General features: G+C 41.2%; 1 protein-coding gene across 1 annotated transcript; it reads left to right on the top strand.

Moving 5' to 3' along the window:
* Positions 1-24300: 24300 nt before the first annotated feature.
* On the top strand, positions 24301-69435 carry PI15 (peptidase inhibitor 15). The gene is made up of 6 exons (XM_006131549.4): positions 24301-24510; positions 25037-25371; positions 52722-52840; positions 53196-53328; positions 53465-53580; positions 63293-69435. Exons 2-6 carry the CDS (start codon positions 25099-25101, stop codon positions 63426-63428), a joined length of 777 nt encoding a protein of 258 aa, XP_006131611.1. The 5' UTR covers positions 24301-24510; positions 25037-25098; the 3' UTR covers positions 63429-69435.
* The last annotated feature ends 2654 nt before the right edge of the window (positions 69436-72089 follow it).

Genomic DNA, 72089 nt, shown 5'->3' with positions numbered 1-72089 from the left:
GGGGGCTAGGGAGGAGTAAGTGGAAGGAGGTGAGGGAGGAATGGGGTACGAGCCCCCGATGGGGAGGACTGGGCTGGCTCTGCGGGCTTCTGGGGGTGGAAGCTCTCCTGCAGCCCCCCAATTGCCCCCTCCCTCCAGATGGCAGCCTGCGGCAAGTGCAGCCGGTCTGATGGCCGAGTGCTGTGATGTGCCCAGTGTGGGCACTCCGGGCACTCCAAGCCAGGACTGCTTAGCAAGCGGGGCACCCCTGAGAACTGTCTGTCCAGGGTGGGGGTTGGGTCCCTTTAAGCACAGCCCTCGGCTAGCCTGAGGCAGCAGCTCCACGCTCTAAGTCCTCATCTGATGCCCTGCCGGCACTGCTTCTGGCCATCCTTAACCCCGGTTCAGGGTCCACTTAATGTGGACATGCTAGTTCGAATTAGCAAAACGCTAATTTGAACTAGTTTTTTAGCGTTAGTTCGAATTAGCTTAGTTCGAATTAACTAATTCTAACTCAGTTAATTCGAATTAGCGCTGTAGTGTAGACATACCCTAATAGACTAGAGAAGGGTATATCAATGGTTTAGAGGCAAAGTGGCTATAGGGCTGCATGGAGAGGTGAGTAATAAATGGGGATGAGTAGTAGGGGCGGTGAGAGGAGTTGGGAGCTCAGGTGGGGGGAACGAACACAGGGAAGGGGACATGGGGTGAATGTCAGAGGTACTGGGGAAGAATAGGGGTACAGGCACCTCATTCTCCTCTTCTGCATGTGCACAAGGATCTGCGGTCTGAACCTTTCCCCTATCTCTCCCAAGCGAGCTGAGGCCTGGAGATACCTGTCCTCAAGGAAAGTTAGAGCACCTCTTCCTGCCCCCTCAGATAAGCCAGTTTCTGGGGTAGTTTGCCTTTTGGAGATATCTGATCATCTTTCCTTACCCATCTTGTGACCCAGGATCTAGGGAAGTTCTTCCCCTCTGGTTGCGGATTTTAAAACACACATATACCATGAACACACTGATGGGACTGGAATGAAGATCTGACAGTGGATATTCTTGATATATATCAGAAACTCTCCAGCACTGGCGAAGGGGGGGAAGAATATCCACTGAGGTAAAAGGAGCAGTTCACACACCTCAGTGTTATTGTTTCTGGCTGTAGTTCTATCCAGGTGGTAGTCTCTTTCAACTGAGAACATCTAATTGAGATGAATGGCCACTTACCAGCTCTCTGATTCCACAACTTTGGAGTTGGATATCCAGTCTGAGAATCAACTTTAAACCCCAGGGAAAAATCTTGTTTTTTTTGGAGAAATGTCATCTGAGTGCATCAGACTATTCCTAAGGGGCTGAAAATGTTATTGAAAAGAAAATAAATTACATATGTGACTGCTCACTGATAGCGAGAAGTGTAAGAGCAGGTGATAATAAGTGAAGAAAAGCTTACATCTCCAGGGAGGGCTTGGGGTAAATGTATAGGGAGTAGAACTAGACAAAGGAGGTTGGAGAAAATGAGGAGTAGCAGAGGAAACTGGTCATTTAAAGGTAGGGTGGGACCCATCAGGCTAGAATTCTCTACTTCCATGTGTGTACTGGAATATAGGAGAGCCCTACCTTTCCACAGGGGTCCAAGCCCCCTCCCTGGCCCTTCATGTGAGCTGCAATGGTCAGACTGAAGGTAATTTAAATTTAAACATCTGAATTGCACAAAATAAATAATTAAAATGCACATTGCTCATGTTTGGGCTGTTGCCCAATTTGAAATGGGGGGCTGGGGCCTAGCTAGGGAAGTCTGGCTGAAGCTGGGGATGAGTGCCGGGAGTGAGAACCCCTGATCAGCATGCAGCTCAAGCAACAGAACCAATGTGATATGCAGCTCTCCAGTAAGTTGCTGCCTGTGATATGTGTATGCAGCAGAACAGGGCAGGAAATAACAAGAAGGAATTTCTTAGGGTATGTCTACACTACCACCCTAGTTCGAACTAGGGTGGTAATGTAGGCAACCGTAGTTGCAAATGAAGCCCAGGATTTGAATTTCCCGGGCTTCATTTTCATCTTGCCGGGTGCCGCCATTTTTAAATGTCCGCTAGTGCGGACTCTGTGCCGCGCAGCTACACGCGGACTAGGCGCAGCTACACGCGGACTTAAAATGAGAGGGATAAGGGATCTTTTGGAAAAGGCTTTATTTTCCGAAAGATCCACGTCTAGACTGGCGCTTTTTTCCGGCAAAGCTCTGAGCCGGAAAAAAGTGGCAGCCATTTTTATGCTAATGAAGCGGGGGAGATTTAAATCCCCGCTTCATTTGCAATTGCTATATGTCTAATTTGCATCCCTTTTATGGAAAAGGGATGCAGTCTAGACACAGCCTTAGTGTTTTGTCCCGTGTCCTTGAATGTGCCACCAACAAAACTCAATTTCTTAATTCACTGGGTTCTATAGAAGTGAATCTTCCTCTGAAGTGAAAGGTTAACAAAGGAGCTATGAAAAACATATTGATTACAGTTCACAGGGTTTCATGTAAAGCAATTCTTATCAGATTCAGTGTGAGATGAATTCACAAGATTTGAATTTCCCTTTGAGTTTCAGGACTGAATACAACCCAATGCAAAATACACCGAAAGACATGGTTTTGATGTAAAACCACGAATCAACTGAGACTAGCCCCAGATTCACTCAAACAATTAATAAACCTTTTGATGAAAAGGGGCTCGGTTTTGAATATATAATGAAACATAAACCCAGACATCTTTCATGTGGGTTGTAGGTTTTGTAATTGAAGTTTTGCACCTCTCTGGTTAGCAATCACTTATCACTCTAATCTCTAAGATCAATGGGCTAAATTCAGTGATGTATCTCACTGACTTCAATGGAAGTATTTATTATACTAAGAATGAATATAATCCAATATTATATGCACAAAGCTTATGTTTTTGTCTTCATTCAGGGTCAGGTATACAAGTGTCAACCAGAAGCAAAGTTTACAAAAGTAACCAAAGAAAATTAAGAAACAGCAAAAGAAACTCACCGGTCCATTCTGACTTTGACTGGAAATACCCGTTGTCATTAGTACTCTGAAATGTTTCTAAATAGATTGTTTTGGTTTACAGCAACACAGGAGTGGAGGAGTAAATCTACCCCCTTGAAGCCTACTGTGCACCAACTGTCCATGTGCACTCTATTGCTATGCACTTAGGGTTCCCAAGTGCACTATAATCTCCACTGCTTTGAAATGGGAGTAAATCAAAGTAAACTTGAAAGTAGGAATAAGAGATCCTCCGGAAAAGGGCTTATTTTCCAGAGAATCACGTCTAGACTGGCACTTTTCTCCGGCTTATCCCCAAGCCGGAAAAAAGCGGCAGCCATGTAAATGCAAATGCCGCGGGGGATATTTAAATCCCCCGCGGATTTTGCTATTCCGAAGTCTACATTAGCATCCCTTTTCCGGAAAGGGGTGCCAATGTAGACACAGCCCCTGTGTATTAACGCTGCAGCTGCTGTGCTCTAGGTAAACCACCTCAACAAGAAGTACTCTGGATTCAGCACTGTGGTGTACTAAAGGTCGGCAAAAGGCCTGCCCCACAATGCCCGTTCTTACCTCCCTAGTCACTGGATTGAACTCTACTGTCTTCCCATCAGGTGACCAACTCTCAGATGTGCCCTTCATATTCCTTTTGAATTTTGAAATGTGTTTGCTTGGGAATGCATGGTGTGCTCTCAGCACTTCTTCCCAAGCAACCGTGCCTGCTTTCCATACCAGGAGATCCCCTATCTGGAGCCATGCCGAGGTGCTAGACCTCATCAGAATTTGTGGAGAAGAGGCTGTCCATTCCCACCTGCCTGCCAACCATAGGAATACGGGCAGATCACCAGGGCTACGTCTACACTGGCCCCTTTTCCGGAAGGGGCATGTAAATTTCACTAGTCGTCGTAGGGAAATCCGCGGGGGATTTAAATATCCCCCGCGGCATTTAAATAAAAATGTCCGCCGCTTTTTTCCGGCTTTTAAAAAAGCCGGAAAAGAGCGTCTAGACTGGCCCCGATCCTCCGGAAAAAGTGCCCTTCAAAGTAGGAATAAGAGCCTCCGGAAAAGGGCACTTTTTCCGGAGGATCGGGGCCAGTCTAGACGCTCTTTTCCAGCTTTTTTAAAAGCCGGAAAAAAGCGGCGGACATTTTTATTTAAATGCCGCGGGGGATATTTAAATCCCCCGCGGATTTCCCTACGACGACTAGTGAAATTTACATGCCCCTTCTGGAAAAGGGGCCAGTGTAGACGTAGCCCAGATGCATGACTAAAAGTGGCCTTGACCCGGACATGCTGCAGTGCAGGGTCTAAGTGAAGGAGCTGTGAAATGCCTACCACATGTGTGGGAAGCAAACTGCCACTCTGATGTTGTGTCTGTGACCTGCCAGTTCTACAAAGAGCTGGATGAAATGCTTGGGAGTGACCCCACCTCTGCTTTGAAGACCAGCATGGATATTTCAGGGCCATCCCAGGAGGAGGAAATCTTGGACAAGGTGCTGAGGGAGGGAGGGGGAGCGCTCAGATCCTGATGAAAGCTCAGTGTTCATAGAAGCATGCAGTGAGGAGTTGTTTTCTATTGTGGAGCAGGCTAGATAGTCGCAGCAGTCAAAAGTTGAGGATGCACAAATGGCAGAGGATATTCCTGGTAAGTGGCTTTGATTTCTGGAAGCTCACTAAAGTGAGTTTGTGGGGTTGTGAGGGTTACAAGAAAGCAAGCTTGGGTCTGTGTGGTGCTGCTATCGACACTGGGCCATTTAGATGTGGAATAGGGTTTTGATGAACTCTCTCATTTCACGATAATTGGCCTTACCGATCTCATCAGAAGTGTCACGGAGGTGCTAGGCTATTCACCTCCACAGGATTTGTAGCAGGGAATATTAGTGATTATAGAGCCCCATGATGATCTTGGCTCTTCCAAAGACACACCTGCCCATTCTACAGTAAGGCCATGCCCCAATGAAATCTCCTGCCCCAATGCTTAACTCACCTTTTGGGTATCTTCTATTCTATTCACACTTGCCCTGGGACAGCCAGTCTGTGATAGGTAACAGTGCTTGTGTTTAAACTAGGTAGTGTCTGTGCTCTGTCTAGTGTTAACAATGGTCCCTCTGTAGCATTTTGGCTTTACAGATTTAACCTTGGGATCTCCGCCTTCCTTGTTATCGCTGGCTGAATGCTTGTGCAGTGGAGTAAGAGATGTTTTGGAATAGCGCCTTATTTTGAGGCAAGGGTGCTGTGTAGATGCACCCTAAATGTCCCTATACACAAGCTCGTAGTGAGCTAACGGTGAGATAAAGGTTATTTATGCCACTCTCAGCTCCAGATGAATATCTTTATTTCCATTTTTTCTCATCTACTTGGGGATGGAGTAAAATCAGGACTCCTGAGGTGTTACTCTTCTCGCAGTTACCACTTATTTTATGTTGCTGTAACACCACTGTTTGCAAAGGAGTTACTTTTAATTGACATTAATATAACTGAGATCCAACTGTGATCTTAAATATTTGTATTGACAGTTGCTTTTCCAGATCACTGTGAATACATACGCTAAGGTCTTTCGAGGCTGAAGCCAGCCTATACGGATGAATTGTCATTTCATATATTTTAGCTTTTGAATCAGTAAAAGTGCTGTTTACTGTGAAAAAAATAAAAAGCGACCAACTCTCCCCTCACTTTCACCAGTGCAAATTGAGAGTAATTCTGTTGAAGCTTGTGAAGTTATACTGAGAGGAGAATTAGCTTTCTTCCCTCAGTAGAATATGAGAAAATAAAAGAACTGAAGGAGAGATTTTTACAATGGGAATTTAGTGTGATATAAATGACATTTATCTTACTTTTAGCACACTGTGGCCCCTTTATTATTTTTAATGACCTATTTAGAAACATTTCAGGATAACATGACAAGCAACATTTCCAGTCAAAGTCAGTAAAAGATTAGTGATCGTCCTTAAACTGGTTCATGCGTCATACTGCTTTCATTTGTAATTTATGCTGGCAGCTGGACAATCTGTTGAAGTGAATCTCACTTGGCACAACAGAAAGCTGGCAAGGATTTCTGGACAGCTATGTGCATTCACTTTATGAACAAATACACTATTCTATGCACTACCGTATAGAGTATCAAATGAAACAGACCCGTCCCCATCATCTTCTCATTTTGCCTGAAGTTTTGCCCCTGCAGACAATTGCTGGTACAAATGATGGTAAATGATTGGTTAACTATCTCATAGTGCTCTCAGATTTAACTGCCATCATTTACACCTGCAGTTGATTTTTGAAAAGTTTTTGAAAGATTTGTCCAACCGACCAAGGATGCTGGAACAATTTTTATAGTGGAGTGCTGACAGCCATTGAATCAAACTGTACGCCCTGAATATAAGGGAATCACTTCAAGTTAGGGAGTGCGGTCATACCCCTGCACCTCTTGTTGCAGGACTTATGCTCCCAGGCCTGTGTGATTTAGAAGCCTTTATCCCAACTGATTTTTCAGAGGGGCCCTAGGCTCCTAAGTGATTTAAGAGCTTATGAACATCAACTAATAGCAAATGCAAAATAGGACAGTTTTATAAGTGAAACCTTATGGACAAAACTTGGTGCCTAAAGTTAATACAAGCCCATGTTTAAACACTTGAATAAATGGCCTGATTTTCAGAGGTGCTGGAGTCATTGAGAACCGCAGTTGCTCAGCGTTTATGAAAATCAGAGGTGACAAAGCACCTGCTCCACCTGTCAGGCTCAGAACTTCCTTTCTGGCAGTAGTGGTGTGTATGTGTAAGGGAAATGGAGTAAATTAGCCCCACTCCAGACAGTTTTTTTTTACTACTTGGGATTTTTGCTTAATATTTTCCAGGCAGGACCAAGGAACAGGAATGTCAGAACCTCTCTAAAAGTGAGGGGGCTACAGGTGCCCAAACTGTGATCACTATCCCACCCTTCCCCTCAAGTCCTCGTACCATACTTCCCCTTTTCCAGAAGGCCAAATTCCACCCCTTCACCCTGAGGCTTTGCCCTTGTATCACATATTCTTATTGAGGCTCTCTCCTCATGCCACCTGTTCCCACCAAGCCCCATTCCCACACTGCTTCTTCTCCTCTCCACTCACTCCACTCTGTCCCCTCACTCCCAAAGCTTGCCTTTATGGTCAGTAAAAAGTGGTGGGGCCTCTGCAAAGGAGTACTTCTCCACCAAATGAAAGAAGCATTCACAACACAGAACAAAGGGAAATAGCTTTTCCTACCCACTCTCTAGATTTCCGTATGTGTATGGCCTTGTTATTGGCACCAGGGTGCCAGTGCTTCTCTTAAACAGGTAATCAGTTAACCAACTTTCCCTGTAGGGAGGAGAGCAGCCTCCTAACCTGGAGCAGCCTTTCTCCCTGAGGGTGCACTAGTCCTGCAGCAGCTTGTCTCTCTCACCAGAAGAGGGGTTTGTGAAGGTCGTGGCAGTTTTGAAGTGGACTCAGGTGTCTCTAACTGATCTGAGGTTATCCCTTTTCAGTTTAAAGGGGAAGCATTATCATTTTAGGGGTACTATGCTGCCTTCTGCCACTCTCTTACAGCAGTCCAGCCTGACTTGGCCACATAGGATACTTATTTAAGAGTATAAAGATGATTTGGTGCATCTACCTTTCGAGGACTGACATTTTGGCCTCTTTTCAATTTTGACATTTTGACCAAAATGTTGTTGTGATTGTTTTGTTTTTATTATTTCATTGGTATGGCTGGGTGGTGGCTCCATATGGGGAACTTATGGGAAGGGTAAGTGAAGGAGATAAGTAGTTTTGGACATACTCATGAGCATGACTCTTAGTAGGGGAGACTGGAAAACAGGCTTCAATTTAGGGTTCTTTGAAACCTTCCCATGGCTACTACTGAAAATTACCTTAATTGACTGGATGGAAGTGTCTAATAGATTCTTCCTGAATATCTGTGGCAGAGTAAAGACATGTCATTCCTGAACACATCCAGCACTTTTGATTACAGGCAGTCCCCGGGATACGTACAAGATAGGGACTGTAGGTTTGTTCTTAAGTTGAATCTGTATGTAAGTCGGAACTGGCGTCCAGATTCAGCCGCTGCTGAAACTGACCACCAGTTCTGACTTACAAACAGATTCAACTTAAGAACCCCAAGCTTCCCCAAGTCAGCTGCTGCTGAAACTGATCAGAGCTGATTCCAGGAAGCCTGGGACAGAGCAACTCTGCCTCGGGCTTCCTGTAGTCAGCGCTGGTCAGTTTCAGCAGCGACTGACTTGGGGACGCCTGGGGCAGAGCAGCTGGGGTGCTGCTGGGTTGCTCCAGTAGCACCGCTCCTCGTCGCTACTGGACCAACCCAGCAGCACCCCAGCTGCTCTGCCCCAGGCGTCCTGATTCAGCCACTGCTGAAACTGACCAGCAGTGGCTGAATCAGGACCTGGGGCAGAGCAGCTGGGGTGCTGCCGGGTTGGTCCAGTAGTGCCAGAGCGGCGCTGCAGGACCAATCGGCAGTGCCCCAGCTGCTCTGCTCCAGGGTCCAAAACAAAAGCTTGGTCTGCTGGGGGGGAGGCACACTAGCCGGACCCCCCCTCCCCCAGCAAACCAGGGACACGGGGAGCAGAGCCGCAGCGGCAGCGGGGTGCCACGCCTCTGAGGCTTTGCTCTGGCAAAGTCTCAGAGGCGCGGGACCCCCCCCCCCCCGCGGCTGCGGCTTCAGTCCCGGTGCCTGTGGTCTGCTGGGGACGGTCCCCAGCAGACCACAGGCACCGGGACTGAAGCAGCAGCAGCGGCGGTTCCCCGCGCTTCTGAAGCTTTGCTCTGGCAAAGCCTCAGAAGCGCGGGAACCCGCCCTCTGCTGCCGCTTCAGTCCGGGTGCCTGTGGTCTGCTGGGGACGGTCCCCAGCAGACCACAGGCACCTGGACTAAAGCGGCAGCAGCGGCAGTTCCCCGCGCTTCTGAGGCTTTGCTCTGGCAAAGCCTCAGAAGCGCTGGAACCCGCCCGGTGCCCCTGGTCTGCTGGAGACGGTCTCCAGCAGACCAGGGGCACCAGAGCAGCTTACGAACGGGGCTTTCTCGCCCCAGAGCTCGCAGGTAGCAATCCGCTACCTCGACCTCCGGGGCGAGAAAGCCCTGTTCGTAAGTGCGGATCCGACATAAGTCGGATCCGCGTAAGTCGGGGACTGCCTGTATTCTATTATTGAATGTCATTGTAACCCTGCAGTTAATATTAACACCTCATTTAAAAATATTTTTGGCCTATTTTGAGACAGCTAGTTGTTCAGCGACTCCTCAGGTTTATGCAGTTTGAAGAAATTGTGGAAGTTGTGGTTCTCCTGGTATATAGATGACCGAGTTGTGTAACAATTTACAAGGTGAAGTTCTCTGAGCTGGTTCTGACATTGTTCTTGGAAACCCCTTCGATTGAGGTCCTTGGGGACTTTACATGGGGGTAGATCATGACTTCCTGACTGAACAGTTCCTTTCCAGTCTTAAACATCTGTTATTAGGAAAAGGTGATTGGGAAGGAAATAATTTTTAATTTCCAGGAACATCAATGACATACATAGGTTCTGGTCTGAATTCAGTTTCCTTTGGGATTGTCAGGGTTATGAATGATCTTCTGCAGGCTTGAAACAGTGGTCAGTTGGACCATTAGACCATTCTGGCTTTTTAGCAACTTTTGATCTAAGCGGTCATGAGACTGCTGTTTTTGCAACAAAAAGGATATTTCTCTTGCATCTGGAATTACCAATTCCCTGTATGAAGAATTACAAAATTATTTTCCCTTAAAAATGGACCCTAAAGATTGGCAGCCTTTCAATGATGAATGAAGTTATTCCTGTGTATAACTTGCAAAACACTTTATAATCCTTTTGGATCAGGATTCTTATGTAATATGAGATATTGTTATCAATAACAACAAGAGTTCACACAGTAACCACATAAAAACTTGGGGCTTTATTAAACCCAGGTGTAATCAGAGCAATTTAAGTGACTTCATCTGTATTATGACCCCTTCACTAAAGCTGAATTTGGACATTTATGCTCATGCTTTCAATAATTCTGTGAAAACATTCTAGTTAGAATAGGGTATATTTGTGTGGAAAACAAAAAGGATTTTAAAATCAGAATTATTTAGATTTCATTTCTTGAACTTTGATTGAAAAATAAATGCCTTTTATTGCTAAAATACCAGCATTTCTGTATACAACTGGAAAAAAAATTGATCTACATCAAAAATAGTAGTCTCACATTAATGCAGAATGTAAAATTCAGAATTTGCATCATTTGGCAAACATGCTGTAAAAACAAACTTGACACCAGAATTCCCATTTTAGAAAATATTTTGTCTAGTTGTGTTACCAGAGATCGTTGGTGGAGATCTTTACTTAAAGTCAAAGAAGCCATTGTAATGCTCTATTCATAAAAACGTAAATAATCTAACAAGACATAGAAGACTGAAAAGGTGTCTCCTTCAGTCTTTGCCAGTTTTTCCCAAATTGAATGCAGATGTATTGAGGGAAAGCTAACGATGACAGGAGAGATACCAAAAGGAATCAGAAAAAGCATTACAGTTCCAGTAACAATATTTTTTATTCAGGTGATGTAAATAGTTGAAATGCATCAATCTTCAAATTTTCAGCCTTCAAGGAACAAGCACTACAAAATTACTTACAGCTATATGAACTGAAGACAAATATAGATCTGTGCAAAGTGCTTCAGCTTCACAAATGGACTTTATTAAGGCAGCAGTTCCCAATCACTGGGCCGTGGACCAATAGTAGGCCACGAACCCCTGCCTGCCGGGCTGTGGCACTCTGTCAGGCCATGCCCCCAGCTGCTAATGAGCCCCACCCTCTGGAGAGCTTTGTTCCCTATTCCTGTGCGTGCACTAAAAATTCTCCTCCTGGGGTGAGTGGCGTTGCAGGCTGCCCCGTGTGCCGTGGCTGTAGCTGGGCCATGGTGAGGCTGTCTCTACTGGGGCAGCCTCACCAGGGCCCCATTTCCAGCTCTGGCTGTGGGCTGTGTGGCAGGCAACTGCCCAGTGTCCTTTCCATTGCAGGCAGAGTGTTCAGGACCAGGAAGCGGAGCCTTCACGGCCATGAGTGTCCTGAGGAGGATCAGGTTAGAGGTGCCGGGGAGCCATACTGGGTCTCCGCAGTTTCTGCTACTCCTCCAGCAGGGCTCGGCTTTCCCTGCAGGATCTCTTCTGCTGGCTCTGGCCTGCACCACATGTCTGGCCACTTCCCAGTGTCCCAGGCACTATAGCCTGCAGCACTGGTCGGAGTTGTGCATGGGGAGCTGGACTCCCTGACTGAAACCAGTGGGAGTCAGGGGGCTAAAACTGCCTGGCTGTCATGTAAGTGCCACAAGCCCACAATGTGCACAGGCTGAGTGACCCTGCACCTCTAGGACCTGAGGCTACGTCTACACTGGCATGAATTTCTGAAAATGCTTTTAACGGAAAAGTTTAACGGCAAAATCTGTCAGGGATGGTACTTGGTCCTGCTGTGAAGGCAAGGGACTGGACTCAATAACCTCTCAAGGTTCCCCCCAGCTCTATGAGATATGTATGATCATGCAAATATTACCAGGCTGCCAAAAGTTTGGGAGTGGGTTTGTGGGTCCCTGGTATCCAAAAGGTTGGGAGCTACAGTATTAAGGCCATTCTCACCATTTTAATCTCATTAGGGTGAAAGTCCTTTAACCCATCCTGTTAATTTCTTAATAGCTTCCACTGAACTTTTCCAGTGAATGGCCCACTGATGTTTAACAAATGTCACTTACCTCCTGTGCGCCACAGAATATTCACAGCTAGATGTTACATACTTACAAGAAGAGTCCCAGATATTGCCTACAATGAAGTTGTTTGAATATACATTGAGCATATTGTTTTCCAAGCAGTGCAGGAAATTTAGTCATGCTTCTTTCACTGATTTTAATGAAAGGTGCATTGATAAATCTGCTGTACTGAATTAAAAATGTCAGTCCTCACCTTTAATGCTAGTACCTATGATTGTAGATGATAGGCATGAGCATCGTAGTTTCAGTGATACCTTATCTTGATCCAGGATGTCCAACTATGCAACTTGCATTTCCTCTGTGGTCCAAGAGCACCCGTATGTTTCAAAACTGGCCTGAACCTCATTGTTAAATCTAAGGGCTTATGTGTGCCACATTATAGAATATAGTATACCATATTTGGCCAGTGGTTTGCACCATTCATTTGTGTGGAAAATTTGAGCCAAAATCAGAAATAAATTTTGCGTTTATCATAAACCACCAAAAGTATTTGAGGGCCCAACTAAAGTTAAAAATGGAGAAATGAGAGTACTCATGTGAAACAAAAAATGGTTGCCAACATCACACACAAATCCAATGAGCCTTTTCTTTTCTGTGCTTATAGGTAAGGCTGGACTTCTGTTCCTGACTCTGTTGTAACACTTCCATTAAAGTAGGGACAGGCAGAGAAGACCAGCTGTGACCCCCCGCAAAAAGAAAGAGGAAAAGGCTTAACCAATGGGGCTTTTTTCTATCATGAATCCTAGATCTTGTTGCATTGTATTTTATGCTTCACTGCTGCACTAGGAGAGAGCAAACATTCAGCCTATAGCCCTTTGGATATACTTTTGTCACAACTCGTAGCTCTAACTTTAGAGGAATGATTCAGCTCTGAAGAGGGAAATCCTGGCCTCTAGTCTTGTGACTTCAGCTTCAGTGGTATAAATCCCAAAATGAGGTTGACTGACTGCAGTCTTGAGGAAGAGCATGTCCCAACCATTACATGGCTGTATTCTTGTGGAGGGAGACAAAATCTTTTTAAGTATTGTCTGTCCTTGTCAGAAAGATTAGGGGCCAGATTAGGGACCTAGCTCACATTAAAACCAATGGGAATGAGGCACCTAACTACCTTTACAAATCTTCATGTTTTGCTCTGTGCCTCAGTTCCCTGCCTGTGAGATGAGTATAACAATATTTCTCTCCCTCCCTGTAGTGTTGTAAGAATAAGAATATTAAAGCCTGTGTGGCACTGAAATGGGAGCCATATAAGTTAAATAGATTGATGTTCAAAGAATTAACCTAACACTGTTCCTGCTGAAGTCAATTATTTGTATTACAATAGCACTAAGACATGCAAAACAAGATGGGCAGCTGCATTGTGCAAGGTACTGTATGAACATGTAAATTGAGACCATTCCTTCCTTGAAGAGCTTATAATCTTAGGGTATGTCTACACTACAGAGTTTTTTCAGAAAAATGGCTGTTCTTCTGAAAATATTTCACTTACGTCCACACTGAAATCACGTTCTTTCAAAAAAAAAATCAAAAGAGCAGAGGGGTTTTTCCAACATTGGTAAACCTCTTTCCACGAGGAAGAAGCCTTTCAGAAAAAGGCGTGTGTGGACGGGGAAGAGGGAGTGCTCTGGTGGCCACTCTGTCCATAGTAATCACTGCTTAAATGCGAGATAGCGTCCATTCAATGTGGACGCTACCTTTCGAAAAAGCAGATCACTTTTTTTATGAGCTTTTGCTTTTTTAGATGCTCTCTTTTGGAAGAAATTTTTTCGGAAGATCTCTTCTGGAAAATCGTCTTCCAAAAGAAGTCTGCAGTCTAGATGTAGCCTTAGTAAAAAAAAAGGGTTAGGGAGGAAACAATTTACCCAAAGTCATCCAGCAGTTAGTAGATGAGCTAGTCATAGAGCTCAGTTCTTCTGACACCTACGCCAGTAATCTACCAGTAATCAACCAGACCATACTGCCGCCCACATAAAAATTTAGAAAAGATTTTTTCAAAATTAACTTTACACACACATGCACACAAATCATGTTGTCAATTTTTATTTGCACTGTAGCTATTTTTCAAAGAAGCAGCATACACAGAAAGGTGAGTCTTCTACGTCAATAAAAAATAGTGATGATGAATAGCCTTGTATTTTGCAGTGTTGAAGCTGGAGCTCTGTCTACCTTTCATAAGAAAAGAATTATTAAGTGTTGAGTAAAGAAATAACACTCGGACCAGATTCTGTTTTCCTGGATTTATATCCTTGCTGTCTGACAGACAGTAGAATATCTACCCAAATAGTCTTGCCTTTCCCTTCTCTATACTTCCCTGTACTCGGTCAAACAGAAATTAAACAGATAAATCTCTGCGCTCAGTATGAGAAATGTTACCTTTTTTAGTATTGCTAGACACTTGATTTTTTTCAGTGACATCTCTAGTTGTAAAGATGCTTAAATATCTCCAAAAGACCATATAAAGGGGAAACATTAAAGGAGAGAGCTTTGAGAGTGCATGACAAAAATGTTCACTCGCCAGGAGTCAAAATGATGATTATTGCAGACACTACATTCATGGATGGGGAGACTTTGTTTTGTAATTTATCTACACAAAGAAGCTTAACTCTAATACATTCATTTGTTTTCGTTTTGCTGGTTACCATAAGAACCCTACAGGAACATCATGGCACTGCACAGACTGGTGTAATATGACAGCAACTCACAAAGCATCTGGAAAATGTACTTTTAATATGACAAGTACACTCTGTTTAACGAATATTCTTGCTACTCTCCTCTGTGCAGCTGCTGATCTAATTAAATTATTTTCTTATCAATGTCCAAAAGTATGCCAGTTGCTTCAGTTCAATGGAAGATTATAATACATATAGTGAAGCGCCTCTGGCAGTACAGAGTGGGACACATCTGCATCTGGCATACTCAACAGCAATGGTTAGTGAAATAGGATTCTATCAGGTATAGTAATTATTTTATTTTATTAACAGCAGTAGTAATATTGTAGCACCTAGGAGCCCCAGTATGTTGACATATTTCTGGCAGTGAGGTGACCAATTTGAAGAAATAATTCTATGTTTCTTTCAGATGCCAACTTTGCTGACATCCATATCCTCAGCCATAACCACATGACTAAACTACAGCATGCTCTACATGAGCCAACATATTAAATCAGAAGCTCGAGCCCAAAGAAGCAGCTTGCTTGGTGAGAAGTGTATTTCATTCTGAGCACATGATACCAGAGCTTCACACATTCCATCTTCATTGCCTAGCACTTGGTTCCCAGATGGAGCTTAAAAGCTATTGGGATTTGACCTATACAGTCATAGCTGCCTTGGACCTTGTTGCTTGAAGGTTATCCATCTCCATATAATACTACAACAGATGAGTTCAGCACTGTGGCTGGATCCTTTTGGTGCAACACAACAGTTGTTGGTGGCAGAGGGCCTTTGACTTTGAAATTCATTCACTACTTTGATCTGAATTAACCCTAATCTGTTGTCCTGGAGATCCTGTGTGAAATGAACCTGTTTTCTTAGGCATTGTGCTTATTTATTTTTACTGAGACTACAGGATAGGAATAGGCTGGTGAAACTGATTTTTTAAAGCATTTGTAGGCTTTAAATGTTACTGCAAAAGTACTTAGAGCCTGGGGCTGGCATTTTTTAAACATTAATATAAATCAAATTAAAGAAATTAGGCCAAACTTTTCAATCCTAAGCATTTTATGCTGATTTCCAAATCCAGCCTTAGGTACCTAAGTAAAACTGATTTGATTTTAAGGGGTCACCTTCTGAGGTAAGATGATACAGCTGAATCCATGCCCCATCTGAAGAGAACACTAAGAAATGCCAACAAGAATGGTAGCCTTTGTAATGTGCATACTTCTTCACTGAGAAATCAACTAAGATCACACATTGAGTGCCTGACTTGTAATATTCAAACCTGTATTCAGATTGGTTATTTAGTCAAGACTTGATATTTCATAACAAAATGGTGTCCTTGGCCTCTGTTTGTCAGAGGCTGGAGAGGGATGGTAGGAGACAAATCGCTTGATCATTGTCTTCGGTCCACCCTCTCTGGGGCACCTGGTGCTGGCCACTGTCGGCAGACAGAATACTGGGCTAGATGGACCTTTGGTCTGACCCAGTACGGCCGTTCTTATGTTCTTATGTTCTTATGTTCTAACAAACCCCAAACAATCTAGGCTGCCAATGCGTTATAGTATTCCGAAAATAACAAAATAATGAAAACGTCAATTACTTTTCAGTCTTTTTACAAATACTTAGCATAGTGAATACATGTTGAAGAGGTTATGGGTCTAAATGAATGGGATTGTGGGTCTATAGCCTGTGATATACAGGAGAACAGACTAGGAAATCACAGTGATCCCTTCTGGCCTGGGAATCTATGAGCACATTCCATTTAAGGAAGGCAGCCATCAACGTTTTTAACCAAGCCAGAAATAGAGAAGTTTCCATTACATGCTTATCTCTTTCACTTTCAGTCTCCAAATTGTTATTTTAATACCTTCTGTTAAATTTTATATCCCCACTCTTTTTCCTTATAGCCTGCCTCTTGTAAACCAGTGGTGAGCCGGAATAAATTTACTACCCTTCTCCCACAGAAGCATTTGTTAGCAAATGTGAGCCTCATTGTCTTCTTGTGTAGGCATGGGGGTGAGGAGGGAGTATAACAGCAGACATGACTGATGTGAAGGCCTTGTGTGACAAATTGATATGCCTGTTGGTAACACACAATGCTAGACAAGTCTCCCTCTTTCACTTTCACCCATGCATGCACACAGGGAAATCAGGTTCTTCAGTTCTGAAAATACAGAAGGCTGCTACTTCAGTAAAAGGATGCAAGGCTTGAATGAAAACCAAATTCTGACGATTCTGAGATACAAAAAGTGTAAAAATCTATACCTCAAAACTCCCTTTTCAGAGGCGTACAAGTGACATATAGATAGATAGATAGATAGATAGATAGATAGATAGATAGATAGATAGATAGATAGATAGATAGATAGATAGAGATATGTGTGTGACTTTCCTTTGGGACTGCCATGGTGTACCATGGCATCCTGTCAGTCTCAGATCTTTCAGGATCAGAATGCTCTGCTATTTGGAGTGAAAATGATCAGTGAGGAAATGGGAGTAATATACAGCAGCATGCCAGAGAAAAGCCACTTAAACTGAAAAGGAACCAATGACAGAGGGTGAGATTGGGTTGGGTGAAATTAGTCACACAGGACAAGTTCAACACAGCCCAAGAAAGCAGGAGGCAGTTGTACAAGCAGAAAGACTCCAAAACTAGATCCATAGAAATATTAAAAATGCCAATAAATTAATGACTAATTTGTCACAATTAATTTCTGTATGGAGAAAGCTGCTTGAGAACAATATAGTATGGCACTGGGACATCACCACCCTCAGCCTCAGCAGCCACTGCAGAAGAAGCAAGAGTCCTCAGTCTTCCCGCTTTATTTAATATGACATTTTCACGCATTCCTGAGTTTCATATTCCTCTTTCCTGTTCTTTTTTAAACAAACTTACAACATGTCTCCCATTTAAAATCTGTGTCTCTAGCTCTTTATGGCATCCAGTCACTTCTGCTGTTCTGACCTGTGTGGACATTCTACCTTGCAAAATGATAGACAAGATTATTTACTCTAGCAGCCTGTCTCCCTGTCTCTCAGAAGATAATCTTCATTGATTTTATCAATTTTCTTCCTCTCACCCCGTCATTCTTCATTATATAAAATGTTCTTTTACTGGTGACATTTGCTGTCACATGGATTGAAATCATGAGACATTCCCCATTATTCTTCAAGCTACCCAGTAAGCCTTTGGTGGAATCCTGTTCTGGTACACTGTGTCATTATTCAGGCTAATAGATATCTTGGGTGACATTTCTAACTATGGACTCATTAACCAGGATTACTTGCCTTTTTTTATTCTCTATAATCTTCCTTTACCCCGTTCAAATTGTTATCTCTTCCATCCCATTTGGGCTCCTTAGTTTGATGCTCCACTGTCTTGTGAAGGGCATAACTCTGTCTTCGGGTAAACAGTTCCATTCAAATGTCACTGCTCTTCTTACAGATTTTATTCACCTCTGATGTTACAGGTTGAACCTCCCTGGTCCAGCATCCTTGAGACCTGATTGGTCCCAAACCAGATAATTTGCCAGACCAGTGTAGGTCAAAGCTTGCCCCTCTGCTCCCTGCTGAAATCCACTGCTCCTGCCCCTGGGGCACTGCAGCATTGCTGCTCTGACCCATGGGTCCACTGGGATTTCCGGGGCTCTGCTCCTGCTCTCTGGGGCTCCGCTCTTGTCTATTACCATGACATTTCTGGCCCCAGCCTGCTGGTTTTTTCTTTGTGAGTACTCCACTCCCAGAGCACCTGTGGTGTCACCAAGCATGCCAGAGCATGGGTGTTACCAGACCAGGAAATCCTGGATTAGAGAGGTTCAACCTCTAGTGTTTTGTCCTCCTTCATTCTTCCTTATATTCTCTACCTCTGTCACTGGCATAAACATCCCTGGTGACTCACGGGAGTCACTCATTGGAATTTAGCTGGTTTTGTTTTTTCTGAGTAACATCAACTACAGTTCAAACTCTTGAATCTTTTGCTTGTCACTTCATGCATGTGATTTCCTAGGCTCCTTCTGTTAAAATTAGGCATAACATGATCCAGTGCTGGAAGTTGAAGCTGTACAAAGTCATGACATATATTTTTAATGATCAAAAGCTTCAGAGGGATAGCCGAGTTAGTCTGCAACTGGAAAAGCGACGAGGAGTCCTGTGGCACCTTATAGACTAACTGAAGTGTAGGAGCATAAGTTTTCGTGGGCAAAGACCCACTTCGTCAGATGCATGTAGTGGAAATTTCCAGAGGCAGGTATAAATATGCAGGCCAGGATCAGGCTGGAGATGACAAGGTGGATCCAATCAAGGAGGATGAGGCCCACTTCTAGCAGCTGATCTGGAGGTGTGAATTCCAAGAGAGCAGAAGCTGCTTTTGTAGTTAGCAAGCCATTCACAGTCTTTGTTTAATCTAGAGTTGATTGTGTAAAACTTGAAGATGAACTGTAGCTCAGCAGTTTCTCTTTGAAGTCTGGTCCTGAAGTTTTTTTGCTGCAGGATGGCTACTTTTAGATCTGCAATTGTGTGTCCAGGAAGATTGAAGTGTTCCCCTACAGGTTTTTGTATGTTGCCATTCCTAATATCAGATTTGTGTCCACTGATTTTTTTACATAGGGACTGTCCAGTTTATCAGTGGGGCATTGTTGGCACATGATGGCATATATTACGTTGGTAGATGTGCAGGAGAATGTACCAGTGACAGTATGGCTATCTGGTTAGGTCCTGTGATGGTGTTGCTGGTGTATATATATGGGCAGAGTTGGCACCGAGGTTTGTTGCAAGGATTGGTTCCTGAGTTCGAGTTATTATGGTGTGGTGTGTAGTTGCTGGTGAGAATATGCTTCAGGTTGGCGGGTTGTCTGTGGGCAAGGACCGGCCTACCTCCCAAGGCCTGTGAAAGTGAGGGATCATTGTCCAGGATGGGTTGTAGATCACTAATGATGCGTTGGAGAGGTTTTAGCTGGGGACTGTAGGTGATGGCCAGTGGTGTTCTGTTGGTTTCTTTCTTGGGCTTGTCCCGTAGCAGGAGGCTTCTGGGTACACGTCTGGCTCTGTCAATCTGTCTCCTCACTTCCTCGTGTGGGTATCACAGTTTACAGAATGCTTGTTGAAGATCTTGTAGGTGTAGGTCTCTGTCTGAGGGGTTGGAGCATATGCGGTTGTACCTCAGTGCTTGGATGTAAACAATGGATCGTGTGGTGTGTCCGGGATGGAAACTGGAGGCATGCAGGTAAGTATAGCGTTGGTAGGTTTTCGGTATAGGGTGGTATTGATGTGACCGTCACTTATTTGTACCGTGGTGTCCAGGAAATGGACCTCCCATGTAGATTGGTCCATGCTGAGGTTGATGGTGGGGTGGAAGCTGTTGAAATCATGGTAAAATTCTACCAGAGTCTCCTTCCCATGGGTCCAGATGATGAAGATGTCATCGATGTAGCGTAGGTAGAGAAGGGGTGTAAGTGGACGAGAGCTGAGGAAGCGTTGTTCCAGGTCAGCCATAAAAATGTTGGCATATTGTGGGGCCATACGGGTGCCCATAGCAGTGCCACTGGTCTGGAGGTATATGTTGTCATCAAATCTGAAATAGTTGTGTGTGAGGATAAATTCACAGAGTTCAGCCACCAGTTGTGCTGTGGCATCATCAGGAATACTGTTCCTGACAGCTTGTACTCTATCTGCATGTGGGATGTTTGTGTAGAGAGCCTCTACATCCATGGTGGCTAGGATGGTGTTTTCTGGAAGATCACCTATGCATTGTAGTTTTCTCAGGAAATCCGTAGTGTCACGGAGGTAACTGGGAATGCTGGTGGCGTAGGGTCTGAGCAGAGAGTCCACATAGCCAGACAGTCCTTCAGTGAGAGTGCCAATGCCCGAGATGATAGGGTGTCCGGGATTTCCAGGTTTGTGGATCTTGGGTAATAGATAGAACAACCCTGGTCGGGGCTCTAAGGGTGTGTCGATTTGTTCCTGTGCTTGTGTAGGGAGTGTCCTGAGCAGATGGTGCAGTTTCTTAGTGTATTCCTTAGTGGGATCTGAGGAAAGAGACCTGTAGAATTTGGTATTGGAGAGTTGTCTGGCAGCCTCCTTTAGGTAGTCAGGCCTGTTCATGATGACAACAGCACCACCTTTGTCAGCCTCTTTGATTATAATGTCGGAGTTGTTCCGGAGGCTGTGGATGGCATTGCGTTCTGCACGACTGAGGTTACCAGGCAAGTGATGCTGTTTTTCCACAATTTCTGCCTGTGCACGTCGGCAGAAGCATTCTATGTAGAGGTCCAGACTGTCATTTCGGCCCTCAGGAGGAGTCCATGTGGAGTTCTTCTTCTTGTGCTGTTGGTGGGAAGGTATCTGTGTGTCAGTGCCCTGTTCAGTGTTGGAAGTATTCCTTGAGATGGAGACGGTGAAAGTAGGCTTCCAGATCACTGCAGAACTGTATCATGTTAGTGGGGCTGGCGGGGCAAAAAGAGAGTCCCTGAGATAAAACAGATTCTTTTGCCGGGATGAGTGTGTAGTTGGAGAGATTGACAATATTGCTGGGTGCGTTAGGGGTACCACTGTTGTGGCCCCATGTGGCAGGTAGGATTTTAGACAGCTTACAGTCCTTTTTCCTCTGTAGAGAAGTGAAGTGTGTAATGTAGATCTCCTGTCTTATTTTAGTAAAGTCCACTTGTGCGGAAGGTTGGTGTTTTATGAGAGACTCCAGATTGGAGAGCTCTTTTTTGATGTTTTTCTGTTTGCTGTACAGGATGCTGATCAGGTGGTTCCTCAGTTTTTTGGATAGTATATGGCATAATCTCTCAGGGTATGTCTACACTACCCCGCTAGTTTGAACTAGCAGGGGTAATGTAGTCATCCGCAATTGCAAATGAAGCCCGGGATTTGAATTTCCCGGGCTTCATTTGCATAAAGCCGGCCGGCACCATTTTTAAATGCCGGCTAGTTTGAACCCCGTGCCGCGCGGCTACACGCGGCACGAACTAGCTAGTTCGGATTAGGCTTCTAATCCGAACTAGCTGTACTCCTCATTCCACGATGCATGTAGTGGAAATTTCCAGAGGCAGGTATAAATATGCAGGCCAGGATCAGGCTGGAGATGACAAGGTGGATCCAATCAAGGAGGATGAGGCCCCCTTCTTGCAGCTGATCTGGAGGTGAAAGAGCAGAAGCTGCTTTTGTAGTTAGCAAGCCATTCACAGCAACTGGAAAAACTTAAAAAACAACAAGTAGTCTAGCAGCACCTTAAAGACCAACAAAACATGTAGATGGTATCATGAGCTTTCATGGGCACAATCCACTCTTCATCTGAAGAAGTAGGTTGTGCCCATGAAAGCTCATGATACCATCTATATGTTTTATTAGTCTCTAAAGTGCTGTCAGACTATTCTTTGTTTTTAATTATGAGAGGAATTAGAATAAGGGGTGTGGTGGATTCTCTTCCACTGATGATTTCAAAACCAAAATTAATTGTTTTTCTAAAAGTTCTGCTCCAGGAATTATTCTGGGGAGGTTCCATGGCCTGTGCTATACAGGAGGCCAGACTAGATGACCACTTCTGGCCTTAGACTTCATAGAAGTTATTGCTTCCGCATTTGCTATTCCTTCTTATTTGAATACTTGTTAATACATGTGTGCAGCAAGAAATTCTGATCCACCAAACACTCTCATGTTTGCAGTCTTCTCTTCATGGCTATGCCTGCTAGGACTGCATATAGTTGTCTGTCTACATTTACATGAGCATTGATTGTGAATGCCCATGAGACATGCAAACAACTAATTAAACAATAACCAAGAGTAATGGAAATAAAGGAAAACTCATGAGCAAACCTGTTTTCAAGAGATGTGCAGCTCCATTTAATGAATGTCAGAGATATTGATATATGTTTGCTAATATATCATATTTATACAGTGTCTTGCACAATGGGATTCTACATCATTGCAGCCATTAACACAATATAAAGATTAAGTAATAATGATATCAATCTAAAATGTGATTGCTTTACAAAATTAATCTTTTGAACTTCTTGAGATGTTGGGTCAGATTTTCAACTTGAGCAAGTCATTGACAATTTACACCATCTGCATAGCTGTCCTGCTAGAGTTAAACATGGAGATGACAAACTTAAAAAAACAACAGAGTCTGGTAGCACTTTATAGACTAACAAAACATGTGGATGGTATCATGAGCTTTCGTGGGCTGTGATAAAGTGGGCTGTGCCCACGAAAGCTCATGATACCATCCACATGTTTTGTTAGTCTATAAAGTGCTACCAGACTATTTGTTGTTTTTTTAAGTTTATCCTATACAGACTAACTCGGCTACCCCTTGAAGTTCAAGGAGATGATAGCTATTTAGCAGTAATATACCCAAATAGGAACTTCATTTACATAGGGGGAAATTAAATTTAATATTGAATTATCTAATATCATGCATACAAAATGTGCCTGTGCTCAAAATTTCTTGTTTGGGCATCCATATGAATATCTTCTGGGAACATTTAAGGCACCAAATTGTTGGACAATTTGGGTATCCATAATAACACTACAATAATAATATTCCTTATCCTTGTGTAACTCCTTTCATTTCAAAGTGCATCAACAAAAGCCAATCATTTGAGTCTTACAACATATGTAGGGAAGACTATTGTACATATGGCACCTCTCCCCACCCCGGTGAAGCCTAAAAGTCTCGGTGTCCAGTCCCATGCACTAACCATTGAATATCACTTCCTCGCTATAAATTCATGTAGTGCTTCTCCAGCTGAAGTACTGCAAACTAGTGCACTAGCACGTTCAGTAAGGGATAATATATAGTGTATAAACTAATGATGAGTCCTCTTTAGAAAGTTTTCCATTCCCTGTGTCCTGTGAATATTGCACATCTTGTTTATGACATCACAAAATATTTATACTGAATTTTTGAGGGGCTTTGTCTTACAGAGTGCTCCAAATTTCCTACTCCTAGTAACTCATTCAGCCTGACATTGAATGATCTGCAATCCCTGGCCCCCTAATACTGGACTGCTGGCTGCTAGCCACTGTCTGCTGGCCACTGTCTGCTGCTGCTACATTCTTCATGGCCTCAATATTGTACCCTTAGCTTTGCTTTATGAGTGGCAGAACCATTCTGTGCCTAAATAATTTCAATTTATATGCTATTAAATCTGAAACAGATGGCTCTCTGGCCCTCTTTCACTTAGTCATGCTGTTTCTGTAGTTTCTCAGAGGCAGAAGTTCAGGTAACTGAGCTTTTTGTGAAGTTATAAGCTTTGCTTTGGAACTTGTATGTTATGAGCTTTGCTTTGGAATTTGTATGTGTATAAGAAGGGGAGAGAAAAAGCCAGAGCAAGGGAATAAGTGAGAAGGAGCAGGGCTTTTTGAGTATCTGTTGCAATCCACAATGAATGAACTAAGTACTTCTCTTTTATGCTGCTGCTTGCATGCCCTGTATTCTTACCAACACAGCTCAGTGAGAAACCACTCTGTAGAGGCATTCCCTTGGACTATTCTGAGCCCTCCCTTAGTATGCTGCATTCATGCAATGTTGCCTGAGTTACCAGGTCAATTCCTTATACCTAATCATTGCCTATTTGTATTGCCTATTAGTGGAATATTGATGTTTTAAAATATACATACCATGATCAGCATAAAATAGTATTAGAACATCAAGATGAATTTAATCAAATGAGGCTGAGGAAAAAACTGTATGAGAAAAGATAGGAACTACCAAGGGGGGAAATGGTTTGTCTTTTGCCTCTTTGTTGTATAGAAGCTGTGGGTGTGACCCAATATCCTAACCACCTACATTAAAAAGATGCCACCCAATCATTGTGTGTTCTGTGCAAAACTCCTTCCCTCCCATTTTGGCTTGGAAGAGACCCTGAGAGAGACTGCCCTTTCTGGATCATACAGACTGTAACATATAAAAGCTGTTAGTAACTCCTGTAGCCAGCAGCTTTCAAAACTAGCAGAGTTTTGTTCTTTGAGGGTTTGTAATAAGACACAACCCTCATTACAAGGGTTCAGACTACAACATAAGAAAGACCTGTATAAATTGGGATCACAATATATTGTATTCAGTTTTGGTATTACACAGAGGTAAGCCATTCAGCTCAGTAAGTTTGCTTTGCATGCATTTTTATTTCTGTTCATCGCATTTTGATGGAGTAATATTTGAATATTATTACTAAAATGTGCTATTTCCATTATTTCTGTGTCCTTTGCCTGTTAGTTTGTATGTTAGGCATTATCAGAGCCATGAATACAAGAGGTAAAAGACATGCCCTGGAATATATTTTTCATTCTCAGTAAAGAAAATTCTGTGAGTTTCCTTACAGTCTGCATAGCTAGAACTAAGTATATGGTATGTAGTACAAACTGATGGTGTGTATTAGTACAGTCATAGTTCAGAAAATGTATCTGTGGGGGGATATGATGGTACTTTATTTGACCTTAGTTTTTAAAAGTTCATATTAAGGTTCACTTGCATACACTGTGGTATAAAAGAATAGCCCTAGATTGCTTTGAATCAGAGATTTGATCTTGGGGGGAAAGAGTTCCTTTTTTCTATTAAGCCTTAGATGTGTGTACAGAATCAAATCTTTTCACCCCTTCTCTTCCACAGATCTGCTCTCCTGCCTTACAGCTGAGCAACCCTGTGGCCTAGCTTCCTCCCTTGGCCCTAAAATGACAGCAATCTCTGCAATCAGCTGTGTTTTCTTATTTTTCATTCTATGTGAAACAAGTGCAATAGCATTACCCAATTCCACTGACCTATTCCTCTCAAACAAAAATTTCACTGACTTTGAAGCAGCTTTGGCAGCTCACTTGGACTCCGGAAAAATTCCCAAAGTCAGGCGGAAGCGATACATTTCACAGAATGACATGATTGCCATCCTTGATTTTCATAATCAAGTCAGAGGCAAAGTCTTTCCACCTGCTTCAAACATGGAGTATATGGTAAGTGAACTTTCATTTATTTCTGAGGGGAATAACATTTCATCAAACCTGCTGGAAAATATCAGAGACTACAAATCAGTGACTTCATTTTCCAGAGCCAAGCCAATATTTTTTTAGTTCAGTAGGCAAATAATTTGTAGCCACTCTATGGTTTTACTCTAATGGGGGAGCACGTGTTAGCTGAAGTATTGTAATGAATATTTAATAAGAGCTAAAAAAAACCAAATTGTGAAACCTTTGCTCACCCTGGTGAACATTTATTTTTACAAATACTTCCAATAAAGACAATGGGATGAAGGGTTACTGATATGAGTCACTGCTCACCAAGGCAAGGGATACAAAATCTGTAATAATTAGGGTCTAAATAAACTGGTTAAGATCCCATTTACTAATAGTTTAATTACTGAATTGCTAGGGAGCACACTAAGTCATATCACTGATACCTTTTTTTAAAAAATGCATCCCATGGACATTGCTTGACTCTTCCACATATATTATGTGCAGAGATTGATTTGTCAGGAGATCATGAGTTTCATTTTGCATGCATATTTTGTGTTCATATAATGGTTTTATTTCTCTGTAAGATACCGTACTTGTTTAAAATATTTATCTAAACATGTTGGATTTACTCAGAAATCAGATACATGATATTGGTAGTCCCCCCCCCCCCCCCGTCCCGTCCCCCCTCCCCCCTTAACTGGCTAAAATTCTTTTGGGGAATTATCTGTTCCTGAAGTATGTTAACTGACCACCCTAGTTATTTCCTCATTATGATTTAATACTTTGTCACTGAAATAACTGCTCAGCCAGTGTATTTTTAATGTGTGTTTCAACTTTCAATGCATGCATACCTTTAATACTCTAATGTTAAAAATAGATCACTTAAGCAGAAGTCATTTTACATATCAAGGAAGGAATTCACAGTGTTTTTAAGGGGAAGCCAAATTTTTCATAAGGAGTATAATATTCACTTACAGACACCAGCACATCTCAGATGACAACAGATGGTTAACAGATTTAAGAAATAGGACACCACCAACATGACATGCAAAAAGAGGATGGTGATAGTAAAACAAACTCCTCCTCTTTAGTAACTAGCCACTAACAATTTGGACTTCTTTCTGTCACAGATGTTACCTAAATCTGGGTTTGATCATGCAACATATTGAGTATCTCCCAAGGGCATCTCAGAGAGCTGAGTGTGCTCCAAAGCTTGCAGTATCAGGGCTTGTGACTGTGATGTAGACTGAGTTTGAAATTTGGTTAAGTGAAAAGGTCAGAGTCAGAAAACAATAAGAAGGTCAAAAGTCAAGCTCAATCAGCCTTTTAATTCCTGAATTCTGTGACTTATGGTTTCTATTGATTCTGTTTAAATAAACTTCACTCTGATGTCTGAAAGAAGGGCAGCGTAGAGTTACCCTCCCTTTGCCTTATGTCTTTTGGAAATGTACTATGCAATTGACTATAACGAAAGCAGCTGGAATTCACTATCAAAGAAATGTCAAAGGAAAAACTCATATTCTCCAGAGGGTTTTTTTTTTTTTTAAAGAATCATTCACAAGATGAAAGTTAGGAATGTGCAAACAGCAGGGAAGAGGATGATTTTGTTAATTAAATGTATTTAGGTGAATTAACACCTTTCAGAAACTGCTTAGGCTTCATTAAATATTGTTGGGTTTTTTTTTGTTTGTTTGTTTTGCTGGGCTTCACCCCAAAATGGCAACCTTTGAACCAAGATCCTGCCATTGGCAGCAGGGGTATGATGTATGACAAGGTACATTTTACTCCCCTTTTTGCCCTCCTCACAGTAGAATACCTTGCAACCAGGCATCCAGCAGGTGGTTCGGTGCACCTTTCAACATCAGCCAGTTCAGTAACCACCAACACACCTCTTCCTCTTTTAACTAGTCAGCAAGGGACACAATGGCAATTGTGTATTCCATTGCTTCTTCCTTCAGAGTTCAGAGAACTCTGGGGGCAAAAGGACTAAAGATTACAATTCACACTCAGCTCTGCAAGCTGTAGTTCAAGGCACTACCAATAATTCATTAGCTGCCCTCTCCCACCCCCTCCCCACAACTGCATTTTATTGAAATCTTATGAAAAGCTTGGATTCCATTCTGACATCTCCATATAATTTCTTCATGAAATTTCAGCATGTGTAATTTCATCAGTGATGTGCTGTTGGGAACATCAGGTCTCTGTTACATTTATGAGGTTATGACATTCAGCATCTATTCCCACATATAATATTCGGGACATATTGTCATTGCCAACAGACACAACGTATCATGCTGAATGTTCACAGAATGATGTCATCCTATACAGCTAGTTGTGAATATGATCTTCCTAAGTCCTTATCTTAATTGCTTTATGGTGAGAAAAAAGTGTGTCAGGTGCAGGGGGAATCTGAAGTAACCGAGGAAGTTGTTTCATTGCATTGAGTAGTTTGCCTAACAAGATGTATTCCGTGCAGCATCCTCAGGGTGTCATTTCATCTAAAATAGGGAGAGCATACTAGTTTGAAAAAAAAACCAGAAAAATATATTCTCTCCTTGTTTTTTCCCACTGGCAAAACAAATCATATTCTGTTCTTTCCCCCTAATTATATTCTTTCTTCTTCTCACAAGTGCCCTACACCCCAACTCCTTTCCACTTTCTCAGTCTTTTCTATTGACAGGGTTTAGGACTTAACACTGGAATGTGGGCCTCAAACTCCAGGGGTATGTCTAGACTACATGCCTCTGCTGGCAGAGGCATGTAAATTAGACATACTGACATAGTCAATGAAGCGGGGATTTAAATATCCCCCGCTTCATTAAAATAAATATGGCCACTGCATTGTGCTGGCTCAGCTGTTTGTCAGCACAAAGCAGCAGTCAAGACGGGGATCGGTTGGCAAGAAAAGCCTTTGCCGACCTATCCCTTATGCCTTGTGAAACTAGGTTTACAGGATCGGTCAACAAAGGCTTTCCTTGCCGACCGATCCGTGTCTTGGCTGCTATGTTGTGCCGACGATCAGCTGAGCCAGCATAACGCGGTGGCTATTTTTATTTTAATGAAGCGGGGTTATTTCTCTGTGGGTATAGTTCTCTGTGTCTACCTCCATGCATGCATGTCTCCTCAAAATCTATTTCATTGTCTACTCCTGACACTAACTCTGTTCTGCCTCCCAGGCAGCCTGTACATTTACTAATATTTTGAGGTCATTGAGTGTTATGCCATCTGCTGTGATGAGATACCTGTTGTCTTAAATTCTTGTGTGTTACAGAGCGTCTCTTGGCTGTACTCGCGATATAAGGAAAGGCCAAAAATGTCCAAGATTTGTATATGATGGTGGCCAGCTTACTTTACTACCAGACCTCAGGAGATTCCATGACACGTTAACTTTGATAGCCAAATTGATAAGCACAATGGAATCTATTTCTATTGTTGCCATATTATAAAAGTGAAACACATGTGTTCTGATCTTAACATTTTGTACTTCGATTTTGTATTGGCAAACTGGAATTCCTGACACTCAAAGTTTGAGTTATTTGACATTATTATTTGAAACCTGATTTTCCATTACTTATCTAGGTTTTACACAACTGTAACATCATCAATTTCAGTGAAGTTACTCTTGTTTTACACTAGAGAAAGCAAGAAAAGAATCAGGCCTATTGTAGTAAGTGGTATCTGATGCAGAGTGTTAAAGTGAGAGACAAGATAGGTAAGGAAGTCTCTTTTATTGGACCAACTTCTGTTGTTGAAAGAGACAAGCTTTCAAGCTCCACAGTTTGTCAACCTCCAAGGCTGTTGTTTTTCAGGTCTAAGTAGCTCTATGGCTTGTTTCTTTCATCATAAAATTGGTTCAATCAAATATATTTCCTCACCTACCTTGTCTCTCTCATATCACAAAACCAACATGGCTACAGCAACCCTGCAAACTGAAGATGAAAATCAATGTATTTGGCCGCAGTTCTGATTTTACAGGTAAACATTCATTCCTTTGTCTGAGAGAGACATATTTAACAACTTTTGCCCAGTCATGGCTGTGGATATTTGAACATATTCTAACACCATCATACAGAGGAAATTCATAACTTTGCCTATAATGTTTCTACATATATTTCACCATGTTATTATTGATCAGTGAGTTATTAATTTTCAAATTATACTCAGTGGCTGTGTCTACATTGGCCCCTATTCCGTAATAGGGATGCAAATGTAGCACTTTGGAATAGGCAAATCCGCGGAGGATTTAAATATCCCCTGCGGCATTTGCATTAACATGGCTGCTGCTTTTTTCCGGCTTGTAGATAAGCCGGAGAAAAGCGCCAGTCTGGACGCGATCCTCCGGAAAATAAGCTCTTTTCCGGAGGATCTCTTATTCCTACTTTCAAGGATCCTTTCAAGTAGGAATAAGAGATCCTCCAGAAAAGAGCTTATTTTCCGGAGGATCGCGTGCAGACTGGCGCTTTTCTCCGGCTTATCTACAAGCCGGAAAAAAGCAGCAGCCATGTTAATGCAAATGCCGCGGGGGATATTTAAATCCCCCGCGGATTTGCCTATTCTAAAGTGCTACATTTGCATCCCTATTACGGAATAGGGGTCAATGTAGACACAGCCAGTGTGTATTTAGAAAGCATCTTCAAGTTCACTAAGAGCTCTATCAAGCTCACAAATTCACTTCACAGAGACCATAAGTTTCCCTGAGGTGGTCATAACTTTCCTATACTATTAGTGAGATTAAAACTAGGGATGTAAAGGTGAAAGTCTCAGTATAAACATGCCTGAGCATCCAGTTACTATTGAAAATGCTTTTGAACTACATACTGGGTGGTGGATAGATCAAATAGATTGAAGCAATTTTGCTTACCATTCCAAGCATATTAAAAATGCTTATTTGACACCTGAAAACCTTTAATCATAAAACAACAAAGTGAGTTGATTTGGTTTGTCCTCCAGCAGTCTGGCACTTCTGATAAAATACCTTTCTGTTTTGTTGCATTGACATTATGAAATGAGAACTGTTGCAGGTGTCTACATAATAATTTCTTTTCTTCTTTCATATATTTCAGAAGATGTCTTATTTCTTGAGCTGTTTGCCTTTGCTCATATTCATGATCCCATTGAAATCAACTATTCTTGCAAGGATTATAGAATTAACTTTTTAGAGAGACATATATAATGGGTTGGACAGGATCTCTTAGTTCATACAGTCTATTCTAACCCCTTGCATAACTGTCTTCTACATTAACCATATGGTTTTTATAAGTCTACCATAGAACATGTATAATGAAGATGTCTCAGTAACATCTATTAACACATATTTTACCTTAGTGTAATCTAAACAGTGTTTTGTCTGAATACTATGAAATAGGGGCTACATTAGCATTAGAAATGTCTAACCTAAATCTTTCCTTTAGAAGTAAAGATTATTACTCTTTAAATGCTGTTTATAACTAACTAATCAAATGTATTTTCCTGTTCCATTTCATATCGTTACCTCTCAAAAATGTGCAGGAAGTTGTCTTCTTTGCATCATTTCTGTAGGTTGTATGATATACATCAAATATGTTTAATCTCTTTGAATAGGTATGTTCTCCTGTGTTTTTTATTGTTAACATATGTAAATTATAGTCACCTTCACTTTAAAGCTCTATTACCTGAACAATGAAAGGCAGCTTTTGTGTAAATGAAAATTAGGCCCAATAATTTTAATTGATGCTTTGCTAACTTCCTCAATGGCACTAACTCAGGAATAACACACACTGGACTTTGTTCAAGCAGTTGAATTTTATTTCAGTCATTTAGGCTATGTCTACACAGCAGCAGTCTGCATCTACACACGAGCAGTTATTTTGACATAATGTCGAGCTGGAAGGCTGCTTTCTCTGACTCCTGTAACCCTCATTGTACAAGGAGTAAGGGAAGTCGAGGGATGGTGCTATATCCCGAAATAAGTGCTCTGTAGGGAGCACCGAAAGTCAAAATAAGCCATTTTTACTTAAGGCACACAATTAGTGTAGCTCACGTTGCATAAGCTTATTTTGAGTTTAGCGCTGCTGTGTAGACATGCCCATAGTTCTTAAAATCCTGTATAAATGGTAAAGCTTGAAATAAAATAATGAACAAACAAGTCATAAATCTCCCCTCTGTTACAGTTGCTTTGTGTCATGTCGGTAGCACAAATTGGCTCTAAATCTGGCATAGTCCAGCCTGGTGTTTGGTCAGGAGACACTGCAGTGTAAAGCTATGGCTTCTCTGTGCCCCAATGATCCACTTCTGCTGTATTCACCCTATAGACTACTGGTAGCCAGCATAAGTCAGAGCAGCTTTGTAGAATGCCCTCATTCATCTGAGGGCATGAATCAACATCCCACTCAACCAGGATTGGCCTAAAGCTTGTTTTGAAAACAAAAGCTTTATAGTGAATGATTGGAAAGCAGTTTGCAATATCAATAGAAAGGGCCTCAAGTGGAAAACATCCCTTCTCTGCAAAAAAATAAAGAACTTCTCAAACAATAAAATGGTAAGGAATAGCTTTTAAAAACGTGCTTTGGCATGAGAGTGCCTTTCACTTGTTTTAGGCATGAATTTTTTGGAGAGTCCATCCTAAAGTGAGGATGAATATTTACATTATATAAATGTAATATCAGCAGAAAGCCTTCTGGCTGTTTGAGTCAGTAGGGAAAAAATAAAAACCCAGTGTAGTTTCTGATAGAAAGGCAGTAACCTTGATCCCTCAGAATTGGAAATTCATTCATTATTAAATATAGCACCTCTTGAACTTCTTGGCTGACAACAGACAGGCATTTTTCACAAGAATCCTGATCCAAGGTACACATAGTACTTAGCTTCATACATGAATGGAGAAGATAGTGGCTTCAAACCTCTTTATGTCCTCTTTTTACCTCGGAGACAAAACTGAGAAAGAGCATGTGTTCCCTAGAACTTTGGAAATGTGAATATGAAAGACAGCAAAAGACAAAAGCCTGCAGAAGCATTAACTGCTCTGGTCCATTTATGTTGGCTATAGTTCAGCCTGTGATAGATATCTCTGCAGTTCTCCAGTATGGCCCAGAACCATCTTGATGCTGCATATGAAAGTGTGGCCAAGAGAAAAGTGGCTCTCTAGATCTTCATTCAATACCTGTCAACTTGTATGAAGATGGAGCATCTCATGTTGAGACTTATCACTCCTTGACCATATCTCTATTCTGAAGAACAAAGGTACTCCAATACGGGCTTCTATATATAGGACATTTGTCCCTCTGGTAGAATTGTTTGGCAAATGGTAAGTATTTTCCATTAACATTTTCAAAGGAAATGAAAGAATTTTTTCGTCAGAAATTTTGGTTTTTATGAAAAACTAAAAAACAAAGAATTTTTCAGGTTTTTGTATAAAAGAAAATTTCAAAAGAAACAAAATTTCTATTAATATTTTCTGGTTTTGAATAAAAGACATTTCCCTTTGAAAATGTTTCAAATGAAAGATTTCAAATGACTCTTCCTTCAGGCTCTTGGCAAATTATTGGTATGATCATCAGTTGGATAATGTTAGATCCCCTTGGTACCTCTTCCTGAGTATGATCTTGCCAAATAAAATGAGTTTTGGAGTAGGTTAGCAAAACACTGAATATTTTGAGGTTTGTAATTCTTTCACTTGACTTTTCCAAAAGATACACAAATAATAACATACGAAAGGAACTTATTACTATTAACTTTGTCAGCCTGCTGATTTTCTTTATTTGCTTTTTATTCTTTTAAAGCCTGGTTTTAAAGATGAGAAGAAAAGCAAAGAATCTAAAGAAAACTATTTGGTCATTAGTGATGGGCAAACTTCAAACGGTGTGTAGGTGTATAGAGTGTAGGTTCAGGTGGAATAGGCATCCAAAAATGTGGAAACTCATATAAAATTTATCTATACCTCTTGAATCTGGTTTGAAGTTTCACGACAGCAGGCTTTTTATGAGATTTCTAGGACACTGATTCTGGCCACTCTGGGAATGAATACTTCAGGAGCAGCCCTCTTTGGTAGGACATATTTCTGGAGGTTATATCACATGATCTTTAGTTAAAGATAAATCTTTAATTCCTGGAGACCCATGACAACCCGGGAGGCAACCCTTCCTCCTTGTATTATTTCAGCACTTTTGCTTAGCAGAAGTTCAGAGCTGTGCTATGTATTTTAAAATGTTATTCAACTGTCTTTAAAACTCTGCACAGTTTCTCTTTGGGTTATTTTTATGTGAACCTGTTTGCTCATATTTATTTGCAATAATATTCAAAAGAGAGCTACAGCTTGCTGGTGATAAATCAGGATGTTTTTTAGAAAGAAATGCCAAAAGCCCATTATCTACATTTTCAAATTTGTGCTGCACGCAGTGATGTGGAGACACAGAAGGTACTAATTTATTACAGTGTGCACAGTAACATTTTTAACAGGTGGAAGCTGAGAGTAAAATAAGCGTTCTTATTCTTAGAGAGAGTCAGCCTTGAATCCAAATGATCTCATAGCCCAAATAAATATATAAAACTCGCCAAATCTGTCTATATAAATTCCAATGATCTCATATGTTTTTATCACATAGTATGTACTGAGAGAACGAGGGAGAAGAGAGGAAGCATTTTCAATCATCCTGCTAAATATGCATGCAAGCAGAAGAATTGGTGGTTGTTTTATTAAACTTAACGCCAAATTCTGGAGAATCCCATCTGTCCACAGAATACCTGAAAACATTTTAAAAGCTGCATGCTCACTGTACAAAGGGGCCAGCAGAAAAGCTGTGCAGAGGAATTCTTAATCTCTCTGCACAGTGTAGTAGGTCTCCATAGAAAGGGTTATTAAGTGGGTGTCCAGTGAAAGCAGGTATCATCACACACTGAGTGAATCAGCTTGAACAAATCTCTTCATAATGGAACAGCAGCAGGCAGCTTCTGTTATTCCTCCCCAAGGCTGAAATTATAGCTATACTCTAGGGCTACGTCTATACGGCAGGCTTCTTGCGCAAGAACTTTTTGTGGAAGAGATCTTCTACAAAAAGTTCTTGCGCAAGAGCGTATCCGTACTGCCACGTGCTTTTGTGCCAGAGATGTGCTTTTGCTCAAGAGAGCGTCCACACTGCCATTAGATGGCCATTCTGTAAGAGAGAGCACCTGTGCTTTTTCCGATAGGGATTTCTTGCGCAAGAAACCCCTGTTGTCTGTCCACACGTGCCTTTTTGCGCAAGAGCTCTTGCACAAAAAAGGCTTATTCTTTGTAGAAAGAGGAATAACTCTTGCGCAAAAAGCCCTGTCTTCTGATGATCTACTGTACTTTTTCTTGCACAAAAATGAGCTTGTAGCGTGGACGCTCCATGAGACTTTGTGCAAAAACAGTAATTTTTGTCCAAAAACTCTGCAGTGTAGATGTAGCCTAGTTGTGCTGACAGCAACATATGATAGATATGTGTAGCAACCCGTGTGAATATGAAATTGGTATCCACATCTGCATCTGTATCTGCAAAAATCAACAGCGGATACTCGCATCCAATGTGGATATGCAGGGCCCTAACTATCTGGTCACATTGCCTAATGCAAGAAGGCATTTTGGTGCTCCAGTGATGAGCATGGTATAAGAACACAGTAGCAGCCTGACCAATTGGGGCCAAGGATTTCATTCCTCAGTCATCCCATTCTCCCCTCCCATTCCCCAGTGTGTTTTGCTTTGTTTTGTGGTTTTTTTTTTTTTTTTTTTTTTGCTACAGAGAGAAGTCTTTTTGCAGAGGCTATTCTCCTTCTCTAGGCTTTAACTTTTTGTGAAGTATTATCATCTTCCTCAGTTGAACAAATAAGCAAAAATGCAGGTCTTGTGAGAAATAAAATGAGAAGTTTGATGTAAATATTTAATGGTTTTGATGCACCCTGAGTAAAAGTAGGTAGGCAGTCTCACCTGCCATTTTCACTTTGGGCCACCATGGTGGTTTGTTTTTTGTTTGTTAACCAACAATAAAAAATCCATCAGCAGCTATGACTATCATGTAAATGAGGCCACAAATACAAAAGGAGTGTGCATGCTAATAACCAAGAAGATGTAGCTTATATTTACCTGACAATATGTCTGTGTCAACATTTAAATTGCTCTGGCAGGATAGACATTCACTATAGCAACAAGAGTCCTTCTGTTTCATTTTCCCAAGCAGCTCTTAGAAGAATTCTTCTACTGACCTTGCACTATTTATACTGGGTGTTAGGTCAGCTTAACAATGTTGCTCAGGGATGTGGGTTTTTCACAGCACTGAGCAACATAGCTGGGTCAACATAATTTCTTAGGATACACATGGCCTCACAATTATTTATTTCAGAATTTTATTTCTAATCTGATGCTGTTATTATGCATGTACAGGTAAGGTTTCAGGTATCTATATAACTACACATGAAAGATTCTATTTCAAAAGGTTACCTTGAAGGGATATTTGAACAAATTTATTGTCTTGCTGTCGGCTTGTCCATGTCTTACATGTTTAGCACTTAGATTGGTCTTCTTTACTAATGAAAAATGTGTATATATAGAGAGAGTCCTGCAAATCCACGGATATCCTCTATGTCCAGGGTTATCCTTAGCTGCAGATGTGGATGCAGATATCTGCGGTTCATTTTTGCTGATAAAGATGTAACTGTGGATACCAAATTTGTATCTAGAACCCTGCAAATGTGCAGATATCCACTTTATATCAGCAGGCCTCTGCATCTGTGGATGTGAAGGCAGATGCAGATATCCGTGTATCACTTTTGCACATGCAGGAGTCTCTTGTGATTTGCAGAATTACTATTCTTAGTTCTGCATATTCGTGGGGGGTCTCCTCTCCTGGCCTGGGGGGTTGGCAGAGGAGGCTGGGAGCTGTGGGGAACTCACTACAACTGCCAGAAGTCACGGCAATATCCTCAAGGCTCCTGGCAGCGTGGTGTGCTCTCTACAGCTCACGGATTCTGTGAAGAGTTCTCTGCAGCCCCTGGCCCAGAGTGAGTTTGGGAGCTATGGGGCACTCACCATGGGCACTGGGAGTCAAGGCTTCCAGTATTCATGAATTTCACTATTTATGGTGGTGCCAGGAATGCATCCAGCACGAATGGCAAGATGTGGATGCAGATACCAATTTTGTATCTGTGTAGGGCTCTCTCTCTATATATAGACATGGAATGATGAGACTTTTATTGGCAAATGTTAATAAACACTGATTTCACTGTATACCCACAGACAAAAAGCATTTCTGTTGGTAATGACTGAAATTTACAGACAAAGTAAGGAAAGGATGACTAAGAATTCATGAGAGTACTGTAATGCCAGCATTAGTGATGGATATCTATTTTATATATTTTAACATGAAATATTGGCAAATTGTGTTTTAATGGTTATAACATTTAACATTGTCTACTTAGATTACATTATTATTGATGGAACTCCCTCCCCCCAAATTCCTGCAACTGAGAAAATTTAAATTGATAAAAATTGAAAAATGCTTAAAAATTAAAAACATTGATACTATCTGATGAAATTATGCATAATAACATTAGAATTCTTCCAAATATAAAAGGCACTATTGCCTGAACCAGTGATTGAATCAATGATTGGTAGGGTTTTTAGAGGCAAAACCTCAAAAATAAGGTGACATTTAGGACTAATGCCAAACTATTGAATGTTGGCAGGTGACATTTAGGATTCAGGCCAATGCTCTTATGAGGCTCTGCTTGACCCTTTTGCAAGACACTGGACCTTGACTAAACACCTGTCACTCCTACACAACTGGGCAAGGAATTATTAAGACCTCATATTAATATGGGAACAGGGTCAAAACAGGGGGAAGTGGACTATACTCTAACTGTACTCTTCACATAATTCTAAAATGTTTCCAGTATTATAGAGCAGTTGACTGTTTCTCCCCAAATGATCAGCAGCTTAATATTAATGTCATTTAAAGCATTGTCATTAGTTTTCAGAGTTAACATCCCATTAATATGAATTGGACAGTGAAGGCTCCTGTTTCTTGGAAGACTCAGGAAGACAGTACTACAGTTATTCATGTTTAAAACATTTTGTTTGTGTTTAGAAGGTACAGAGACTTAAATGTTTTAAATGAAAGCACAAATTATGCAGAAATATATGGGGAGATGAGAGAAGTGCCAATACTGTCTGTCACTGAATACCCTGCCTGATGTATCCCTTTCTACACTATGGCAGTTTACCTTTCCAAAACCTCCTGCTGCTCCTGATAACCTCCAGTTTGAGGAGTAAGGGAAAAGAAAAATGCTGTAACTCCAATCTTCCCTTACTGTGGTATGGAAAAGGAGACGATTGAGATATTAACATTGGGGCTTCTCAACATTTTCCATCAAAACTTTTTTTCTGACAAAAAAATGGGTTTTCAGTTAAATGAAAAATTTTCACTAAAAGTGATTTTCTTAGAAAAAAATTGTCAAAAAACCAAAACCAAAAATATTTATGGATCTCGAGTCTGACTTCTCACAAATTCAGAATTCTGAGGCGCATTTATATATTTGCTGGAATACTTGGTTGCATTCAGTTACCAAAATCAGTAATTCTTTCTAATATCTCATGCTTCCATAATAGGAACAGTTTAAAAGCTGGCTTGAAAAGAACTATGTCAACTATAAATTGATATTACCGGCTAAAGGAGCTATTCACTCTCTCTAAAATAGAGAATAGTGCCTGAAACAATGCTATTTTACCTTCTTGTAAAAAGCTAAAAGAAGTTTTTCTAATTGCACCTACTGTAGACAACTTTTGGAATAAGCCACTAAAAAGAAGACTTGTAACGCCACTCATAAGCATAAACAATTAATATAGCAAAGTGCTGACAGACCTTGCTGATTCATTTGGAGTAAAGCAGCAGTTTCTTTCCCAGGGGAAAAAAATCACAACACATCTTGAAGAATTTAAAAGTCAGATAGTAAATCTTGGTGAGGATAGGGGCAATATGGGTGGTTCAAAATAATGCATCTTGTTTTCTTTGTTTCTCTAACAATGCATTAATAAGATGAGTAGAAAACTCTCCTTAGTGAGTGATTGATTTATTCAGTGGTTATGGATTTTTACTCTGGTACAGGACTACCCTGAGGTGGAATTTTGATAATTTTTTATAACAGGGAGGAAACTATAGCTTGTGCCAATAGAAGTTGTCAAAGAAATATATTCTAGGATAGCATTTAAAGGCAATATTTCCATACGCGCGCGCACGCGCACACACACACAGAGTAGAATTGCCTGCTTTATTTTTTTTAAGTGGAGAGTGGCATCCTCCATGAAGCAGTCTGAGGTTCAGAGTTTTCTATGTTTTCCCTCTTTTGACTTGTGTTAAACTATCAGACTATGAAGTTGAATGCAGCTGCCTCCCGAATGGGTCAGTACTGCTCTAAGCTGGTTAGAGAAGTTTAGGGAATATGATGTGAAGAGCCCTGTCCTCCCAGTGCTACCCAAAAGCTTGAAAGAGGTCAGTATATCAACTTCAACTCCTCTGGGGCTGTGATTGGGACTAAACCAATGCTCACACATGGTCACTCCTCTTGCAGACCCTTCAATCTGCACAGATTTTAAACTTCCATTAAGTATACATAGAATGTGTGTTTCTAGCCCTTCTAGTTTGGAAAGAAGCCTTCAGGGTGTCATTTGATTCAGTATGGTTCATGAGCCACCAGGAATTCCTCAAACAGACACATTGAAACAATATAATTCTGAAAGGAATTGCTCCATCTAGTGTAAAGGGATGCTAACTCTGATATCTGACAGTGGCAATTTAAACATCAGTGTGGTTTGCATATTGTATTGCTGAGAGCATTTAAGCAGAAACATCTCACTGACATTGTTAACCCTGTATGACCCCACTTTTCCATGATGAATGAACATGAGAGAATACTGCAGTCAATGGGAACTTGAATCAGTCCTTGCTTTGAAATCGGAGTAGATTGAATGCACTCTCGAGCAGTTAGTCTACATCTACATCTACATCTTCTGCCCAGTCTTGCAGAAGAACATATCATTGCGCCTCATTTGAATACTTAATGAGCCGCCATTTTTGCGCAAGGGGCAGAACACCTCTTGCGCAAGAGTTTTTTTGTACAAAATGGCGGCTCATTAAGTACGCAAATGAGGCACGGCAATAATCACCGCTGTGCCTCATTTGCATATGTTCTTGCGCAAGACTGGGCAGTGCAGACGTAGCTTTAGAGTACATCTACGCAACAATGTTATTTCAGAATAACTGACATTATTCCAAAATAACAGTGTGTGTCTACACTACAAGTCTTTATTTTGAAATAATGTTGAGCTGAAGGACTTCTTACTCTGACTCATGATAAACTGCATGGCTACGTCTACACTGGCCCCTTTTCTGGAAGGGGCATGTAAATTTCATGAGTCGTAGTAGGGAAATGCGCGGGGGATTTAAATATCCCCCGCGGCATTTAAATAAAAATGTCCGCCGCTTTTTTCCGGCTTTTAAAAAAGCCGGAAAAGAGTGTCTACACTGGCCCCGATCCTCCGGAAAAAGCGCCCTTTTCCGGAGGCTCTTATTCCTACTTTGAAGAAAAAAAAAAAAAGCGGCGGACATTTTTATTTAAATGCTGCGGGGGATATTTAAATCCCCCGCGCATTTCCCTACTACGACTCATGAAATTTACATGCCCCTTCCGGAAAAGGGGCCAGTGTAGACGAGCCCCCATATGTGTAAGGGAAGCTGAAGGAAAAATGTTCTTCCTTCGACTTCCTGCTGTGTAGACTACTCCAAAGCTGAGTTAAGGTATTTCGACTTAAGGTACACAATCAACGTAGCTGAAGTTGTGTAGCTTAATTTGACTTTAGCCTTGCTGTGTAGATGTACCCTTAGTGTGCATTGGCAGGGTCCATACAGACAGCTAGTGCACAGGAGCTTAGCACAGGTAGATTCACACCCCAGCTTTCAAAAAAATAAATATTTACACAAGCCCTAGATGACTGTTTAACTTTTAATTCAGTGATAAATGTACAATGTTTCATGTCAAGATTGGTTATAATGGAATTTTAGCCCGCTCTCCACTAAAATCAATAAGTACTCCTCCAAAAGAGCAAACCTAAAAAGAAAGTTCTGATATTAATACTATTACAACTGAGTATTCCTACAGCAGGCAATCAAAGAATGCAAAAGAAAACTCCTGTAGTGCACGTCCAGAGTGCAAATGGTATGTGGTGTCTGCATGCCAAAAAATCCAAGTTACTAATGTTTGATATATCCCAATAGCATGCTCAGAAAAATAGGGAACGTAGATTTTAAAATCTGTTTTGTTTTAGTATAATTTAACCATGACATTGCACATTCATCATCCCCAGATGCCCTTAGCGAAGCTTGCATGTTCCAACTGTCCTGTACAGTTGCTGCCAAGTGCAATAATGTATTTAAGAATAACCATATTAAAATGTTACTTCACTAATAAAACAGAAGTGATTTTCTTTAGAGACCATTTTAAAAGCTGAACTTTAGTCTTGGGAAATTAGCACAAAATAAATATATCTAGAGGTTGCAATATATGTATAGTATAATTCAGCTGCCCTCGAGCAAGCTTGCTTTAGATGTTATAATAGCAATGGTTATGGAGGACTTTTGGCTGAAGATAGTCTCTGCAAAGTTAGAAAATACATTGTTTTTCCTTGCCTTAAAGATATTTGTTTCCTGGTGTGACAGGATGCTGTTAATGGCTACAAATTAGGCTTTATGGAAGCTACAGTGGAACATCAGTTACAAACACCTCAGGAATGGAGGTTGTTCGTAACTCTAAAATGTTTGCAATTCTGAACAAAATGTTATGATTGTTCTTTTGGAAAGTTTACAAATGAACATTGACAATACAGCTTTGAAAATTTATTTTATGTTTATTTTTACCTTAGTAGGGCTCTCATATACAAACTGTGTGGAGTGTGTAGGCCGAAGTGAACTGATTACTGGGGGTTGGTTTCACGCTTCTCAGATGATGAACCAGAGGGAAGAAGTCTAAGGCTACGTCTAGACTACATGCCTCTGTCACCAGAGGCATGTAGATTAGGCTACCAGGCATAGGAAAATGAAGCGGCGATTTAAATGATCACCGCTTCATTTAAATTTACATGGCTGCCGCGCTGAGCCGATCAGCTGTTTGTCGGCTCAGCGCGGTAGTCTGGACGCACGGGTGTCGACATCAAAGGCATTTGTCGACCACCCAGGTATGCCTCCTGGAATGAGGTTTACCTGGGTGGTCGACAAATGCCTTTGATGTCGACACCCGCACGTCCAGACTACCACGCTGAGCCGACAAACAGCTGATTGGCTCAGCACGGCAGCCATGTAAATTTAAATGAAGCGGTGATTATTTAAATCGCTGCTTCATTTTCCTATGCCTGGTAGCCTAATCTACATGCCTCTGGCGACAGAGGCATGTAGTCTAGACGTAGCCTGGGTCCCAGTTTACGCTAGACCTGGAACTTGCATAAGGTACACAACTCCAGCTACACAGAATACCTTAAGTCAAGTTTGGTGCCATCTCTACTTCAGGAAGCCAATAGGAGCAAATGCTCCTGTTTGTCTTCCCTTACTCCTTGCAACTGCAAGGAGTACAGATGCCAGCTAGAGCTGCCCTCAGCATTTGATTTACAGGTCTATAGCAGACCTGCTAAATCGAACACCAGAATGTTGATCTCTGGCATGGAGAGTGAAGACATACCCATGGGCTGTGTCTAGACTGGCCAGTTTTTCTGGAAAATCAGCCGCTTTTCTGGAAAAACTTGCTAACTGTCTACACTGGCCGCTTCAATTTCTGCAAAAGCATTGATTTGCTACTGTAAGAAATCAGTGCTTTTTGCGGAAATACTATGATGCTTCCGTTTGGGCAAAAGTCCCTTTTGTGCAAAACGTTTGTGCAAAAGGGCCAGTGTAGACAGCTGAGATTTGTTTTGCACAAAAAAAATTGTGAAAATAGCAATCGGGGCTTTTTTGCGCAAAAGCGCGTCTAGATTGGCCACAGACACTTTTCCGCAAAAAGTGCTTTTGCGGAAAAGCATCCGTGCCAATCTAGACACTCTTTTCCGAAAATGCTTTTAACGGAAAACTTTTCCATTAAAATCATTTCCGGAAAATCATGCCAGTCTAGACGTAGCCAAAGTGTCTGGTAGTTAAGAACTTGGGGTAGTTGGATTTTGGGAGACTCGGGAACAGAAGGGCTGTTGAGGTCATGCTAAGCTCATCAGAGCCAGAGTGAGACCTTATGCTTATGGGGTAGTTAGTTGTATCAGGGCTCTGAGCCATAGAAGCAGAGCATTAAGATAGCCAAAGTTTATATCCTTACTTGTCTGAAAGGATAAAAGATCATTACTGGTCTGAGAGATCACAAAATATCATTCCATCACTGGTATTCATTTCTGTAAAGCTTTACTTGCACAGAAATGTATTTGGTATGTTAGGCAATCGAAAGCCAGGGCATTTAAATGAGCCTTTAGTTTGAATATAGTTTTCATTGTAATGAGAGTGATTGTAAAGAACTGTTACCATTTACAAATAGCAAATTAACAAATCTTTGAGACAGTATATTCTACCTTTGTGGACAAAGGATGCATATGCTTTAGCAAGCCGTACTGAAAAATCCTTGTGAAAGAATACTAATTTCACTTCTTACAGTTCATTCATAATTAACAGTATTTTTACACTTTGCTATTTGCTGTAATTAATGGGAATGATTGTATGTACTGTACTTCTTGCCTGAAGAGAGCAGGAAAACAGGAACAAGGATGAAATTCTGGCCTCACTAAAGCCTGTAGTAGAAGTCCCATTGATTTAAATAAGGTTAATGTTTCATCCCCAAATTTCAACCAGTGTGTGCCATGTCTATCATGCACAAACCACCTTAGTTTGGTTCAAAAGGCCATTAGCTGTCAACAATCAAATTCCCTTGGAAATTACTTTCACTGTGACCCCATCCAACAGTAAATGGCAAATGGCAAACATATCAGGCAAGACCACATTGCAGACAGGCCTGTTGACAGGGAGTGGCAAAGGAAGCAGTTGCTCCAGGGCCCGACAATTCTAAAGGGCCTGAGGCTCCAGCCGTGGGTGCTACTGCAGCATCAGTGGTGCCTGGAGCCCTGCCCCCTTTAAATGGCTGCCAGAGCACTACATGGCCACTCTAGGCAGCTTTGAAGGAGGGGGGATAGGAAGGCACACCACACTGCAGACAGCACTGAGGGCAGCAGGGAGGGGGCGGAGGATGTGTGCCATGCTCACTGCTCTTGCCCTGGTCCTTCTGCTCAAGGCCCTACCCCTTCCAAGAGCATGGAGCTGCCCTCCACCCCCACCACCTTGGCTGTCAGCTCCCCTGATTGCAGCTATGTTCATTTACATCATCTGAGGACATGACTGATAATACTTCTTTAAATTGAGCCATTCATCATCTGGCCCCCTTTACTGAGTGCGGGTGCTCTTTCCCCTACCTTTGGTTTGTTTGTTTGTTTCAGATTGCGAGCTCTTTGAGGCAAGAATTATATCTTAGTTTATAAAATACAGGACTATGTAGCACTTTAAAATGTAATCTACATAGTCCTGTATTTTGTTTCAGCTACACCAGACTAACACGGCTACATTTCTATCACCTTCAACTAACAACTTCTGCTGTTGACTGAAAACTAATAATGATTAAGCAATTAATCAAAAGAAACATAGTACTTTAGGGGTGATCTCATCAATGCAATACAAAGGGGGCCTTGCTGCTTCCCTGCATAAAAGATTTCTGCATCCACAGCCTGAAACTGTATACACATTTCTCTTTTGCCATCTAGACAGAAAGTTAGACGGTGATCCTGTCTATGCGGAATGCTCATTGAAGTCCGCAGGGGTTATGTATATGGATGGATTCCAGAGACAGGCCCCAAGTTTACTGAATACAATCAGCCTTTGGTCTCTTTCTTTCTACTTTCCAAGTATCTTGGTTATTTGAATAAATATGTTTTGGATTACATTTTATCAGATGTATTTGTCTGTGGAGAATATAATCTTAAGATTTCTTGTCTATATTTTTAACCTTTCCAAAACCCTTGATAAATTTATTTAGTTTTTTACTTAATTCATGTTTGCAACATCTCCCCATTTAGTGTCAACTGCAACTCCACACTGTGTTCTGTATTCCAAGTCACATTCTCAGTAAAACTAGTCTAAGAAACTATCACTGCAGTACTTCACTGGATACATTTGTCCATCCCCAAGAAGCATTGTAATTTATTATTATCCTTTGCCAGTTTGCTGTCATTTGATGACACTCATATATAATCCTTTTTTGAAGTCTAGTAGTAGATAGAAATCTATTGAGATCATGTCACGTGCCTCAGTGGGTCACAACTGAGAATAAGAAATTTAGGACAGATTGCTAAGAAATAGCTTTTAAAAACAAAAGTAGTCATGTGGCACCTTTGAGACTAACAAAGAGAAAAAAAAAGGGAGACCCTCAGAAGAAGGGGGTGGGGGAAATTCCCTGTTAGTTGTAATCCCAATTGACAGCTTTCCTTACATTCAACACCCTATTGACATCAAAAGCTAAGTATGGGACACTTCCAGGCCATTAAATTAGCCTCATTAGCACTAGGACTACAACTGATAGGTATTTTTGCCCTCTCCTTTCTTATTCTGGTGCCCCCCCCTTTTTTTCCCCAATCAAGATCATCTCATCTGATGCAGTGGGTTTTGCCTATGATAGCTCATGATACTATATATATTTTTGCTAGTCTCTAAGGTACCATGGGACAACTCATTGTTTTTAAAAGTTGTTTTTAAAGTTACAGACTAACACAGTTACCCCTCTGAGACTGCTAAGAAATAGGACAGACTCACCCCAAACTGATGATTATTTCACCATTAGACTTCACTTCACATAAGTGAGCTTCTATATCATCATATTAGTTAACAAGAAGCCAAAATCATACCATCCTTAGGCATTCCAGCCTTTGGTTCACTACCCAGATACTTGAACTTTAAGGCAAGTTATTACTGAAAACAAATGTCAGTAGACCTGGATCCTTCCAATCTCAAGGGATCAGTGACTTAGCCAGGTCAATATATAACTCAGACCTTATCCAGTAATCATGCTGATGCCAATCTTTCAGCAACTAAAATTGAAAGTTTTAATAATAAAGGACAGGTGAGTTCAAAATAGTTAATAAATCATATACATACAAATAATTGCAAAGTCCTTGTACCGGGTTTGTAGCATTGATGCAATAAACTGCTAGTTTGCGATAGTCTCTCTGGAATCACCAAAAAAGATTGGCAGTCATCAGTCTTTATTTGGAGCTTCCTTGTAAGTGAGGGTATGTCTACACTACCCTCCTAGTTTGAACTAGGAGGGTAATGTAGGCATACCGCACTTGCAAATGAAGCCCGGGATTTGAATTTCCCGGGCTTCATTTGCAAGTTCGGTATGCCTACATTACCCTCCTAGTTCGAACTAGGAGGGTAGTGTAGACATACCCTAAGTAAGTAAGTAAGAAAGAAGTCTCTGTTACCTTTTTGTATCCTCTGCCATGTACATGGAAATTTACTTGCAGCCTCTGTTTGTGGAAAGTTGCTGGCCCAAGCTGGAGGCCAAGGTCACATGAGCATATCACATGTCCTTATGTGGCTTGGTGACTCACAGGATTGACCATTGGGCCCTCAATGCATAAGGTATCCTCAAGGAGAGCTATATGGACAAAATGAAGGGTTTTTTTTTCTATAGCCCATTGTTAGAGTGAAATATCCTTATTAGGCCATTCTCTCATAGCCATCTAGCCTTGATGTAAATCAATTTGAGAAGTGTCACCCCATTACATATTTGGGATACAAATACATAGTCAATATGTATAACTTTAAATACAGAAATGACACATGGATTTAATCAGGGTAATCATATTTGATAGACTGTAACTTTTCCATTGACACTTGGCACGATATTTCCTGCATAAGAGTTGTTACAATTGTATAATAGTGGTAGCATGGGTGACCGGTATGCTAGGTGGGGGAAGGCTTTGTCTTCCCAAACCGCCAGCCTAGCCTTGCCCACACTCTGCCCCCAGAAGGCCTGCTGTAGGTGTTCTGGGAGTGGAGTGTTGCCTCCACCCTCCCAGTGTTCCAGGGCAGGGATGCTGGAGCCTCATGCCCTCTTCCCTCCCCATGCTCCAGGGCCAGCGAGGTTTGGGCCATGTGCCCTTCCTGTGCTCCAGGGTCAGGGAGGCTTGGGCCACATGTTGCCCACCCTCCCAATGCTCCAGGGCCAGGGAGGCTGGGGCTGTGTGCTCTCCTCCCTCCCTGTGCTCTGAGGAGAGCGGGTGGCACATGGATGTCTCCCCTTGTTGGTGAACGGTAGCAGTAATGATACAAATGGTCATTTTTAATCATACAGCATCATACACGCCTAAGAGGGCCCCACTCCCGGGCGCGCGGCACATGCGCGGCTCCCACCCCGGGCGTGCGGCACATGCATGGTGCCCCGGGCCCCAGGCACGTGATGCATGCGTGGTGCTGCCCCAGGCACGTGATGCATGTGCGGCCCCACCCCCACAAATCGGGCCCCGCACTTCCTAAAACCGGCCCTGCATGTGTGGACGTGGAAGAGGGAGTTTTTTTCAAAAGAAGAGGCCTCCAGGAAAAAGCACAGGTGCCCTGATGGCCACTCCATCCATAGTATTCACAGCTTAAATATGAGATAGCGTCCATTCAGTGTGGATGCTATCTTTCGAAAAAGGAAATTGCTTTTTCAATGCGCTTTTGCTGTGTGGATGCTCTCTTTTAAAAGAAGTTTTTTTGGAAGATCTCTTCTGAAAAAGCTTCTTTTGAAAGAAGCTTGCAATCTAGATGTACCCTTAGAGACGAACAAAAAATTCTATTTACTTTTACAGTAAACTTCCGATAATCCGGCACCTTTAGGACCCAGGAGGTGCCGGATTATCAGATATGCCGGACTATCGGAAGGGGGGGCTTTGAGGGGTCTGGGGTGGGGGGGGGATGCATCCGAATCCGGCTGAATCCGGATGCCTGAATCCGGACTCCTGGGACAGAGCGCTGGGGCGCTGCCGGGTTGGTCCCTGCAGCGCCGCACCTTGGCGCTGCAGGGAGCAACCCGGCAGCACCCCAGCTGCTCTGTCCCAGGTGTACCCAAGTCAGCTGCTGCTGAAACTGATCAGCGGCTGATTCCAGGAAGCCGGGGCAGGGCAGCTCTGCTCAGGCTTCCTGGAGTCAGCCGCTGGTCAGTTTCAGCAGCGGCTGAATCGGGGAAAGCTAGGGTGCTGCCGGGTTGGTCCCGCAGCCCTGAGGGGCAGCGCTACGGGACCTACCCGGCAGCACTCCAGCTGCTCTGCCCCCGGCTTCCCTGATTCAGCCGCTGGTCAGTTTTAGCAGTGGCTAAATCGGGGAAGCTGGGGGCAGAGCAGCTCCAATGATCTGGCTGCCTGGAGTATTTCCGGGTTCCTGATGGTGCCGGACCATCAGGAGTGCTGGACCATCAGATGCCGGACCATCGGAGTTTTACTGTATATTTAAACAATAAAGTTGTTCCTAAGTAACAAAGCATAGCTATAAACTTAGATGCAAGTTCAGAATACCTCAAAATTCATGGTATTCCTATTCAGGCTTTTGGTCCAGATTAGCTTTAATGAGCAGCCAGTAGAAATGCAAGAAAAAACAAATAGTCTGGATAAATAGATTATCCAGGCCAAAAATGTATCTTTGAAAACAAAAGCAAATCAAAACCATGCAGTGAGGCTCGAGAACAGAGCATACATACACTTTGTCACATATGATGTAAGATGAACAATTTGGCCTATAATACCCATATCTTGACAATGGGCTAACAAGCAGCAAGTGATTCTGGGAATTACAGATCAGTGAGAAAAAACAGTTGAGAAAAATCATTGAAGTTAGGGTTATAGAGTGACTCAAAGGTACCCTCTTTCAGTGTAATCAAATATGAGATGCAGGAGATTATATTTAAATATTAATTTCATTTAGAATTTCAAAGTGATTTTGATTAAGAACCTTGCAAGAGTCTCTTGAGGAACAGTGGTAGCCACCAGAAGAAAATAAAGTCTTATCATGGGATAAAACTGGTTGTGTCAAGAAGCTAAAAGTCATAAGAAGTAAATAGCCAATTTTAGGTAGGATGCTCCAGGAATCCACAAGAATTTTTGGATGACATTTGAATTAGACTAGAGAAGGAACAATCAGTTTCATACATACAGAATGGGAAGCGACTGTCTGGGAAGGAGTACGGCAGAAAGGGATCTAGGGGTTATAGTGGACCACAAGCTAAATATGAGTCAGCAGTGTGATGTTGTTGCAAAGAAAGCAAACATGATTCTGGGATGCATTAACAGGTGTGTTTTGAGTAAGAAATGAGAACTCATTCTTCCACTCTACTCTGCACTGGTTAGGCCTCATTTGGAGTATTGTGTTCAGTATGGGGCACCACATTTCAAGAAAGATGTGGAGAAATTGGAGAGGGTCCAGAGAAGAGTAACAAGAATGATTAAAGGTCTAGAGAACATGACCTATGAAGGAAGGCTGAAGGAACTGGGTTTGTTTAGTTTAGAAAAGAGAAGATTGAGGGGGGACATGACAGCAGTTTTCAGATATCTAAAAGGGTGTCATAAGGAGGAAGGAGAAAACTTGTTCATCTTGGCCTCTGGGGATAGAACAAGAAGCAATGGTCTTAAACTGCAGCAAGGGGGGGTTTAGGTTGGACATTAAGAAAAAGTTCTTAATTGTCAGGGTAGTCAAACAGTGGAATAAATTGCCCAGGGAGGTTGTGGAATCTCCATCTGTGGAGATATTTAAGAGTAGGTTAGATAAATGTCTATCGGGGATGGTCTAGACACTATTTGGTCCTGCCATGAGGGCAGGGGACTGGACTCGATGACCTCTTGAGGTCCCTTCCAGTCCTAGTATTCTATGATTCTAAGGATCTGAGCAATTTCAAAAGGACCTAGTCAAAATTAAATTATATTTGTGCAACACAGTAGCAAATTAAATTCAAAGTGGACAAATATAAAGCAATGAAGTATACCCTGTCTGAGGAGCCTCTGAATCAGTGGAGGGCATCCTGCAGCCCATCAGAATTTTATATGTGGCCCATGAGATGTTTTGTTTACTGTTGCTCACATGCAGAGTTGCCAGATTCCACTGGTTTCCATCCGCATAGTTTATTTTCTTACCAGCGTTGCTAAAGTGATGTGTGTAATGCAAGAGAATGTGATTACACACAACATTGACCATAAGAGCCATGTACCCCCTTTGCATCTGATCAAAGTGCTGATGCTGTTCAATTGGCAAATTTGAAGTGCACAAATGCAGTTAGCAAAATGACCCTATCCCAGGAGAACATCTTGTATATGGTAATCTTGTGGTCCACTGAGATAAAGGAGGGTCCACATGTGTCTCGTTCATTAGCTTAGGTTGCCCATCACTACTCTGAATATTTTTACAGGTATGCTGATTAGACAGACCTCTAGGTACTGTATGCTGACATTGCAGGATTGCAAATCCCATAATGCACTCTCTGGATGCTCTCTGGGACTGGACAAAGCTTCTGGGGTCAGAACAGCCTCCTTTTTGTGAACAGGGAACTGGAACAGAGAGCTGCTTCTCCCCTTTGTATCTGGGCCCAGGAGAAACAGAGACGGAGTCCTGTGATTGAGTTGCTAGGCTAAAGACACATGACCAGGGTTAAGACCACACGATAGCCAAAAACTTGTGTCTCCACAGTGAAGCATTGAGAGCAGAAGCTGAAGACTGCTGGTTGAGCAGAAGATCTGGATTTGGCTTACAGACCATTGAGTAAAGAACAAGTTACCTCTGGGTTAGTGCTCTCTAAGGCTATCTCTAGACTACAAGGTTTTATCAGAAAAATGTACGCAAATTGCGCTTTGCAATTTGCGTACCTTTTTCCAATTTTTTTTTGGAAAAGGCTTTTCTGAAATTTGGCCCATCTATGTTGAGCAAAATTTCAGAAAAAGCCTCCTCTTTCAGAAGAGCCCTTCTTCCTCGTGGAATGAGGAAGACAGGTTTCTGAAAGAGCATGTCTGCTCTTCCTCCAAAAAAGTGGAACAGTAGACGCGTTCCCTCATGCGGTGGAGTTTTTCCGCGATACCCGGTATCCTGAATAAACCCCATAATGTAGACATAGCCTAATATAAGAACTCAGGGGGGTAGCTGTATTAGTCTGTAAGGGTATGTCTAGACTATATGGCTCCGTCGACAAAGCCATGTAAACTAGTTTACCTGGTATAGGCAAAGAAGCGGGGATTTAAATAATCCCTGATTAATTAAAATAGACATGGCCGCCGTGCTGTGCCGATGATCAGCTGATCCAGCACAGTGCGGCAGTCTAGATGTGGATCTGTCAGCTGGGGAAGCCTTTGCTGACCGATCGCTTATGCCTCGTGAAACGAGGTTTACAGGATCAGTCGGCAAAGGCTTCCCCAGCCGACAGATTCGCGTCTAGACTGCCACACTGTGCCGGATCAGCTGATTGTCAGCACAACGTGGCGGCCATGTTTATTTTAATGAAGCGGGGATTATTTAAATCCCTGCTTCTTTGCCTATGCTGGGTAAACTAGTTTACATGGCTCCGTCAACGGAGCCGTGTAGTCTAGAAATACCCTAACTGAAAAGACCTAAAAAACAACAAATGGTCCTGCAGCACATCAGAGACTAACAAAAATGTAGATAGTATCATGAGCTTTCATGGACACAACCCACTTCTTCAGATGAATGGAGCAAGGGGTCCAGAGGTACAGTATTAGGATTTGTGCATATTTTATTGTTTAAATATATTAGTATTTGTGCATATTTCATAACATTAATATTAGATGCATCACCTGAATATGTGTTCTTTTCTATAAGGGTAAGTTTGCACTGCATGCTTATTTCGGAATATGTTCCAAAATAGCATATTTCGAAATAGAGCGTCTATACTACAGGGAAGCCTCAAAATTAGACCGAGGCAGGTTCCCCTAATGTGGGCATGCTACCTTGATTTAGAGCCCCAGAGAGCACTGGGGAAAAATTACTTAGAATGGCCCTAGTGAGGAACTATTTAGAAGTAGCAGCAGTGGAGCATCCACACACGCCCTATTTCAAAATAGTTATTTCGGAAGAGGAGTTATTCCTTGTGGAATGAGGGTTACAGAAGTCGGAATAAGCTGTCCATTATTTCGATGTTATTTCAAAATAACGGAATTGCTGTGTAGATGCTCACATTATTTCAGAATAATTGCCGTTATTCCAAAATAACAGTGCAGTGTAGATGCACCCTAAAAGACTATTAATTACTACTATTTATATTACTTGACTGATACATTCCTTTGTTTATGACTTCATAACTGTTTGCAGTGCAAATATTGATGCCACAGTTCAATGCTTTATGTGAACAAATGTGATACAAGCAGGAGACACTGTTTAACCCCACGGGGAAAAAAAATCTCCCTTTAACGCAAATATCCCAATAAAGAATTGTAATAAAGAATAGTATGCCAGATCATTTGTTCTCACACTAAAAACTTATGGAAGGAAACTTAGGGGGAGGAAATCACCCAAAGATTTTCTCACAAAATTGTTTGCTGATTATTCCACAGAGAACAGCATTTGATACCCTGTGAAATGCCCTAGGAGACTCTCTGATCCTTCCCTCATGCCCCTTTCCCAATCATGTGGTTTCAGAGAAACCAGTTGGTTATCAGGCACTTTCCTTGGTTACAGATGGACTAATGTCCAATGATTCCACTTACCATGTGTAGTGAGTTTCATGGATTAAATGATACTACCTGAGGTTGCATTATCCTTTCTAATATGTTCCACCGAACAATGTATTTCACCTTAGCTCTGCTCCCCAACAATGCACAGGATCCCCATTGCCACTCCAAACTCTATCCAATCTTTTTTTCCTCTCCATTCATGGATCCCAACTCAACAGAGAGCCACAAGGACTCCTGAATAAGTGGATGGAGAGACTAGTGCCATGGGGAGGACCCTTCCATTCAAAATGGGCAGAGCTGCATATTTAGGGTACCAAACCTTGGTGGTGTGGTCTGGCTCTGTGATAAATCTGACAAGTCCCTTTGTTTTCTGTAGCCATGTTCTTCTGTATGCTAGAGATCTGTGACTGTATTTCATTTTTTATAAGAACACGAAATGTGGTATCACAAATTTAACATAATTAATTATAAAAATCTTCTTTGGGTGTTGAGCTATTAATCTTACATGTTATATTAACATGATCATATCATATAACACCTGCCTCTTGCACTTGTCCACATTTTTAGTACCATTGCTAAGGACTTTTCACTTTATCAGGTTTGGGATGAAACTCTTGCGAAGTCTGCAGAGGCTTGGGCTGCAACATGCATTTGGGACCATGGACCTTCCTACTTACTAAGATTCTTGGGCCAAAACCTCTCTGTAAGAACTGGAAGGTAGGTAACTGTTGTTTTGCAAAACCTTTATTTAAAAAAAAAAAAGAAAAAAAAGAAATTGAGTGTCCCTTAGCTGATGTCAACTGCCATGAAGGTAGGCCAATCTGAACCTTTTAGCTAGTGTGGTGGAAAAAGAACTAAATTTGTCTACAGCTTATAAAGATTTTCATTCCAGTCAGGAATCTGAGAATTAATTATTAGAAAATCTGACTGTAACCACGGATTTCAGATCTCCACAAAATAACAGTTTGCAAATAGACGTACTCTATCCTAGGGATGCCAGGCCAAATGTTCTAACATAGCAAATTTTGAAAATGAACTTTTCCCTCCAACCTCTCTCTTTAAATTCACCTAGGTATCGATCCATTCTTCAGCTGGTAAAGCCATGGTATGATGAAGTGAAAGACTATGCTTTTCCATATCCTCAGGACTGCAACCCTAGATGCCCACTCAGATGCTATGGACCCATGTGCACACATTATACACAGGTTATATGAGATTCAATCTTCCTTCACCAATCTATAGTTCAAAATTGGACTTTTCTGTGATGTGTGTGTATGTATAAATAAATAATATTTCTTTTAAATGTCAACTTCACCAAAAGAATAATGATTATTTATTCAGATGGTCTGGGCCACTTCCAATCGGATAGGCTGTGCAGTCCACACATGCCACAATATGAATGTCTGGGGATCTGTTTGGCGGCGAGCTGTTTATTTGGTATGCAACTATGCCCCAAAGTAAGTCGCTTTCTTTTCATTCTGTTTACTTTTCTACTTCATGCCTGTATGGGTTATTTGATAGGACTGTTTGCTCCCTTTTTTTCCAGCTAGCATTCCAGTCATGCTTTAGTGCTGGGCCTGCTTCCTCAAACAAATATAATAACTGGAATTATAAAAATGTACTAGTTTTGTATATAAAACAAACCAAAGAGGAATAACAAGATGTGTATTTAACAAAAGCACATCTCATTATCTTTTGTAGCTTTCCTTGATAGGATAAGAAGTCTTGTGGATAAGGGAGAAGTGGTGGACATGGTATACCTAGACTTTTGATATGGTCTCGCATGACCTTCTTATTACTAGGGAAATACAATCTAGATGGGCTACTATAAGGTGGGTGCATAATTGGCTCGATAGCCATTCTCAGAAAGTAGTTATTAATGGTTCACAGTCATGCTGGAAGGGCATAACAAGTAGGGTTCTACAGGGGTCTGTTTTGGAATTGGTTCTGTTCAATATCTTAATCAATGATTTAGATGATGGCATAGAGAATATGCTTATTAAGTTTGCAGATGATAACAAGCTGGGAGGGGTTGCAACTGCTTTGGAAGACAAGGTCACAATTCAAAATGATCTGGAAAAAGCTAGAGAAATGGTCTGAGGTAAATAGGATGAAGTTTAATAAGGTTAAATGTAAAGTACTCCACCGAGGAAGGAACAATCAGTTTCACACATAGGCTGTGTCTACATTGGCACCCTTTTCCGGAAAAGGGATGCTAATGAGACAAGTCGGAATTACAAATGCTATGGGGGATTTAAATATCCCCCGCAGCATTTGCATGAACATTGCTGCCGCTTTTTTCCGGTTCGGGGCTTTGCCGGAGAAAAGCGCCAGTCTAGACGGGATCTTTTGGAAAATAAAGCCTTTTCCGGAAGATCCCTTATTCCTCTTAAAATCAGGAATAAGGGTTCTTCTGGAAAAGGCTTTATTTTCTGAAAGATCCCATCTAGACCGGCGCTTTTCTCCGGCAAAGCCCCGAGCCAGAAAAAAGCTGCAGCTATGTTCATGCAAATGCCATGGGGGATATCTAAATCCCCCGTGGCATTTGCAATTCTGACTTATCTCATTAGCATCCCTTTTCCAGAAAAGGGCGCCAATGTAGACACAGCCATACAGAATGGAAAGTGATGGTCTAGGAAAGAGTACTACAGAAAGGGATCCAGTGGTCATAGTGGACCACAAGCTAAATATGAGTCAGCAGTGTGAAACTGTTGCAAAAAAAGCAAACATGATTCTGGGATGCATTAACAGGTGTGTTGTGAGCAAGACACGAGAAGTCATTCTTCTGCTCTACTCCGCACTGATTAGGCCTCAGTTGGAGTATTGTGTCCAGTTCTGGGCATCACATTTTGAGAAAGATGTGAAGAAACTGGAGAAGGTGCAGAGAAGAGCAACAAGAATGATGAAAGGTCTAGAGAACATGACCTATGAAGGAAGACTGAAAGACTTGGGCTTGTTTAGTTTAGAAAGGAGAGGACTGAGAGAGGACACCAAAAGGGTGTTACAAGGAGGAGGGAGAAAAATTGTTCTCCTTGGTAGATAGGACAGGACAAGAATCTGGCTTAAGTTGCAGCAAGGGAGATTTAGATTGGACATTAGGAAAAACTTTCCAACTGTCAGAGTGGGTAAGTACTGGAATAATTGCCTACGGGGGTTCTGGAATCTCCATCACTGGAGATATTTATGAGCAGGTTGGATCGACATATATCAGGGATGATGTAAATGGTGCTTGGTCCTGCCATGGGGGCAGGGGGGCTGGACTTGATGATCTCTTGAGATCTCTTGATGATCTCTCCAGTTTTAGTATTCTATGATTCTATGATTAGTGTAATGCTCATCCTTTGTATTACTCTATTTCTCACACCTTTTTCTCCTCATTCCCTGGTTCTGTTACATATAATTTAGGACCCAGTTCTGCAGTCCATACTTATGCTGATTTTCACTTACTTGCATTAATTGGCCAACTGCAGCCTGGGGGCTTAAACTGTAAGTACCTCTGTTAACCCAAAACAGTTAGATCTGTGATTTTACTGATCAGATGATGGGCTGTCTGCAGTATCTTACCCCCTTCGCATCTATCATCAGTGCTTTGTATGGTTGAGACACAGGCAGGTTAGATAAAACAACAAGCTCTATAATAGATATCAGAAATAAACAAACTAGGACTCCCTGCAATGTAACAATAAAGGCTCTGATGTTAGTACAGATGTAGCCATAGCACAGAGCTCATAGCACAATAGGGAAGGACTATACCGTGCCCTGTAGACACTGGGATGACACAGGGGACACAAGAATGCCAGGAACTGGATTCCAGGAACCTCTGGAACAGGTAAGTGGACTTCCCTCGATCTTCTGTCTTCTTCCGCTCTTGATACACCATCCTGTGTGTGGTATGCAGACACTCCCTATCTGGCTTTGCACGTAGGTGTAAGGTAAAGGGTCCCTTCTAGATGTTATCTTTTCTGGCTTTAGCTCTCAGCAAGGCTGGCTCACTGTGGGAGATCTCTGTGCTCTACTGGGATGATGTGCTTGCACAGCATCCAGAGACACAGAGCGCTGTCAGAGTGACAGACACTCCTCTATATGCTTTCCCGTTGCTGGGCAGATTTACTGTCACATGGCACTCCGTGTTCCTACCTTTTCCTCTGTTTTGGCACCAAACTGGAAAAAGGGCTCCAAAAGCCTGGAGAAGAAGGGGCACCAAAATGGTTGTCCTTTTGACAATTCAAGGTGGAGATTCAACCAAAATGGCAATCGTATACATCAAACATGTGTTTAACCCCTTTCTTTCCAATACCTCAGGTCTTTTTTTTTTTTTCAGTAAGGGGCTTTGCATGCCCATGCTGGTGTATAAAAATACAAATAATAATGAATTGTACAAATTTGAAAAACTTTAAATTTTCCACATTTTGCACGGATCCACATCTAGCAAAGAATATGGCACTGAATGAGTTTGAATAGTTTCATTGTCCCTGCTGCCATATGCACAAGAAGAAAATGTTTAACAGTTTCTTTAAAGATTTGCAATCTCCAAACATGTAGGTTTTGGTGGTGAAAGCTCCATAGAAGAAACCCATTCTATTTTGGGAGTTAAGAAGGCAGGTCCTTTATATTAACAATTTAATTTAATGAAGAAAGCAGCAGCAAAGGAACTAAAGGGGGATCAGTAAAACCAGATCTGACTGCTACCTCCATACTTCAGGGATATTTGTAGTGGAATCCCATCATCTTCCAAATATCACAACTTGAGCCTGTCTTTTATAGCAACCCATGCATTATAACATATGCATGTATGCAAAAATTACAAAACAAAGTAATTATGAAAGCATGAGAGTGCATCTTTCAATTCATTCAGTTTTCGCAAATGAAAGATGTCACAGAAGAAGAACTGTTGTGAACTGTTAATTAATTTGATTCATTATTTGATGCAGTATTATCACCGTAATAATGATATGTGACATTTAGTTTCTTCTGTTCTGAAAATCATGACTTACTTTGCAATCTGTAGATGGAATCCTAAAATGCCAATGCAATTTTCACTAGGCCCTTATTCTAGCAAGAGTATTAGCTCATTGCCACTAAATATGGATGTTAAAACTTAGAAGGATTCATAAAAATGGTCAGACATTTGCATGGATAATGAGAATATCCGAGACTGAGATCATCAATGGTTACACTAAATGAGATATGAGCTAGCATTCTTTAGAGCATAAGTCAGACACTCAGGGTACATCTAAACTACATGGCTCCATCGACGGACCCACGTAGATTTGTTTGTTTGGCAAAGGGAAATGAAGCCGCTATTTAAATATTCGCGGCTTCATTTAAATTTACATGGCTGCCGCGCTGAGCCGACAAACAGCTGATCAGCTGTTTGTCAGCTTAGTGTGCTAGTCTGGATGCTCCCCTGTCAACATGAAAGCCTTTTTTCGACATCCCCGGTAAACCTCATCCTACGGGGATAACGGGGATGTAGATAAAACGCTTTCAGGTCTGCGCGGAGTGTCCAGACTAGTGTGCTGAGCCGACAAACAGCTGATCAGCTGTTTGTCAGCTCAGCGCGGTAGCCATGTAAATTTAAATGAAGCCGCGATTATTTAAATCGCGGCTTCATTTCCCTTTGCCAATCTGTCTACTCTACATGGCTCCATCGATGAAGCCATGTAGTCTAGAACACCCTCACTGACTAGAACTAGGAAGAAACTTCCCCTATGGGCAGGTTATCCCATAACTTAAAGGATTTTTTGTATCTTCCTCTGACATATTTTGGGTGAACATCTAGCTCCAGTGAAGTCAGTGGAGCCAGTATTTTCATCCCTAATATTTGGCCCTGCCAGATAAAAGATTCAGTATTACAGAGACTGCAGTTCTGGTTTGGCATGACAATTCATATGACCCTGTTTAGATGTCAGTGACGATTTGCCTAGAAAAAATGAATGAAAATTAGTAAGGACTTCAAGGTTCAGTACCTGTGTATCCACATACAGGTGTCACTTCATTAATCACTTAAGACTTTCACCCCTCTCGCACAACATACCACAACACTATTCAACAGTTGAGGGCAGGAAGTACAAAAACATTGTAACCATTTTAAACCAGAGGGGTTTTAGAGGTGCCAGATAACATTATCTAAATAGGAATTTACCCAGGACATCAGTGCCCTACCTCCTGTTAGCTGATATATACCCCATTTTAAACAGATTGAAAAAATATTCCAGGAAGCCCACATCATCTATTTAAGATTCTGATTTCAGAAACAGTGTAACAAGTTTTGTTTAAAATGTATGTATGATTTAGACTCAATTAACAGACACTTAATTTACAGCTCTATTACTCATTCTTGGTACAGAGAATGAAGCCAACATTCAACTTGTGGCACTCCCTCTAGACTACAGTGTCTGCTATCAAGACAACATATTTCCCTCCTTGTGAAGTCTGCTGTGCCCATTTGGAACAGCAGTAAGAATGAGTAAAGTATATGAGAGACTCCTGCTTTCTTCCAACACACAACCCAAAATTAGGCTTTTTGATCCAGCTTTTTTGGCTGGGAAAGGAGAATGAGAAAATACTTCACAAATAACTGCATTACTCTCTGCTGTAGCCCACCACACATAAATTAGAAGGTTCTTTTCTTAATGAAATGTAACATTTAAGAAGAAAACTAATTTTAGCTTTCTCCAGTGACTAGCCTATAATCCTGGAGTGATGGATCAGGCTCTAAAAGTTTAGAGCTTTGTAGAAACTGCAACCCATAACCTCTAACCAAATCCCTGGGTCCTCATAAAATCCCAATAGACCCCAAGTCCTTCCTCCTCACTTCTTCCTACTAAATCCCAATAGATTCCTGATTACCTTTCAGTAAAACTTTCCAACCATCTCACAGTTCCTGCACTTTTTCTATAATGCTATTGTGACTAGACATTCATCTTCCCAGTGCCTTTGAGCAAACCATCCTGAATTCACATTCAGTACCCACCAAAAAGAATCTTAGATCAGCTAAACCACTGTAACAAGAGACTCAAGAGAACTTGAAAATGAACATTGCACATGACATAACCAATCAATGAAAGGTTTGAAAAATTTACAACAATGCCGTTTTTTGAACAAGAGCCTCTGGTTGCAAAGTTACAAATGACAAAAGTCATTTCTAAAGTAAATCACAAAGAAAAAACAGTTTCTTGCCATTTTAACCAGAAAGGACACTCTCTCAATGACTTAACCACCTGCATTCTGCTACAAAGACCTTTTACATCTGCACTTGAAAGGGAATCCTCTGAACTGTCATTCATGTTAAAATTCAACACTCTCCAAGAAGGAATGAACAAAGACTCAAACTATCTTACCCATAGTCCCATGGATAAAGGGGAAGACTTAATGGAGACAACACCAATAATGAACATTAGGATTACAAGGGAAAATAGGAATGGCAAGGACTTGCAGCCAGAGGAAGCTAGAGATAGACCAGAGAATTTCACTGTCACTAGTAAAAGGCAGGTCTATGTGATTGGGGACTCCTTATTGAGAAGAATAGATAGGCCTGTAACCAGAGCTGATCCAGAGAATAGAAGGGTGTGCTGTCTGCCAGGTGCTAAGATACGAGATGTGGAACTGAGGTTGAAGAGAATTATTAAGGGAGCAGGAAGGAATCCATTGATCATCCTTCATGTAGGAACAAATGATACGGCTAGATTCTCGCTGGAACGAATTAAGGGAGACTATGCTAGGCTGGGGAGGATGCTCAAGGAAATTGAGGCTCAGGTGATCTTTAGTGGAATTCTGCCTGTTCCTAGAGAAGGGCAACAAAGATATGACAGGATTATGATGATCAATAGATGGCTTAGGCAGTGGTGCTATAAGGAGGGCTTTGGGATGTATGGTCACTGGGAGGCATTTATGGACAGAGGACTGTTCTCTAGAGATGGACTTCACCTAAGTAGGGAGGGAAATAGACTTCTAGGATGGAGGCTGGCTCAACTTATTAAGAGAGCTTTAAACTAGGAATTTGGAGGAGATGGTTGGGAGATGCCAAGGTAATCTCTACGCCAGATTTTAACCCTGAGAGGGAGGAAAACGAAGTAAGAAAGGATATAGCTGGGGGTAGGAGAATGAACATGAGGAAGGGTGGGGTGGATACTAGTCTAATAGGTCATATTGGAGGTATAACGTCTGTGCCAAATTGGGTAAAGAATGTGAATGAGGCCAAACAGCAAAAATTAAGATGTTTGTACACCAATGCGAGGAGCCTAGGTAACAAAAAGGAGGAACTAGAGCTATTGGTCCAGGAAGTGAAACCAGATATTATAGGAATAACAGAAACATGGTGGAATACTAGGCATGACTGGAGTACAGGTATTGAAGGGTATGTGCTGTTTAGGAAAGACAGAAATAAGGGTAAAGGTGGTGGAGTCGCATTGTATATCAAAGATGAGGTAGATTGTAAAGAAATAAAAAGTGATGGAATGGAGAAGACAGAGTCTGTTTGGGCAAAAATCACATTGGGGAAGAAAACTATCAGATCCAACCCTGGGATAGTGCTTGGGGTGTGTTATAGACCACCTGGATCCAATTTGAATATGGATAGAGACCTCTTTAATGTTTTTAATGAAGTAAATACTCATGGAAACTGTGTAATCATGGGAGATTTCAACTTTCCAGATACAGACTGGAGAACAAGTGCTAGTAATAGTAAAAGGGCTCAGATTTTCCTAGATGTGATAGCTGATGAATTCCTTCATCAAGTAGTTGCTGACCCAACAAGGGGGGATGCTATTTTAGATTTGGTTTTGGTGAATAGCGAAGACCTCATAGATTAAATGGTTGCAGGAGACAACCTTGGCTCGAGTGATCATGAGCTAATTCAGTTTAAATTAAATGGAAGGATAAACAAAAATAAATCTGAGACTAGGGTTTTTGATTTCAAAAGGGCTAACTTTAGTAAATTAAGGAAATTCGTTAGGGAAGTTGATTGGACTAAAGAAATTATGGATCTTAAAGTGGAGGAGGCCTGGAATTATTTTAAGTTAAAGTTGCAGAAGCTGTCAGAAATCTGTATCCCTAGAAAAGGGAAAAAATGTATAGGCAGGTGTGTTAGACCAAGCTGGATGAGCAAGCATCTCAGAGAGGTGATTAAGAAAAATCAGAAAGCATATGAGGAGTGGAAAATGGGAGGGATCAGTAAAGAAAGCTACCTTATTGAGGTTAGAGCATGTAGGGATAAAGTGAGAAAGGCTAAAAGTCAGGTAGAGTTGGACCTTGCAAAGGGAATTAAAACCAATAGTAAAAGGTTTTATAGCCATATAAATAGGAAAAAAACAAAAAAAGAAGTAGGACCACTAATTACTAAGGATGGAGTGGAGGTTAAGGATAATCTAGGAATGGCCCAATATTTGAACAAATACTTTGCTTCAGTCTTTAATGAGGCTAATGAAGAGCTTAGGGATAATGGTAAGTTAACAAATGGGACTGAGGATAAGGAGGTAGATATTACCATATCTGAGGTGAAAGCCAAACTTGAACAGCTTAATGGGAGTAAATCGGGGGGCCCAGATGGTCTTCATCCAAGAATATTAAAGGAACTGGCACATGAACTTGCAAGTGCATTAGCAAACATTTTTAATAAATCTCTAAACTCAGGGTTGTACCATTTGACTGGAGAATTGCTAATATAGTTCCGATTTTTAAGAAAGGGAAATAAAGCGACCCGGGTAACTATAGGCCTGTTAGTTTGACATCTGTAGTATGTAAGATCCTGGAAAAAATGTTGAAGGAGAAAGTAGTTAGAGACATTGAGGCTAATGGCAATTGGGACAAATTACAACATGGTTTTACAAAAGGTAGATCATGCCAAACCAACCTGATCTCCTTTTTTGAGAAAGTAACAGATTTTTTAGATAAAGGAAATGCAGTGGATCTAATCTAGGAGACTCAAGGAGCTTGGCTTGTTTACTTTAACCAAAAGAAGGCTGAGGGGGGACATGACTGCACTTTTAAAATATATTAGAGGGAAAAATACCAGGGAGGGAGAGGAATTATTTAAGTTTAATACCAATGTGGACACAAGAACAAATGGATATAAGCTGGCTAGTAGGAAGTTTAGACTTGAGATTAGACGAAGGTTTCTAACCATTAGAGGAGTGAAGTTCTGGAACGGCCTTCCAAGGGAAGTAGTGGGGGCAAAAGATCTATCTGGTTTCAAGATTAAACTAGATGGGTTTATGAAGGGGATGGTTTGATGAGATAACAGGATCTTGGTAACTAATTGACCATTCATTATCAGTGGGAAATAGGTCAATGGAGGGATGATAGGAGTTACTATAGAGAACTTTCTGAGTGTCTGGCTGATGAGTCTTGCCCACATGCTCAGGGTTTAGTTGATCACCATATTTGGGGTCGGGAAGGAATTTTCCTCCAGGGTAGATTGGCAGACGCCCTGGAGGTTTTTCACCTTCCTCTGTAGCATGGGGTACAGATCACAGCTAGAGGATTCTCTGCATCTTGGGGTCTTCGAAGTATTTGAAGGCTTCAATAACTGAGATATAGATGAGAGGATTATTCTAGGAGGGGTGGGTGAGATTTTGTGGCCTGCACTGTGCAGGGGGTCAGACTAGATGATCATAATGGTCCCTTCTGACCTTAAAGTCTATGAGTCTATGAGTCTACCCATTACCAAAATAGCTTCCCCAATTATCACCTCTAATACCATTAGCTCACAGACATCCCACTCTCCACACCTCTAATATCATCAATTCACAGACACTTACCTTCCTTCCTTCCTCCCCCCCCCCCGCATCCCCCTCCTGTTCTGAAATGTGATTTGTCCTTTTCATATGTGTTCATTTTTTTTAATTGTATCCTTTTGTATATATGGTTGTGACTATTTTCTTCCACTATTTGATCTGAGGAAGTGGGTCTGGCCCACGAAAGCTCATCATGTAATAAACCATCTTGTTAGTCTTTAAAGTGCTACATTGTCCTGCATTTTGCTTCAGCTACCCCAGACTAACACGGCTACATTTCTATCACATTTCTAAAGTAGTGTGTGTCTCTAATGCTGTATGAAATTACTTAATAAATACATGATGTGCAATATATCATCCAAACTTACTTTGTTCTGATTAAGGAATATTTTTTCTTAAGTTACTACAAATATATGTTATTTTCTATTTTCAGGGGCAACTGGATTGGAGAAGCGCCATATAAAGTAGGAGTCCCATGTTCTGCTTGCCCTCCTAGTTATGGAGGAGCTTGTACTGACAATCTTTGTTTTCCAGGAATAACATCAAACTACTTATATTGGTTTAAATAAGTTAACATAAGTTTACATTATTTTTAAATAATTTGTCTGAGTAACAAAAGCTTGTATATTGAATTTTGCACATATTTTATATATATTTATATAGTAATAATACCCTTGTTTTCTTTGTATATGCTTTTGAACAATTAGCTGTCAGAGTACAGTCTAGGTTCATTTTTAACTCTTTGGAATGTATAACTACAATTCTCTATTTCAGGCCATGATCATGTAGAGAAGGATAATCTTACATCATCTAAAGAAAGTGTAATTTCCCAAAGAATATGTTCTATTTGTTATTAAAAGCAAATTTAAAAGGTCACTGTCAACTTACATCTAAAATGTGATCTTTCCCTTTGAGACTGGGTACATTGCCTTCTTCTTATATACCCCACATTGCCCTCACCTTGCAAACAATTACTCCCATTTCCATTTATGCTTACTCCTGCATGGTTAATCGGACTCTCTGAGCAAGTGTAAACACATTTGTAGGAGGAACTCCAGCATTCAGCATTATGTTAGCTTCCCTCTGCACAACAGTGACTAACTTAAGGTATTTCAAGAGTTCAACACACAGATGATGCTATCACCAATGATGCCTATGTGGAGGAACACAAGTAAAGAATAGGGAGCCACGCTGGCCTTTGTACCACTAAGAAATATGATGGAGCTGAAAGTGTCCACCATTCTGACTAAAACTTTGTCTAAACTAGAAAGTCGTATCACTTCAACTATACTGCATGGTTAACATTGCATAGCCTGTTAGTGTTGATGCAATTATACCAGTATAAAGGCACTTTATGCAGGTATAGCTAATCCTCTGCACAATAGGATCAGGCTATTTCCTGAAAAGTGTTTTAATAACTCAGTGAAGAAAAATATATTTATTCTCCTCCTAAATAGCAAACTTATTGTGGGAGCTAAGTAGAACATTTATGGATAAAGGGACTACAGCTCAAACTAGAACACTGTTTATATGTATAATAGCTTGTCCTTAATGGTATGCATAACAGACAGGAGTCCAAATTCTTGCCCTCAGATTCATGTAAGCAACAATAATTAAAGTGGCATTAAAGCAACATTCATTAAAGAGTTGTACCTTCATGTTGCTGGACAGGGAATACAAGTGATCTCCCACATTTCCACTCTGAGTGCACGTCTACACAGCAGTGTTATTTTGGAATAGCTGACATTATCATGAAATAACATCGTCTGTGTATACACTACAAGCAGTTATTTCGACAATGTCAAAATATTGGTGAGCTGGAGGATTTCTTACTCCGACTCCTGTAACTCTCATTTTACGAGGAGTAAGTTGGAGGAAGAGTGCTCTTTCTTGGTCTTCCTGCTCTGTAGACTGCACCAAAAGCCACAATGAGCTATTTTTACTTACTCTACGCAGTTCACATAGCTCAAGTTGCATATTTGGCTTTAGCCCTGCTGTGTAGACATACCCTCATTGACATAAATATGTTGGGCAGGAGTGGCAAGGCTGCCCCCTGCAGTTCCCTTGTGCTCTCTCTCCAGGCAATCCAGCCCCAGCCAGTTCCCTTCTACTCTATTTGGGCTCCTGGCATCAATTATCACTGAAGCCACTCCCCTCCCACCCCCCCTCCACCACAAGTATCAGGGTGGGGCTGCCCCAGGTTGCCCCTGCCCTTTTGCCTCAGATGGATGGTCCCTTCCCTTTTAGAGATGGGACCTTCCACCAGTACAGAGGGAGTCCCTGTTGTCCCTGGCACAGGTGAGTGCCAGCCAGCTGTCTCTACTCAAGCAGCAGCTTGGCGCTTGGGTGACTGTCATCACACCCTGATCCCTCTCATCCTGCAGTCACTGTTCCTGCTCCATGCTGGGCAAGAGACAGCCCCATCCCCCCATCCCCAGTGAGGCTCTGGTGAGAGGTAACAGCAGGAGAGGAGGGGCACATGTAATTGTAGTCCCCCCATGCCACCCACCACAGGGGAGGCAAGGGGATTCCTAGACCTAAGGGAGGCCCTAGGAATATGTTCAGTAACAGTGGTGCAAGCTTGTTGCTGCTAGGGGGTAAAAGGTTAGAGCTGCCAACTTTCTTGACTGGACAGAGCAGATGCCAATGTCACAAATGGCAACTGATCCATCCAGTGGAGAAAATTAGCAACTCCTTCTCTTGCCCCAGCCCTGGGGCAGCCTGGCTGCATCCCAAACTCCTCATCCCTGGCCACTCCCCACCCCAAAGTCCCTACCCACATCCAAACCGTATACCAAGACACAAACCTCCCCTTGTACCGCAACGTCCTCATCCCTGATCCCACCCCACAACTATAACTTCCACAGCCTAACTCCTTTGCCTGAGCACCTCCAACTCTTCCAAATCCCTCATGCCCAACCCCACCCCAGAACCCTCACATTTTTACATTTTTTTATAAATATGTATTGGCTTACAAGAGAAGTGTGGGGGCAGGCAGGACATGGACCCATTCTGAGCACCAACAAAAATTATATGAACCTGCTGCCCATGATTCGGGGAGTTTTGAAGTTCATGAGATTTGGAACAGCCAGATTCGGTAGAAAAATTAGAGTGGTATAGTATAGCTTCACCAGAATAAAAAATATGCATTTTATTTTAAAGAGAAGCTGTCATTTTGCCAAAGCTAATTAAGAAAGTCTACCACCAGTATACAGGATAACCTTGCTAAAATTACAAATATGGAAATAATTTACAGTGTTGTCACCCCCATTGCCAAAGGGCTCAATTATATGGATAAAATGAGAGCTGTAGTGTGTGGCAAATTGAATTTTTGCAATTCAGATATCCATGATTTGACAGTAATTCAGAGAACGTCATTTATTGTACTGAGCTCTTCAAGCATATCTGTGGGTGACATTCCTTTGTCTGATAAGACAATAATTAAAGATGTATATAATGCCACAAGGCATCAGAACTTAAAAACAAAACCACCTATGACGTTTCTATCACTTCTATTTCAGTAACAATTTAAAAGTTACAGATTTTCCTTTCTGCTTACAATGGGGTTGAGGTTCTGCAGTCCTCGTTCAATCAAATAGTCCAGCTTCGCTTCACTTCTTTGCAGAGGGAAAACACAAGCTTTGTGCTGCACTCAAGGCCCTATTTGAAAGGTTTAGGTTTAAGTGGTACATAGGCTATGTTAGATAACCCCGCTGGAGCTTTGAACAAGAACTACAGAGGCAAAATGCATTTTTGTTCCACATGACAAATGAGGGAACAGATAACATTTTACATGTTTTCATTTCCTTGTAATTGCAAAAATGTGTAAAAAAATAACAGGCAGAGACTATGTTAACAAAAGTTCTAATCTGCAAAGTTTAAGGATTAGAGTTTAATGTTTAATAACTATGCACTTTGTAACTTGCAACTTGTGCGTTGTGTGGTACACTTTCCAAACAGAACTAGAAATTGTACATTAATTTATAATTCTGTAATTCAACTGAAAGTATTATAACGGGTATATATATTATTGTATATGCTACTTTTTAACTTGGTAATAATAAGTTAATCATTTGGAATATTTTGTTTTCTGCAGATATAAATAATATGAATCTGTACTACTATCAGACAGGTTTGCAGATTTTTTCAGAACATACAGTAATGGTGCTACGGATAATTATATCTGTCATAATCACACTGTAGTTTACAGCAGCAGGAAATAATCTGGAGATAAGCTATTTCATAAGAGCAGCTTTTGAGAAAACCAGCAGCAAGCATTTAGTTCACCATATTTCATTTAACAGTGAAGGGGACAGCTAACAGAACATTTGACTAACCAAATGCAATTTATTCTTCAATTTTGTTTTACAAATTGCATCATCTATTTGAATCCCAATAAGTTCTCTCATCAGCTTTCCCTTTGGTTGGGTAATGACAATTACATCAAACGTCCATTGTGATGGCCCATGTCAGTGCCGTTTCATTGATTGCCTGATACAAAATGTTCTTTGAATAAAAATACCAGAAATGTGTTGAAGATCAAAGGTGTCATATAACATGTTCTCACAATTACATGGCTATGCTGAGAAAAGAAAATACCATGGGTATATTTCACCCATTTTATAGGTTTACAGCTCCACACTTTTTTCCAAGAGAGCAGAATAGCAGTGTGCTTTTATAACAGGAGACTGGCGATTGGAAAACAATTCCTTTGGATGCAGACTTGTTTTGTTTTACTTTAAGCATAAATCAGATATTCACAAAATTGTACAAGGAATAAAAGGGATAAAGAATAACAGTGATTTAAAATAAGAGTCACTTAGGAGAGTTATAGGAGTAACAACACGTCAATGCCATTAAGAACCCAGTGCAGCCCTTCCTGTTATAATAACTACCTGCAATATTTTGGACTCATTTGTTTTTTACTAGTAAAGGCTGCCTTTTTGGTGCTAAACTATATATTCAGGTGCTGGAGACATTTTTGCAGAAGATGTGTTTTATGTGTTGTACCATCAGAAATGCTCTAGTGCTTGTGAGCCATTTTCAGTGGAGAATCTGTGATGGAGATGGAGAATCTGTGGGTAGGCCAATGAGTCATTGGGCCAAATTCTGTTTTCAGAAGCATGCACATGGCTCCCATTGATTTCAATAAGAGACTTATATGCATAAAAAGGAAAAAATTAGACTATTCTAAACAACCCTTATCCTCATTATACTTAGCACTTCAGGATCTTTCTCATTATTAACAATAAGCGTCCTAGGTGAAGACTGGGAAGTGAATAAGGCCCCTATCAGTAATGATTTCAAATTGACTATGAACTTATTTTAATGATCCTAAATCTTCTCCCAGGGGAATAACCTACTTCAAAAACTCTAAGGTTCACTTAGCTTAAATGGCTCTGTAAAGCCATACATTCCCTTTCCTAGGAATCAGTTCAATTCCCACTGAATTCCAAGGGAAACGGATTGGGCCTCATTGAAGTCAATGGGAACTGATTTCAATAGCTCCAGAATCAGACACTTAGGTAAGGGAGAAAAGTAGATTTCAGTGGAGTTGCATGGATGTAACTGAGAATAGAATTAGACTCATAACTTCCAAAGCTTCTTTCTGCTCAGTCTTTAGTTATGGAGTTTGGCTCAAGATATGGTTATTGGCTAGCAAAAAGTAAATATTTCCTAGTTATATTGTTATGGATTGCAGTTCTTGATTCAGACAGATTAATGGAATAGGTTTAAACTTCTGGTTTAGGAGCCACCCACTTCAGAGCTCTCCTTTGAGAAGGCAGTACAGAGATAACAGGAATAAAAAAAAAAATAATTTAAAATTATTTTCTTGTCTTCTGCAAAATGAGAAAATCAAGGTGGAAAACGGGTTTCTCCATGTTTCACTCATAACAATATAGTGCACTCCTCTATGCTGTTCATATTCACCCAGATAAAATTCTTCCTATGAACTCACTAGAGTTTCAGGTATGTCATCACACAAGGCAGAAACTATTTAGATACAAAGTTGAAGTTAATACCTTCCCCAAAGGGACTTAGTGGCAATATGGGATCTCTCTAAAGAAGTAAATCTCTTTGTTTCATGCAGGGCCTTATTATTTCATTGAAGAGGTGCTTGAGTCCTGGGATTCATTTAATAAGTAAACTGATTTCACATAGACTATAATTACTAAATGCTTGTGTATGTACTTTTCTCTTCATTGTCTTCCATATCATACCATACCAGAATAGAAGGTTTTGGCATTCATACATTCAACATAAGATATGACTCTTGCTATCTAAAACCAACCCAAAAATGTTTTAAGTGTTTATACAATGACATTCCTTCCTTCCTTCCTTCCTTCAAAATGTTTGTCTGAAAAGATAGTTCATTTGACACAGGTATTGAAGTGAATTATTGAACTTATTTTTCTGTATTTCATGGTGGCATATATATGTTATAACTAAGATATAAATTAGTATTCCTGTTTCAATTCTTGATGTTATGAAAACATAAAGAAATATAGATTATTTTGAACCAGTGTGTAATGTCTGTGCATTTAAATAAAATAATTAAAATGATCTGTATTTACACCTAATGTTTTGAGGCACTTTTGTTTGTGCCTCTTGCTGTTTTGTTTTATTTGTCAAATGAAAACTCTCCATAGTATTTGGATAAAGAAATCCCATTGGAAAACAGGTTTTTAGTGCCCTACAGGTAATAACTGTAATTTAGTTTGAAAATGTTTTAGATATATACCTCCACTTCCTTCCTGAGCCCTAGAAGGCATTTTTAAAATCTCTTTTTGATTCGCAGGATGTGTCTAACTGCACTGTTATTCCAGAATAACGGCTGTTATTCTGGAAAAAGAATACTAGTGTCCACACACAGCAACTGAGTTATTTAGAAAGAAAATCAAAGTAACTGAGGGGTTTTTCTGACATTGGAAAACCTCATTCCACGAGGAATAACACCTCTTTCAAAAAAGCTCTTTTTGAAGACAGTGTATGTTATACTCCACTGCTGCTATGTCGAAATAGCTCCTCACCAGGGCCATTCTAAGATATCTTCTGGAATAGTTTTTTCCAAAATAAGCTTGCAGTGTAGACTTACCCTCAGTGAATCTCGGCTAGCTGGGCTGCCATCTTCAAATGTCAGGAATCTGAAGCCTCAACTTGAATTAATGTGTGAAGAGCCGTATTCTGTAGGCTTCTGACCAGGCAAGCTACTCTCATGAGATTTAAACAGCAGCCACCCAAACCCAATCAGAAAAAGCCACATCTCAGCAGCACCACTGTTTGCCTCTATAGAGACTTATATGACCCTCATTATTATAGCATAAAAACCCATATTCTTCAGCATTATGATTAATCTAACTAACGTGCTCTCATCAGCCACATCAGAAACTGTTTGGGGATGAGGAAAACCAGGATCGGAGATCACTGTAAGAATCAGAAAGAAGGAACATTCTTGGAGTCAAAATAAGGAAAACTCTCACGGGCTCACTGGAGCACAAAGAGACATGGGGCGTAGAGAGATGGTGTGGAAGTAAAGAAACAGAAAAATAGTTGGGCTGCAGTGTTCTTGCTACACAAGCCATGAATGGGTTAGAGTGGAGCAGAAGGGGACATTTAATCTTAAAAGTTGCACCTATAGGGAAGTCAGGGATTGATAAATGCTAACTGCAGATGAAGTATAGGAAAAAATTATAACTAAAATTACCTAAAATAACTTTTTCTATACATAATCATCCTTCTTGTACACCATCCATTTTAATCAAATGTGCGTATGAAAATCTCATTTTCTGAAAACATTTTAAACATTACTAAGCACAAGCAGTTTACTCCAGGCGAACACACACACACACACACATTTTCTTTAATTTTAAAAGATCAGACATCACTGTTCATGCACTATTGTTGATGAAGTCATAAGAACTGAAAGTCAGATAATATAAGATTCAAGGTTTCCACAGCAACTTTAACTCAGCCAGTCAGCACATATTGTATATTTATTTTATTATTTATTATTGCCTTCTTACTTAATTGTGTGATATTTATGTTGGAAAGATACCATTGCACAAATTGCACAATGTGGCTTAGTGGATATTACTGCTGGAACCTTAGTTCTTGTATGGCTTAAGTTATATCATTTTAGTTGTTCAATCTTAATACTACACTAATGTATGCTTTCTCCAATTATTTTTATAATATAATAGAAGAACAGATCATGCTGAACCAATGCTGACTCTGTTGTGGATAAACTGTTGTTTCCCACAAAATAAAACCCGGGTGTTAAATAATGATGGAGGAGTAAAGTTACAGAAGACCCAGCTTGAATTATAATTGCCAAAACTTTAAAACAATCATTTGTATAATCCTATCTAAGAAGCCAGGATGAAGCACAATAAACATTAAAGACTTGGGAATGTTTAGAACAAAAGCAGTCATTGCTACATCAGAAACTGCCGATTCATCAAATTTGAAACTTGCAGGATCATGTTGATTTCAATTACATTTCATTTAGAAAAAAATCTTGAAACAAAACCTTGTGATGTGGTCCATTTTTACCTCCTCACAATGGAACACTTATTTTTGTTTGTTTGTTTCAGAGCAACTTTTATTCTGAGATGTTGAAATATTAGAAATTATAATTTGGAAAAAATCAAAACCACAATGAAATATTTTCATTTTATTGAAATATTTTGATTTGCTTGAAAGTAATTTATATTTGAAACGTTTCCATTCCAAATTTTAAAATGTGGGAGCTTCCTTCAGAAGGGAAAGTCAGAGCAGCCAGCTGTGGGGGCCATGTACTTCTCTGAAGGCTGCAAACCCAGGAGAAGAGGGAGAGAGGTGTCGCTGAGTGTTCCCACTCCCAGAACAATTTCTCAGCTCCCATTGGCTGGTTTCTGGCCAATGGGAGCTGTCTGTTTGCAAGACAGGCTCTCACCCTTCAGAGAAGCACATGGCCCCACAGACAGCTGCTCTGAATGGTATGTGGAGACAGGGCAAGCAAGAAGTCTGGTTGAGGGACTTGCTGGGCTGCTGTCCAGAAGCCTTGCAGATAAGAACCTCTCAGCCAGAACCTAAATCTGGAACCCCAGATCCTCCTTCCCCTAATCTTCTGTGCCCCCCTCATACACTCCTACCCCATGTAACCCAAATCTTCTGCACCCCCCTGCATCTATACTCCCTCCAAGACTCTACACCCCAATCCCCTATCCCAAGTCACAACCCAAATCCCT

Source organism: Pelodiscus sinensis, chromosome 2 (genome assembly GCF_049634645.1).
Source record: "Pelodiscus sinensis isolate JC-2024 chromosome 2, ASM4963464v1, whole genome shotgun sequence".
NCBI classification, from domain to species: domain Eukaryota; kingdom Metazoa; phylum Chordata; order Testudines; family Trionychidae; genus Pelodiscus; species Pelodiscus sinensis.
The sequence above is the reverse complement of the archived record's forward strand: the minus strand, read 5'-3'. Positions and strand labels throughout refer to the sequence as shown.

Coding starts and splice junctions, on each gene's coding strand:
- PI15 (XM_006131549.4), top strand. CDS start 25,099: ATGACAGCAATCTCTGCAATCAGCTGTGTTTTCTTATTTTTCATTCTA. Junction 52,841..53,195: donor CTCTCTGTAAGAACTGGAAG/GTAGGTAACTGT, acceptor AAATTCACCTAG/GTATCGATCCATTCTTCAGC. Junction 53,581..63,292: donor GTATGCAACTATGCCCCAAA/GTAAGTCGCTTT, acceptor TTCTATTTTCAG/GGGCAACTGGATTGGAGAAG.